At 36.0% G+C, this 72,089-nt stretch overlaps 2 protein-coding genes across 2 annotated transcripts in view; both read right to left on the reverse strand.

The window, feature by feature from the left end:
* Positions 1 to 13,355: 13,355 nt before the first annotated feature.
* Positions 13,356 to 50,682, reverse strand: SLC2A2 (solute carrier family 2 member 2). The gene is made up of 11 exons (XM_074298188.1): positions 50,579 to 50,682; positions 47,163 to 47,258; positions 43,615 to 43,856; positions 39,739 to 39,863; positions 32,010 to 32,125; positions 30,209 to 30,371; positions 28,483 to 28,670; positions 25,297 to 25,401; positions 14,568 to 14,669; positions 13,781 to 13,984; positions 13,356 to 13,679 (listed from the first exon to the last, which is right to left on the reverse strand). The coding sequence occupies exons 1-11, from the start codon at positions 50,591 to 50,593 to the stop codon at positions 13,476 to 13,478; spliced, it is 1,560 nt and encodes a 519-aa protein (XP_074154289.1). The 5' UTR covers positions 50,594 to 50,682; the 3' UTR covers positions 13,356 to 13,475.
* Positions 50,683 to 69,363: 18,681 nt separating this feature from the next.
* The window catches only part of TNIK (TRAF2 and NCK interacting kinase), a 412,485-nt gene continuing 409,759 nt past the window's right edge, over positions 69,364 to 72,089 (reverse strand). Inside the window, exon 34 of the mRNA XM_074301951.1 lies at positions 69,364 to 70,665. Within this exon, the coding sequence (XP_074158052.1) occupies positions 70,582 to 70,665 (84 nt within the window). The 3' untranslated portion in view covers positions 69,364 to 70,581. The remainder of the gene's footprint in view (positions 70,666 to 72,089) is intronic.

Below are 72,089 nucleotides of genomic sequence, written 5' to 3' on the forward strand. Positions count from 1 at the left end.
AATTTCCTCTAAGCTGCTAAGTACTTTAAATATTATCATATCTGATTCTTATAACAATTTAGAGGTAGGGGATATTATAATGGTCATTTTGCAGTTAAAGAAATTGAGGCAAATTGGATTGAGCAACTTGCACAGATCACACAGCTAATAATGTCTGAGGACAGAATTGAACTCAAGTCTTCCTCACTCCAGACTTGCACCACCTGATTGCCCTGTAGTTCTGGTGGAGGATATACACATAAGGGAATTCCCATTTTCTGACAAATCATAGATACTCCCCATATTGATGCATAATTGTAGTGTCAATGAAAGAAAAGTCTGGTCCTGATCCTTGCAGCTAGGTACATGCCATTTATTCTCAAGAGCCTCTGGAAACCATGAGCACTTTATATTGTGCTCTTTCACTGTACCTGTGGGTTTTTCATACCTCTTCAACCTTTCTGATCAAGATTTCATAATTTCTTAACTACCAAAGCAGTCTATTTTGTGGGTGAGTAGAATAATGTGAAAGAAAAAATACTCCCATATTTTCTCAAATATTTGGGAGGAATATATAAAGAGAGAAAATGAATCGAGTAAATATGTTAACTTGCTTGTAGATAGTGACTCTCCACACAAAACAAAGCAACATGAACCATCCAATAATGCATTTATCAGCACAAAATGTTAGAATAGGGAATGCTTTTTAAGTGAAATCAGGCTTTCTTGGTGATAAGTCATTTTAATGTACACAAAATCTGAGAATAGTAAAAACAGTAGCAGATGGCTCAGTGCATTTGGCAATAGACCTCTTACTCTAAGGTTACTCATATATTGTCATGAAAAATTATATGAGATGCAATGTTATTTTTATCAGCACCCATATTTTTATTAGCACTCATACTTGAGAGGTTGAAAGCATGAAATATTTGTCAGTAATATCTAGTAGATATATTGGCAACAAAAATGAACACTTTGCATATAAGCTGTCTGATATTTCCATGATATTTGAATCATTCTTATAATGGCTATCTAAATGAAAGCAATCCACATTTTAGTATCAAGATTTTTTGGAGAGGGAGGGGTTTCATCTAGTGTTTATAAGATTTATTAAAAAAACATTTGCTAAATAATTCAGATTTACTAGTTTGTTCACATTTAATAATACTCAAAGACATACTACTACCTATAGTGTATATAGGTATTTGCACCGTATACTGAAAAGGCCTACACTAAATTATATGGAAATTATATTAATAAAAATAATTTTGTAATCATTATTAGAAATATGGTCTATATGACCATATTTGGTAGTGGAAGGGACCTTAGAAGTCATTTGATAAGAGAAATAATTTAGGGAGATTTGGATTTCCTTTCTCCTTTTAATTTTTTTATTTTAATTTTTAAAACATATGCATGGATAATTTTCAACATTGACCCTGGCAAAGCCTTGTGTTCCAAATTTTCCCCCCCTTCCCCCCCAATCCCTCTCCTAGATAGCAAGCAATCCAATATATGTTATACATGTTAAAATGTATGTTAAATCCAATATATGTGAACATATTTATACATTTATCTTGCTGCACAAGAAACATTAGATCAAAAAGGAAAGAAAATGAATAAGAAAATAAAATACAAGTGAAGAACAACAAAAATTGTAAAAATGTTATGCTGTGATTCATACTTAGTTCCTACAATTCTCTCTCTGGGTGTAGATGGCTCTCTTCATTACAAGATCATCGGAACTGGCTTCAGTCATCTCATTGTTGGAAAGAGTCATGTCTATCAGAATTGATCACTGTATAATATTGTTGTTGCCATATACAAAGATCTCCTGGTTCTGCTCATTTCACTCAGCATCAGTTCATGTAAGTCTTCCCAGGCCTCTTTAAAATCATCCTGCATTTCTTATAAAACAATAATATTCCATAACATTCATACACCATAACTTATTCAGCCATTCCTCAACTGATGGGCATCCACTCAGTTTCTAATTTCTTGCTACTATGAAAAGAGTTGCCACATTTTTGCACACGTGGGACTCTTTCCCTCCTTTAAGATCTCTTTGGGATATCATCCCAGTAGAAACACTGCTGTATCAAAGGGTATGCACAGTTTGATAACTTTTTGAGCATAGTTCTGAATTGCTCTTCAGAATGGCTGGTTCCATTCACAATTCCACTAACAACGTATCAGTGTCCCTGTTTTCCCACATCCCTCCAACATTCATCATTATTTTTTCCTGTCATTTTAGCCAATCTGAGAGGTATATAGTAGTATCCCAAGAGTTGTCTTACTTTGCATTTCTCTGATCAGTTGTGATTTAGAATACCTTTTCATATGACTAGACATGGCTTTAATTTTTTCATCTGAGAATTGTCTATTCAATTGAAGAATGGCTTGAATTCTTATAAATTTGAGTCAATTTTCTCTATATTTTAGAACTGAGGCCTTTATCAGAATGCTTAAATGTAAAAATGTTTTTCTAATGTATTGCTTCCCTTCTAATCTTGTTTGCATTAGTCTTGTTTGTACAAAACCTTTTTAGGTTAATATAATCAAAATTATCTCTTTGGTGTTCAATTATGAGTTACAGTTCTTCTTTGGTCACAAATTCCTTCTTTTTCCACAGATCTGAGAGGTAAACTGTCCTATGTTCTTCTAATTTGCTTATAATATCACTCTTTGTGTCTAAATCATGAATCCATTTCAACCTGATCTTGGTGTTAGGTGTGGGTCAATGCCTAGTTTCTGCCATTCTAGTTTACAATTTTCCCAGAAGTTTTTGTCAAATAGTGAAATCTTATCCTAAAAGTTGGGGTCTTTGGATTTGTCAAAAACTAGATTACTATAGTCATTGACTATTTTGTCTGGTGAACCTAATCTATTCCACTGATCATCTACTCTATTTCTTAGCCAGTACCAAATGGTTTTGATGACTGTTGCTTTATAATATAGTTTTAGGCCACCTTCATTTGCAATTTTTTCATTAGTTCCCTTGAAATTCTTGACTTTTTATTCTTCCAGATGAATTTTGTTATTACTTTTTCTAGATCCGTAAAATAATATATCTAGTTCTGAGAGAGCAAGGTTGAGATGCCCCACTAGTATAGTTTTGCTGTCTATTCTTCTTGCAGCTCTTTTAACTTCTCCTATAGGAATGTAGATGCTACACTACTTGGTGCATATATGTTTCATATTGATATTGCTTCAATATCTATGGTGCCTTTTAGCAAAGATATAGTTTCCTCCCTTATGTCTTTTAATTAGACCTATCTTTGCTTTTATGGTGCCTTTTAGCAAAGATATAGTTTCCTCCCTTATGTATTTTAATTAAACCTATCTTTGCTTTTACTTGATCTGAGATTAGGATTGCTATCTCTGCCTTTTTTTTTTTTAACTTCACTTGAAGCATAATAAATTTTGCTCCAGCACTTTACCATCACTCTGTATGTATCACTCTACTTTATTTGTGTTTCTTATAAACAACATATTGTATGATTCTGGCTTTTAATCCAGTCTGCTATCTACTTCCATTTTATGGGAGAGTTTATTCCATTAACATTCACAGTTAAAATAAGTAATTCTGTATACCCTGCTATCTTATTTACCCTAAGCTATGCTTTTCTCTTTCTTTTCCTCCTTCCCTCCTCTCCAATATTTTGCTTCTGATTACCACCTCCCTCAAAAAGCCTTCCCCCTTTAAAGCTTCTCCCCACTTTGCACTTTTCCTCTACTACTTCTGTTTTCCCTGATATTTGCTTTCCTCTTTCTTTTCCCTTTTTCCCTTCACACTTTCCTATAAGGTGAGACAAGTTTCTCTGTGAAACCAAAAATATCTGATATTGTCTCTGAGCCAAATCTGATGAGATAAAGATTCACACAATCCTTATTCCCTTCCCTTCTTACCCTCAATTATGTCTTCTTTGCCTCTTGTGAGATGTAATTTCCTTTATTTTACCTCCTTTCCCCTCTTTTCCCAATACAATCCTCTTTCTAACTCTACTTTCTTTTTCATATTATCATAATAAAATAAAATTGTATCTGCACTCTCTAAGTATGCCCATAAAGAAATATAGATTGGAGGTCTGTTCTCTCTATTCTTTTTTTTTTTTTTTTGTTCATCATGTTTTAAGGATTGAGGTCTACTCTTAACAGAAAGGAGTAACAGCTGCTTTAGTTTGCCCTAGGGCAGTTCTGCTGCTTGACTTCTAGTTCTGGGTAATGGAGGCTGGGTAATCCTGGCTAGGGGCTCAGTGGTTTACAATTTGCCTTTTATAACAAATCTGAAAAAATCACCTGCCTACAACCAGAACAGAGTAGCCTAAGAGGTTCACAGAAGATTTCCAGGTACACGGAAGCTGCAGTGCTTTGACTCCCTGTCCCAGTTTCTTGCCCTGGTCTCCCTGTGCTGCTTTCTGGGCTCCGATGACTGTCCCTCTGCCTGTTTGAAACAGACCTGTTCTAAAGTTCTTCTAAGGTATCTTCTTCTGGGAATGTGTTGTACTTCAAATATCTGTGGGTTTTTTGACTCCAAAACCAATTTAGAGGCTTAATCTGCTGTTAGTTTGAGAGAAGGTCAAAGGAGTCACAGAAAATCAGGTCTGCTTTCTGCCAGCTTGGCTCCATCCCCTATCCCTGTTTTTTTTTTTTTTTTTTTTTTTAACTTCAGATGAAGCATAATAGATTCTGCTGTACCTCCTCACTTTTATTCTGTGTTTATGTCTCTGTTTCAAATGTGTGTGTGTGTGTGTGTGTGTGTGTGTGTGTGTGTGTGTGTGTGTGTGTGTGTGTTTTTGGTAAATGTACTGTAGGATTCTGTTTTTTGATCTACTCTACTAATTGCTTTTGTTTTATGGGAGAGTTCATCCCATTCACCTTCACAGTTATGATTACTAACTTTATTTCTCTCCATCCTATTTTTCTTCCTGTTTGTTATCTCTCTTCTTTCACTCTTTCCCTCTTCACCAGTGTTTGCCCCAGATCTACTTTTCTGTCAATTCCTCCTCTGTAGTGTTCAGTTGGTTTTCTGGAGGTCTCTGGATCAGCCTTCGTTTTAGTCAGAGTAATCACCACAAGAATAGTCAGGTGTTAAAGTACAAATTCTTTATTATCTCCTTCAAAGTCTTGTCTCCTTGCCTGGAGCTTTGGCTAGCTTTCTTGGAGGCCTTCTGGAGTCTTGGTTTCAGTGGAGAAGCAAAGGAGAAGATCTTGCCACCATGGTGGTATGAGATAGAATGAATCAATCTGGCTGAGTTTGTCCCAGCTTATATGCTCTATTATAATTTACAGTATACTGAGTATAAACCAATCATTGTATCAACTGGGGAACCATTATTTGTTGTAAGATTAAATCAATCATACAGAACTAGAGAACTAATAAGCACCATGCTAAACTAGATAACCATTGTCTTATCAATTCCATTTAGTTAGCACCTTGTAAGAATCCTTGTTTCAAGTACAAAGTTCTGGCCCATAACACCCCTCTCCTTTCCTTTATTAAATTTCGTTTCTTCTAATTCCCTAACAAGTTCATTGATTGGTTGGTATATTATTATTCACACTTTGAATCAATTCTGATGAAAGAAAGGTTCAAGTTTATCTCTCTCATCAAACCTATCTATTGTTGAGCTATCCAGATTCCACCTAGAAGGGGAACCCATTATGCTTTACTCAGGTTTGGGGGGAGGGATAAATTCTATGAATAGATTGCCCAATAAATGGTATAATCAAAGGTCAGGTCCAATCCTTAATTGTAAGATTGATTCTTATTAATTGTTGATTACCACACCCTCTTTCTAATGGCCACATAAACCATGAACCCACTGCCATGATGCTTTTGGTCTAAGAGAAAGACTGCCAAATGACCAGCCTTTAATTAAAATACCCCAAAATTATATCTCTTAAACTTTTTAAAGTGATACAATGTCCAACTTCCTCATTTTACATGTAAGGAAATTACACAGAGTGCATAAGTGACTTTCCAAGGGTCATATATCTAGGGTCAGCACTCTATCCACTCTCCCATCTAATTTTTGTGATATTTTATGACCATATCTCTTCAACTATTACTCCATTTTTGCTGATTTTATCCCATTCACTTTGAGGATTGTTTCTCAAAGAGCATAATATCATAGTGATGACTTTAAATTTATATGATTTTTTCAAAAAATATGTCCCATCCTTTTATTCCAAATAGAGTCTATGTGATAGGAACAAATATTATCATAGGATTTTTTTTGATAGAGAAACTGAAACAAAAATTTGCAGAGTCTCTCAAGGAGCCAGTGACAGAATTAGGACTGGACTATCCTAGACTTCCATAGGACTCAGTCAGCACTCTTTCTTCTTGATCTCAATCCCTTATAAACCTAGGAAAGAATTATGCATGCATAAATGATAAAATGAAACCAATGAAAATGTGGTTCCCTTAGAGACTAGACTCTTTCCCTCTGTATCTGTTATTCCAGAAAATATATAATTCCAATGGAGAAAGAAAATAAAATTAGGTATAATATTTATATGAGGCTTAAGGCTTGTGAGATCGAAGGGGTGGAAAGTAACTGCCAAAGAACTCATAAGTGTTCTTGGCTAGCAAGATAAAAAGCTAAATGTGCTTATCAGTAATTTACAATTCAGCATGAGGTGCAAACAATGAAGATGGGACCTCTCCAAAGAACTGAAACATCACACTTGATCTAGTTGCCTTTCTGCTTAAAGAGATGCTTGAGGGCCGAATGCTCCCATTTTCTGACACATTTGTGCTTGACTATTTTATCTGCAGGCTCTTGAAACAATATTTATGTAGTCTTCAAAATATTTTTTTCTTGGAAAATGTATAAAAACATGATGTTGTTATATCATATCATAAGTGGGCTTATTAGGAAAACTCCCCAGAGAAAGGAATAGAATTACAGATTATAGTGGTTTAGGGAAAAGGTCTTAGAATTGAAAGGAACCTCAAAGTTCATCTGCTCCAAAGCCTGAAATGTGGCTTCCCATTTTGCAGAAGCTGGAGGGACAAGGGAAGACAGCATCAGGTGTATCATCACTTGGCTGAAGGATGCCTCACTGCTTGTGAGTGTGAAATTGGTCTTTCTAGAAAGGAGGAAGAAAATGAGGGAGAGAGCATGTTGGAGGGAAGGAGGTTAAATATTTCCTTTTAATTTTCATGGCCAAGACTTGCTAAAGTTGCCGAATCCTGAATAACTCCATCTTATGTAACAGATAGAATTGCTTTGTTATTGTTCAGTCACATCCAACTCTTCATGACCTCAGCATTTTCTTGGCAAAGATACTGGAGAAATTTGCCATATCCTTCTTCTCATTTAACTATGAGGAATTGAGGCAAGCAGTTTGCCCAGGGTCACAGGATTATTAATTATCTGAGGCTGGATTTGAATTCAGGAAGATGAGTGTTCCTGTCCCCACATCTATCACACTATCCACTATATCATTTAGATGTTCCAAAGAATTTCTACATGAGTTATTGAACTATCATCATTGTGATCTCTGAAATACTATAAAGAATACGAGAGGTGTCATAAAAATAGAGAATTGCAAATGCTATGCTATGCAAAAAGGGAAAGTAGTGAATACTAAAAACTCCACATAGATTAGCTTGATTTGGAGTAGAATTATCCAATATACTGTCCTTGCATGTAGCTTAATAAATGGTTGTATTTAATTGATTTGAAGCATTTTATGCAATTTTGAATAGCTTTAGTGTTTTCATTTGAGAACTGTTTGTTCATAACCTGGGATCTCTTATTTACTGGGGTTCTTTTTCTTATATAGGTATTATATTCCTAATATTTTTTATATTGTTTATATATCTTATATATTTATACCAATTCATTTTTTCCTTTTTTATAAAGATTTTTATTTTCAAATATATGCATAGTTTTCAACATTCACCCTTGTAAAACCTTGCGTTCCAAATTTTTTCCTCCCTTACTTCCCTCCTAAATGTCAAGTAAATGACTTGACTGTTCCCTAAATGGCAAGCAAATAACATATTAAACATGTGCCATTTTTCTATACATATTTCCACAATTATCATACTGCACAAGAAAAATCAGATCAAAAAGAAAAAAATGAGGAAGAAACACACACTCAGCTCCACAATCTTCTTTCTGGGTGAAGATGGCTCTCTCTATCATAAGACCATTGGAACTGGCTGGAATTCACTGTTCACTGTTGAAGAACCTCATCCATCAGAACTGATCATCACAAAATCTTCTTGTTGCTGTGTACAATGTTCTCTTGTTTCTACTCACTTTACAATTCATGTAAGTTTCTCCAGGCCTTTCAGAAATTATCCTGCTGATTGTTTTTATACAACAATAATATTTCATAATATTCATATGCTATAACTTATTCAGCTACTCCTGAACTGATGGACATTGACTCAGTTTCTAGTTCCTTGCCACTACAAAAAAGAGCTGCTAAAAATATTTTTGTACATGTGGGTCCTCTTCTCTTTTTATGATCTCTTTGGAATGTAGGCCAAGTAGAGACACTGCTGGGTCAAAGAGTATGCATAGTTTGATAGCCCTTTGGGCATAGTTCCATATTGCTCTCCAGAATGGTTGGATAAGTTCACAACTCCATCAACAATGCATTAGTAATTTTTCATATCTTTTCCTGTCATCTTAGCCAAGCTGAGAGGTGTGTAATTATATCAGTTCCTGATATATCTTGAATGCTAGACTTTTATTAGAGAATATTGCTTTGGATTTTTGTTGTTAAATTGAAGAGGGTCCAGGGCAGAACCCTGTGGGAGACCTATGATTAGTGGATATATGATCTCTTTGAAAATCCAGCAAAGAAAATTGAGAAAGATTGGTTGGATACATGGGAAGGATGAGTGGTGGCTTGAAAACCTAGAATTAAAAGTATCTAAGAGAAGAGGCTTTTTGACAATGTCCAAGATTGTGGAGAAAGAAAAAAAGTGAGAATTGAGAAAGCACCATTGCATCTGACAATGAGAAGATCAAGGTAACTTTGTAGAGAGTAGTTTTGGACTAATGATGACATTAGAAGCCAGATTTCAAAGGGTTAAGAAAAGAGGAGAGGAGGATGAGCTGCTCAAAAAGTTTTGCTGCAAAAGGCAGAATACTTAAAGGACAATAGTTAGTGGGGATGGAAGGATTAAATCAAGTTTTTTTTTTCCTTTTTGAGAATGAGGGAGACATGATCATATTTATAGAGTGTAAGGAGTGAGCCAGTAGATAGAAAATAAATTGGGGCAACTAGGTGGAGCAGTGGATAGAGCACCAACCCTGAAGTCAAGAGGACCTCACTTCAAATCTGACCTCAGACACTTGACACCTCCTAGCTATGTGACCTTGGGCAAGTCACTTAACCCTAATTGCCTCAGGGAAAAAAGAAATTGGTGATAAATGAGAGGACCAGAAGGGAGGAGAGAGGATGGAATGTCATCTCGTAACAGGTAGAACATTTTGCCTTGAGAAAGGGTGGGTCTAACTGTGTGAGACAGAAGTGAAGAAGGAAATAATGGTAGAAGGCATCTGAGTGATATGAGGTGAGGGAAAAAGAAGAGGAATCTCACTGCAAATTACTTCAATTTTTAATGTAAATTATGAGATAATATTCTCATCTAAAAGGGTAGGGAATAGGGGAGCCATAGGAGGTTTCAGAAGAGATGATAAGAGTCACCATGGAGAATGGGAGAGTAAGTTGATAAAGGGTGTATAAAAGGAGTTGTGTAACATGTATCTGTAGTTGACTCATTCAGAAGTTACATGATTTTCCCTACTTTCATTCAGCAGTATGTGGGTAGCAGCAAAAGCAGCAGATCTTGAAAGTGATATAAGGTTTACATTTGGCAGTGCACAACTGGAAATATGACAAGGGGGACAGGGATTTAACAGTACAGCGTTTGAACTGATTCAAGTTGAACTACTTAAGATAGGAAAGAGATGAAAGTGACAGTGGGGGCAGAGAAATTTGAGGGGAGAACTCAAGGGATAGGAGGTAAAAGGGTCAAGGGGATAGTAGGTCACAGTGTGAAGGAAGAGTAGGGTTTGGCAAGGGAAGGAAAAGGGAGAGATAGAAAGCCAAAAGATTAAGTTCAGATAAAGAGATTTCAGAGTTCTTGAACATTGAGATGGTGCATTTGTGGGCTACATCAAGAACAAGGGAATGACCAGCTTTGTATGAGAAGTGTGTAGATTAAAGAACTGAACAGTTGATGGAACACCATTATGTCCCTTGAGGTTCCCTAGTATAAGATGGGAGTTGGGACAGAGTGAAAGATTGTGAGTCAGGTACTGGACTCATTGAGAGAGAAGAATGTGAGGGAGGTCTGTAGACAAAAGCTGTCATAATTTTGAATGTATGGAAAATGTGAATTCTCATAGGAGAAGAAGTTATAGAATGATGGAGGCAAGGGGAAAACCTGGAAATAGCAATGGAAACAAGTATTCCAGCTTCCCCACCTTAAACTGTGAGCTGAAGAGAATGAATATAAGGGTGACCAGGGAGACTGTTATCAGAAGAGAGCACTTTGAATATGGATGAGATGGGCAAGAAAAAAATTTTAAATGATAAAGGCAAATATATTCAGCTATAGGTATTTCAGAGGGCACAATGGTGAGTATGTTGCTTGAGACTTTGGATGGGAGTGTTGAGGGATGATAGGGAAAAAGGAATCTGATAGTAGGAAATGGGATTTGGATGATGACCTGTAGCAGTTCAAAATTACTGGGATGTGAAGTATATAACCAGTTAGGAATATATTAATTATTCAATAGAAGATATATATTCTTTTCTCAGAAGAGACTGTAGATCAAGGCAGTAGTCAGCATTGTAGGGGAAGGAAGTCAAACCATGTAGCTGGAGATGGAAGGCAGAAGAACAGATGAAATATCATTCCTCCTTACACCAAGATAAGGCTGAAGATTAGAATCAGGAAGGCACAGCAAGAATATGGAAGTCCTGTTGTACAAATGGAGATAGAAGTCGCCCCAGACCACTTCTCACCTTCCTCTGCTCAACAAGAGATTAGACAACATAGAGAAGATGGAAGGTAGGACCTCTTGAGGCAGGAGTTGTTTCATTTTTTATCTTGGCATCCTCAACACCTAGCACAGTGCCTGGCATGGAGGATCTCTTCATACATATCTGTTGATTAATTATGATCGCAAAAACCTTTATCTGTTTTTTGCTCACTGTGCAAAGTATATTTATATTTACCCTGATTCTGAGACTCCAGTGAAGACAATTAGTTTCTTCAAAAAGAGGTACACAGAAAAAATCAGTTCAAGAAAAAAAATAATATTAATGTTTTGTATATTTTACAACCAAATTTTAAATTTTTTAGGGACCATATTTAGTGATAAAGGTAAACTTATCATTTCACCAAACTTAACTTCAATATCACATTCTTGTTAAAAGTGACCTCTGAGACTATTTAAACTTTATGTTTACTTAATACTTAGTATAATTATTCAGAAGGTTGTAAAATCAGAATTATAAATAACTGCCAGCAAGTTTTGTGTGATATTTGTATTTGAACTAAAATTCCAATGAATTTTCTCTACAGGAAAAAAAGAAACATGACTCAGCTTAATCACTATATTTGTAAGTTCTTAAAAGACAAAGTCTTCTTAAAGAATCCTCATTACCTAGTATAGTGCCTTGGACATAGAAGGTATTCAATATGTATTTGGTAAATGGTTGAATTGAATTTGGTACTATAATTTAATTGAAATAGACTCATGAGTTCATATTTTTGATAGATTAATTATGTTTGGTGAAAGTTATTTAGTCAAAGCTGAAATTGAATGTTTTTTGATATTTAGACAAATACTAAATCCCTTTGGTTCTATCTCCCTCCTTCAACTTTCAACAGTTTTGCTACTTAGGGTGTTCAGTTTAATCAGATGATATTCCATATATTTTCACACAAAAAAATTTTACTTAAAATACCACGTTTTAAAATGGATAAATTGTGCATTTGTGTATAGTTTCAACAAGATGCAAAAACAATTTTCTGAAAGGCAAAAAGTTAAATCACTTTTTGATTAGTTTCTGTTTTTCTTTGATCTCCTTCAAGATCCTGCTCAAAACCAACCTTCTTAAGAAAGTTTTTCGTGGTTTTTCAAGCTGCCAGTCCCATACCTTCTCAGATTACTTTCTGTCTACTGTCTCTATATTTTATGTGGACCTACAAATTTTCCATGTATGGCCCCATTATACTATATGGTGCTGAAGGGACTGTTTTTTTGTTTTGTTTTTTCCTTTCTTTGTTATTCCCAAGGCTTGGCACAGTTCCTGGCATGTAATTACGCTTATAGGTTCTTGAAATACTTCAAGAATTCATAATATTGTCATTGTGAACACTCCCTTCATTCTAGTATCTGTGACACCAACTTTGTCAAATTTATGACCCCATCCTTCTACCATTGAACTGATATGAAAGGATTAGTTCTTTTGTTGTTAAACAGACATTAGCCAAAGTTATATAATAACCATTATGTGAAAATACTCTTTATTTGTGAATACTACTAAGATGACACAGTTTCTTTTACTTGCTTCCTCCTTGGCCTTTGACTATTTCTGTTCCTGTTTGCACAGTGAGAATAGATAGGCCCTTTAGTATGGTTCAGAACCACAGCTCACAGATCCAGTGAAAACTGATGTACTAAAATTTATTTTAAAAAGGTTGTATTTTTTAGGAAGTTCTCCTGGTTTTACTTGGTGTATGTGACCTGATAGCATAATTCATTTCTTTTGATATTGGTTAAGAAAAACATTTTCCATACCTACCTAGCAAAAACTTTTTTTCCTTAAATAAGGAGTCTAAAATCTAAGCTAAGTTCCTAAAGACATTCACTTTTCTAAACCTACAAATAAGAAAATAGATTTTTTTCCTTCAAAAAAAAGATTAAAATATACATAGGCATACTGAAAAAAAATGTACATGAAAATACAAAAAGTAAAATTAGATGAATGAGGAAATTGAAAAATGGCAAAAAATGAAAAAAAGCTTTGGAGGGGAAATCAAAGAAGTGAGATATGGGTCAACTTTTCTGTTGTGACTTGGGTCTTGCTATCATTCTTGATCCTGTTTTTCACTAGAGTTGTGGATGGGAAAATTTCAATTTGCACATGTCCAAATGCGTATATATTATCTGTAGCTGTAGATGTGTGGTTGATACTGTGGTAATATTCCTAAGGAATAATAGTTTGCTAAGCAGAAATAGATCTTTTGTGTATTTCTCCTGCTATTTTCTTGGTCTTTTTGACCCAAGTCTTGAAGAGAAAGGGAAGAGGATATTAGGAATATTAGAACACTAGCCAGCCGCCTTAATATGCACAACCAGAATATAAATAGAAGCAGCCAAAAATTCCCTTGAGGTCTTTTATATTTCCTAAAAAAATAAAATTCTTCACAAGATTTTGACATGTAGTTCTTTAGAAGATACAAAATAAATGTTGCTTCCATATCTTGCGGCCTGAGGGTTCTTTTATGCATTCTCTTTGGCTCCAAGGTATTCGAGTTCAACAGCAGTTTTAGGTCCTTTACGTGAGCCCCCCCTCCTCTTACGGAATTCTGCAGCAATTTCTTCAAAAGACTTGCCTTTGGTTTCTGGAACTTTAAAAAATATAAACAGAGTAAAGCCTAGGAGCACCGCAGAAAAGAGGGCAAATACATAAGGTCCACAAAACTCCTATGGTGAGAGAAGAAAAGAAACATAATGAGTTGCTATAGAGATCTGCTTTCTCTGCTGCTGATGTAGTCAGCAAATTTGTACAGCATCAGTTCTCTTACCGCAATGTACTGGAAACTCAAGGCTATAATGAAATTGCAGGTCCAGTTGCAGAAGGCAGCAATGGCGATAGCTGCAGGCCGTGGCCCTTGGCTGAAAAATTCAGCCACCATGAACCAGGGGATTGGTCCAGGCCCGATTTCAAAGAAACTCACAAAGAGAAAAATTGCTATCATGCTCACATAACTCATCCAGCTAAATTGATTCTAGGGAAAAAAAAAAAGATAGAAATTTCACCAGTTAATGTCTTTTTAAATTTAAAAGTAGACACATCCATCTCACAGAGATCTCTTGCCCATCTCTCTGAAAAGTTGTTTTTACATCAGTCCAATGGAAGGTTTTCTCTTCTAAATTATGTCTGAACTCTGAGTTTCATCATAAGACCTCTTCCATAATACTTCCTGGAATAAGAGTAGTTAATCCAGGAATGTTCTGGGCAATACAGCTGATTAGAAGGTTTAGATAGTTTGATAAGTGGTTAGGGTTCTTGGCCTATGAACTAAGCTGATCTCCATGATATCTTGAAAGTATTACTATTTCCATGGCCCCCCTCCTCATCATTCCCATATAATTTACAAACATATCAAATATTTACTCTCTTAATTTAATGAAGTAATTTATCCCTCTTTAAAGTCTATTGTTTCCCTTTCCTTCTTTTATGTGCTTGCCTTTAATATTTCTTCCTGCTATATGCCCAAAGGTAACACAATATTTAAAATAGTATCTCTCTTCTATCATATCTATCTATCTTTGTGATTAAAACAAAAATCTTGACCAACACCAACTCACCAACAGTACGAGCCCCACTGTCATGGCAATGGCACATACAAACATCCCTGACATGCCCACCAGGAACAAGGAACGCCTTCCCGCTTTCTCCACAAGGAATACCTGGGAAAGTGCAAACAATCAAATTAGGAATTTTATTTTTTAAGCTAGAAATGTTTCCATGTGTAATGTTTTGCTTCCAAAAAAGCTTTAATGTCTACAAATTCATTTAACCCTTTAAATTGGATAGAAGGAAAATAATATTTTATTTCATAGATGGGGAGGAAATGATTTGTCCAGGAATAGAAGTTCTCAATAAATACCTATTTCTCTGAATGGGTGGAGCTCTTCTGTCTCCTTCATTGAATTATCTTCTTCCTCTCCCTCTCTAAATGAAAGTATTCCCTAGAGTTCTGATCTTCATAATCTCCTTTCTGCTCTATATTCTTTCCCTTGATAACCTCATTTACTCCCATAACTTCAGTGATCACCTCCATCTTATAAAGCTTCCAGATGAATATATTATCCATTCATTCCTTCCACAAACCTCTAACCAGTGCCTATTTTGTTTCCAAGACCTTTGGGAAGATACAAAATGTATTTAAGACCTAGCCCCTAGTCCCATGGAACTTGTTATCTAGTAGAGGTATAAGAAACAAGCACAGGTAAATTATAATGAACACTAATATATAAGTATCTTAGAGAGCTGCTAAATAAAATGCTACATGAGTCTTGTGGTCATCTGATTTGGACTCGGAAGAGTCTTTAGAAATCATATAGTCCAATCATCTAATTTAATGGAGGAGGCAAAACAGAAAAGAAGTCCAGGAAAATGAAGTGATTAAGCAAGCAGTAGACTCAAGGTTTGAACTTAGGGACTCTGGCTCTAAATCTAGAGCTTTTTTTTTTTTTTTTTTTTTTTTTTTGAGGCTGGGGTTCAGTGACTTGCCCAGGGTCACACAGCTAGGAAGTGTTAAGTGTCTGAGATCATATTTGAACTCAGGTCCTCCTGAATTCAAGGCTGGTGCTCTATCCACTGCGCCACCTAGCTGCCCCTAGAGCTTTTTTTCAAGGAGAATAAGATTACTAATGAATAAGAATACTAATGAATGGAAGGGACAAAGTAAGGTCATCAGGCAAGACTAAATGGCAGTTTAGTTAGATTTTAAAAGATGAGAAAGAACTTAACAGCAGAAGAGAGGAAGGGAAGGTAGAACATGAACAAAGACATGGAGGGGAGAGAACTAGGGAGAACCAAAGAGAACCAGTTTTTTTGGGTTGGGAGGGGAGAAAAGGGAATAGTCCATTATGTCTAGAATCTAGAGTATGTTGAGATGAGTCATATGTGATAGGAGTGAAAAATTGTGGCAGAATATAATAAGACTTAAATGCCAGGGAAAGGAATATGAATTTTAGTACATTTTAGGGAACCTCTGAGGATTTTAAACAAAAGCATGACATGACTAGATCTATGCATAATAAATATGATTTAACAGAGGTTTGAAAATTGGAAGAATGGCCTGAGAGCTAAACCAGAGTCTATTAGGAATCTTTGTTGCAACAGAGGATGATAATGAGGATTACTTCTGAGATTTCCCTGTGTTCTAAGATTTAGGAGTTATTTGAAGAGATATAGTGGGAGAGACATGGGAATGAAAATGATTATCAAGGGGAAAAGTATAGAGAATCAAAATATCCTTTAAAACACCTCCATGAAGAGATTGGGAATAGGGAGGAACCAACAAAAGAAACCTGGAAGGAATGAATAGAGGATTAGAAGAAGAAATAGGATAATAGTGTATTTTTGGAGCCTGAGGGGAAAGACAGGACCCTGTGAAAGGAGGGATGGCCAATATTGTCAAATGCTGAGCAATCAAGGAGGATGAGAACTGAAACTAAAAAATGAATTTCCTGATTAAGTCATTGGTGACTTTTGAGAGAACAGTTTCAGAAAGAAGTATGGAAGAAGACATATAGTAAGGAATTAAGGAGAAATAGAGGCATTGAAAAAATATATAGGTTTTAAGAAGTTTGGTTGGACAGAGATGGGACAATAAATGAACAGATAAGAAAGTTCAAAGGAAGACTTTTTTAAAATTTGGGAGACATAATCATGCTAATGAGTAAATGAAAAGGAGACAGTGGCAGGAAGATGTAAGATACTTAATAGAGGCAATCATAGATAGTCCAAAATCATCTGTTACAAAAAGGGAGGTTGGAAATGTATTTGAGGAACAAGAAAGAGGAAAAGCTTTAGAAGCCTTACTTCTTTCTTTTGTTTCTGACTTTGATATACAATAGTCTCCTGGTCATCTTCACTCAGACAACCACTAGTATTCCAAATCTATCTCAGTCCCAAAAAATCATCTGGCCCCAATTCTGCTCATTTTCCTAATTTTATTTTTCTTTTTAATGATACCATTATTCTTTATGGCTTAAAATCTTGGTGCTTCCATTTACTTCTTCCTTTTCCACCTCTCCCATGGCCAAATATTGTCAACTTTGGAATAATCTCTCACATGCCACTTTTCATCTCCATCACCTCTCTTCAGGTTATCACTGCTTTCTTGCTCAGCTCTTGGAGTACTTTCCTACCTCTTCTTCCTGCTTAAATTTCTTTTTTTTTTTTTTTTTCTAATTGATCTCACATTGCTGTCAAATCCTAAGGTAAAAGTTTGACTTTTATTTCCTTATTCAAACACTTGGAATGGCTCCAATGTTTACTGAATAAATTCCAATTTTCTTAGCTCCTCAATTTAAGCCCTCCTCCTAGCCTACCTTCTCTAAAATTCTCTCTTCTGAATCATATATACCTGTGCTTTAGCCAATCTGGATTGTATGGTGTCTCCCAAATATGCCATTCACTTTGTTGTTCTGGTTCTTCTGCCTGGAACACCTTTCCCATCCCTTACCATCCAGGTCTATCTGTAGAATTCCTAACTTTTCTTTTAAGTCTAGCTCAAATACTATGTCCCTCATGAACTCCCCAATGAGGTTCCCTTTGTTCTTCATACTATTCTGTGTTTTAGTTATTTTTTATGTACCATCTCCCCACTGGATTTTAAGCTCTTTGAGAACAGGATCTACCCATTGTAACTCCATCAATGCCCTGCACACACTAAGTACTTCAAATATTTGTTGAAAACCTGAGTTAAATGGATCATGAATTGAATCAGACTCTTTTGCCTCTTTGCCAAATGTATGCAACATTTTATTCAGTTGAATTGTTAAGCCAAGTTCATCTGCTGTAAATTTTAGACTTTTTCTGGTTGATTTCCTACAAGTTCTAAGCTTGTGTTAAAAAACAGTGAAGTTTCCATTTACTCTGATTTATACACAAGCTTAATGATAGAAATCCCCAGGATTTTGTCTAGAGCACAGACTTTAAATACTGGCATTAAACATGCACCAGCTTTTCCAATTCACTTCTCCTGCTGCTGAGTTTAAATGTCAAATTATGATCACTGGCACCTGAGCATTCTTACCCTGATCCATGTATCAGAAGCATAAAGTTTTTGAACTTAACTAGTTCAACCAAGTGTACCTGCTGGCACTTCTGATGAAGTTCCTTTGAAAGGATAGAATTCAGGGAATGCTAATTGACAACTCTGTCAACTACACTTCTGGGTGTATGTGTAATTGAGGCCTTTGCTTAAAAGATTACCTTTAGAAGGTCTAATTGGCCAAACCTAGTGTTTGTTGAATAGAATAATTTCCTACCAGGTGTTGAGAGCCCCCCATTGTTAGGGTCAGTGTGTCACAGATTGTATGATTATTCCAAAACTTAGCACATTGAGTGAATTCATTAGCTTCTTTCAGCCATACTGAAATGGAGAGCTAGAAGATAGGAACTGTTAACTTTTTTTTTTTTTTTTTTTTTTTTGTATCAAAAACTTTTTGTACACAAAATTGCCTGCACACACATGTAAATACACAGATTGTCCTCTGGCAATTGGTCTAGGAAAACCTATTCATCCCTTCTCTGAATGATGTTTTAAAATGCATGAAATAAAATACATGGTATTATAAAAATATACTTACTAAAATATATTTTTAAAAACTTTAAGAAGTTCATCAAGTCCCACCCCCCCAAAAATATATCCATGGATTCCCATAGAGTCAGATACTCTCAATGTACCTTTGTGAGAGTTGTGAGATTTGAGAGATTCCAAATGAACTATATAAAGGCCCTTCTGTTTTATATTACAGAACCATTATTTCAGAGTTTAGATCAGATATTCCTAACCTTTTTTATACTACAGATCATTTTGGTAGTTTGGTGAAGCCAATGATTCTTCTCAGAATAATATTTTTAAATGCATTGTTTTTTAAACCCCAAAGGATTCTGAAGAAAATCAATCTGAATATTCAAATACAGTTATCAACATATTAAAAAAGACAAATTCATAGATTCTAGATTAAAAGCCAATTTAGACTGATTCCTTAGATAATGTAATAGCACTCTTCCTATAATCATCAAGGGGAATGAATTTGTAGAAAAAAAATAAAAATCCTTATGGAATCTTGCCAGTATCCTAATATTGTTCTAATATTATGATTGTTTTTTTTTATTTATAATTTTCAGTGTTAGTTGGTATTGTTGATATACTGTGGCAAAAAGATAAAATGAAATTGCTTCACTATGCTTTCCTTTGTGCCAATTTCTTCAAATTCTGAAAATAATCATTGTATTCTAAGAGTGATCATTATTTAAAAAATAAACTCTAAAGTCCATGTTAAGTTAAGGCAAAGTGTTTCATTGAATGAGGCTAGGAAATTCACTGCTCAGATGAAGAGCCTGTAAGAGGTGAGGTATAGAAAAGTCTACTATTTTCTTCAAAGAACAAGAACAGAGGTCTAATCACTTCAAGCTCAGGACACTTGGGCAATTACAGAGATTGCCTCCACAACCTAGTAAATATTTTGGGGGTGTAGTGAATTCTCTTTTCTTTTTTTCATTTACTTTGATTTTTTCCCAATGAGCAAATATCTACTTTCCTTCCCTCCCATATCTCCTATCCTGGGAAAACAAGAAGAAAAAAACCCAATGCAATAAATATACATAATCAAGAAGTAGAAATTCCTGTATTATCCATATCCAAAAAGATATGTAATTTTGTACGTATTCCGCAGGAGGTTGGCAGCGTAATTTGTCATTAGTCATGCGGAACCATGGTTGGTCATTGCATCAAGTTCTTAAGTTAACTTTAATTGTTTTTTTTAATACCTACTTTGACCTCTATTTAATGTCTCCATTAAAAACTTAACACTGATATCATTTTGCCATGAATTCTCAGAGACTATATTGATGACTTTGGAGTCATGGACTGGAGCTCAATTCCTACTTCTGACATCTCCTGACTGCCTTGGGCAGCCTCTTCTGAGCCTAATTTCCTCTTCCTTAAAATGAAAATATTAGGGGGCAGCTAGGTGGCACAGTGGATAGAGCACCCCCTTGAATTCAGGAGGACCAGAGTTCAAATCTGGTTTCAGATACTTAACACTTCCTAGCTGTGTGACCCTGAGCAAGTCACTTAATCCCAGCCTCAGGGGGAAAAAAAATGAAAATATTAGATTATATTTATTCTGAGTGTCTTTCTAGTTCTAGGTATATGATTGAACCACATATTAACATTTCAATTTCCCATATAGTATCTTCATATTTCTGAACTGGAATTCTCTTTAAAAATAACTTCTTATGCTTCCATTTTATCCTTCTCATTCCTAAATCTATGTTGTATCCTCATCACTATCTCTAATCCCTTTATATTCCCCAGTTTCCCTAGTGCATCATCTTTACAATGGTCTTACTTTCTTCGAATTCTTGACTCTATAATTAACCAGTTCAACTATGTTCTGACTTCCATCTATGAATACATTGTCCCCTTGTAGGATCTGAGATCAAATCTTGCCAAAATCTGCCTCTGTGTTGCCACCAGCACTCCATCTTCTTTGTTTTTAAAGGGAAGATTCATCATCATCTTTACTTTGTCTATTACAAACTGGAATATCAAACAGACTCTCATTATTGCAAAACAATCTATTTATTCTTCCCTGATTACAGTTTATAATACTCTCTACTCCAGCCATTCCATAATGAAAATGGAATTTTCCTAATTCTCTTTCTTCTCTTTGTCAGAGAATTTCATCTCCTATTTAACTGGAAAAACTGGAGCTTCTTTTTTCCTACTACACACACCTGCCATATACATCACCCTCCATCTCCTTTTCTTATTCCAATGCCTCAGCTAGAGCTAACCTTTCATCTCATTAAGGCAATCCCTCGGTATTTTTGCCCTCAGTTCCATCCCTTCCAATCTTGTTTTTTTTTTTTTTTTTTTTTTTAACGTATCCCTAAAATCCCATCCCTAATCTTCATTCTCTACTAATCTAACTCCATCCCATCCACACACAAACATGTCTTAATCTTTTCCTTCCTTAAAACTGAACAAATATTTTATTTGATTCTTTTTTTATGATATTTCTCTTTTTTTTTTCCTCATAGTCAAATTCTTAGAAGGAGTTGTCTACATTGGCTGTCTCTATTCTCTCACTTTTAATTTATACCTTAATCTTCTGCAATTTGTCTTTGAACATCACCACTATTCAACTTTCTATTAGTTTACCAATGATCTCTTAGTTGTGAAGTTGGATGGTATTTCCCCTCCCCACCGCCCTGCCCCTTATCCTATTTGTCTAGTCTTTCTGAGTTCCAACCTCACATAATTACCTGCTGGATAGCTCCACTGCACATCTCACTATCATCATAAACTCATTAAGTTCCTCCCTCACTCCCTTCCATTCCTCACTCCTCTTTCCCTTTCATCCCTTTCTCCCTTTCATCCCTCTCTCCCTTCCATCCCTCCATCCCTCTCTCCTTTTCATCCTTCCCTCCATTCTCCCTTTCATCCATCCCTCCCTCCCTTTTTCCTTCCTTCCTTTTTGCCTAAGTCTTCTCTTTGTTTTCCTATACATCCTGAAAAATGATTTTATTAGGGGCTGAGGCTGAACCATTTTTCATCTCTATATTCTCAGTGCCTTGAAAGGGTCTTACAATACTTAGTTCTTAATAAAAGTTTATTAAATTGAATTATGGCATCCTTTGGTAGTGTGAGTTATCTTCTTGTGTGCATATCTTGTTTCCCTTACTGTTCCATATTTCTCTGCAGTTCCCCAAAGCACTTAGTGCAGACCTTGCATTCAGTAGGCATTCCATAAACAATTGTTGACTGTCTCCTATAGTTACAAGTTAATAGTCATATCAAGTGCCATTTTATGGTTCTCTTTAAAATGAAAATGTTGAATTATGAACAGTTTTTCTTGATTTTTGTTTCTTACCAATGACATGTTGGAGGATTTCATTATGTAGTAGTCATAATAGAACACCATAATGACATCCCTTAGCATGAAATGCTCAGGCTCTTCTTTCCTTTATGGAAGCTCCTTGGGCTTTTAGAGGCTGTCATAGTGTCTTATTCCTCAGAACTCATAGTATTCAGATCTATGCTACTGATTTTTTTTTTTCATTAAATTCACCTGACATTTCACTTTCTGTGATTATGCAACTCACGTAATCTCTCTGGCCCTCAGTTTCCTCATCTGTAAAATGGGGATAAGATCTGTACTGTCTATCTCACAGAACTGTTGGAAAAATCCAATAAGGTTAAGGAGGCAAAGTGTTCTGCAAATTTTGAAGTATTTAACCAATGTTTGCTCTCATTAGTATTCCTTTCCCCCTAATTGGAGTCTTCTTGACATCAGGAACAATATCTCAAACAATTTTGTACTCCCTTCTCTCAGTGTCTAGCATATAGTGGGCACATAAATTTTGGCTTCATTGAATTTGACCTTACTTAAGTCTATGCCTTCAAAATAATCAATTGAAAAGTGAAAATGACTTGTGTGGTTTCATGTAGATAAAAAATTCAGATCTTCACTGATTTTACCAGTTATTTTTCTTTAGCTGAATTGGTTCAAAGGAGTTTTTTTCTGTATAAAGGAAACAGCATGTACTCTTTAGTGCCTTATCGTCTTTCTTATCCTGATAGAATTGATTCAAGAATAATTTTTTTTCTGATATAAACAGACTTAATTAGCAAAATACAGAACACTATGAAATAAGAGCCTCAAGTGAATCAGTTTGATTTTCATTTGTAGAATCTAATATCTAAGTATTGTTTCCAATGGACCGTTAATCATAGCCTGTGAGTAATCTCAGTACTTTGAATGTGTTGGAAATGATTTGATTTCTTTCTTTTCACCATAACCTATTACTCACCAAGTTCTGTCAATTCTTTTTTTCTTAATATCTCTCCCAGGCTGTCCCTCTTTTCCATTCCCACTTGGGCAGAATCTGGAAAACTATAACAGCTGGTCTCTCTGGCTCCATTTTCTTCCCTCTACCATATAACTTCCTAAAAGAATGCTTTCATCAGGGTAAAAAAAAATGGTCTCCAAAGTTTCAGTGGTTTCCCATTACATAAAGGAAAAATCCAAATACAACCTGGCACCAACTTACTATTCTAACTATATCTTCCACCATTGTCCCAAATAACCCTCTATTCTAGCAATTTGCTTATCTTCTAAACAGAACATGGGCATTCCTGATACTATATCTTTGTTCATATCATTTGTCTAACTTGAAAATCTATATGCTCCCAACTCTACCCTTTAAGAACATCCCATGTCCTATCTTCTCAATTAATTTCTCCTGACTGATAGACTTCTTTCTCTGCTAAATTGCAATAACAACTATTGGATACTAGTTGGTCCAGTAGTGGGAGTTGGAACAAGGAAAACAAGAGTTTGAATCCCACCTCAGATACAAACTAGTTTGTATCGCTGGGCAAGCCACTTAACTTCTCTGTGTCTCAGTTCCCTTATCTGTAATATGGCAATTATAATAGCCATAGCCATAATAGCCATAATGGGATCGAATGAATTAACATATAAAGTATTTGGCAAACATTTAAATTTCTACAAAAGTGATGGCTACTATCATCTATACTTTGCAAGTTCTTACATGTTTACTTATTGAATGGCTAAGTTTTTCCAGGAAAGCACATTACTCTTTTCAAATTGTCAGGAAACCACTTAATACCCTAATCTCTTTCTTGAACTCCAGTCCTGATATCTATGTGATGGGGATGGACAGCTCCACTTGGATAATTTATCATTTTTTTTTCTAATTCAGTTTATCCAAAATGAGATAGATTATCTTTCCCACTGTATTTGTTCCCTTCATCCAAACTTCCCTATTTCTGCTGAGAGTACTCCATTCTTGTCATCGAGGGTACACAACATCAGAATCATTCTCAATACCTCTCACTCCTTTACTTTCACGTCCAATCAGTTGCCAAGTCTCCTAAGTTCTACATCAACATCATTTGTACCCACATTCTCATCACTCAAACAGCCACCACTTTATCTCTGGTTTTCATTATCTTCATTATTGAGTATTGCAATAGCCTAATCTCTCTCTCTCTCTCTCTCTCTCTCTCTCTCTCTCTCTCTCTCTCTCTCTCTCTCTCTCTCTCTCTCTCTCTCTCTCTTTCTGTCTTTCTCTTTCTCTCTCTTTCTCTCTCTCTGTCTCTGTGTCTCTCTCTCTCTGTGTGTCTCTCTGTCTCTCTCTCTCTCTCTCTGTCTTTCTCTATATCACTTCATATTTTCCTATTTTTATACATATTTATACTCCCATATGAATATAAATTTATTACACCTTTTTTATTCTTTTATTTTTGTTCAGACCTGTCATTTCATTGGTGTATAGGATTTCTTTCCTGGTAAGGAAACTTCCTCTATCACTAAAGATGCACAGCTGGTAAATCTTAAGAGACTTAGTTATCGAGGGCCTTGAGAGTTGATTTGCCAAAGATCAGATATTCAATAAAGATCAGAGGCAAGACTTGAATCAGGAGGATTCCTGATGCAGAGGCTGGCCTTGCCTCGATTATAATATTATACCATTCTTGCCTATATTTATTGTCTAAGAGGTAACTGCCTATTGGATTGAATATAATTCTCCCAAGAGTTAAGTTGTATATGTTTAGAGATACATTTCTTAGGGCCTTGATGATTTTCTCCTTTGTCTTCTCTAGCCTGCCATGGGATAAAAATACATTGTATTTCTTCTAGGATTTATAGTAGTGTTACGCTGAAGTCATTTGCAGATTGGCCAATGGTTTGCATGCTGATGCAATTGGAACTGAGGGGAGAGATGTTCCTTCTCACCTGCCTATTCACTTCTTCACATATTTCTCTTCTCTTTCATGAAGTCCCTATGAAAATTTCAATATATTTTCCCAGAAACATTCTAATTGGATAGCAGTGAACCTGGTTAAATGGATCTTCTGAATGTTTTCCTTGAATGTTAGTCTCTGATAAGAACTACAGTGGAATTGCTTGCATTTTAATTTAAAGCAAACCTCCGGAAAAGCATTATTTGATTTACAGACTCACTTAAAGAACATTAGAATGGGAGAGACTTCAAAAGTACAACCAGTCCATCTTTATCATACCACAAATACTCATGCCATTCCAAACCCTTGCCTGATCAAGATGTCTTAAAAGTAGGTTATGAGAATCCTGTGATCAACAATAACAACATTTGACTAAGGGAGGGGGATGAGTTTATGCACAGACAAGAATGTTTTTATGACCTCTTTACTTCCACAAAACCCCCTTGCACCTGAACAAAGTCACTGACATTTTTTTTTCCTGGAAAATTTATCAATAGGGTATATTTACTTACAGAGATAATGGTGAAGATAGTGTTCACTGCTCCAACTCCAATTGTTGCATAAATGGGTTGTTCCACGCCAGCTGTGTGGAAAATACTGGTAGAATAATAAAAGATCTGGGGAGAAAAGAAAATGCCCAATTTTATTAACTCCAAGAAGATGCTTGGTGGACTCCTCTAGATCATTAAAGATGGGGAGAATAATATTGACTTGCCTGCAAGCTTTGGAGTAATTAATATTATTAAAGTTTAATTTTTTATTTTGATGAATCTTTTAAAGTTTATAGATTTGTTTCATATGTTGCCAGTAGTTTTTCTGATGCCGATATTCTTCCAATGATGTTGTATACTTGTAGGTCATGGAATATCCCAATCTCCGAAGAATCAAAATTGTGAGTTATTCAAAGGCAACTGAGAGACTATATAGCAATGGTAAGAAAGTTGAAGCATCTTACCAAAGATATTTCCACAAAAGAAGTGGCATTGAAATGTTATCCAGAACAAACAAATTAACAAAATAAAAATTTTAAAATATCCAGGAAAATACAAGATTAGATGCGCATGTCATGGCTTGAGAATGGGGCATAAAAATGTTTGTGGCAGCCCTTTACATAGTGGCTAGAAACTGGAAGATGAATGGATGTCCATCAGTTGGAGAATGGTTGGGTAAATTATGGTATATGAATGTTATAGAATATTATTGTTCTGTAAGAAATGACCAGCAGGAGGAATACAGAGAGGCTTGGAGAGACTTAAATCAACTGATGCTGAGTGAAATGAACAGAACCAGAAGATCACTATACACTTCAACAACAATACTGTATGAGGATGTATTCTGATGGAAGTGGAAATCTTCAACATAAAGAAGATCCAACTCACTTCTAGTTGATCAATGATGGATAGAAACAGCTACACCCATAGAAGGAACACTGGGAATTGGATGTAAATTGTTAGCACTACTGTCTATCTACCCAGGTTACTTATACCTTCGGAATCTAATACTTAATGTGCAACAAGAAAATGGGATTTACACCCATATATTGTATCCAGGTTATATTGTAACACATGTAAAATGTATGGGATTGCCTGTCATCTAGGGGAGGGAGTGGAGGGAGGGAGGGGAAAATTTGGAAAAATGAATACAAGGGATAATGTTATTAAAAAAAAAAAAAGTTGGGCTGTTGCCTAGGGTTGTGATATTGGAAATTGGCTCTGAGACTGAGTATTTATTGAACATTTCTTAGGAATTGTCCTCAGTGATCCAACAATGTGATCTTGCACTGTTATATATGGGTATGTGCAGAAAAATAAGGTAGTGTACCTCCCTTCGTGGAGTCAATAGTGTAGTAGCTATAACGGATACTGTATCTCATCTAATATAAGGGATGAATATTAAATGACTTGTCCAGCAAAAAAAAAAGAAAAAAAAAAAGAGAGAGAGAATGTGGCATGTGGCATAATAAATGGACATCCTCAGTCCTGCTCTGATCCTCAGAGAATATTTATTAAAAAAAAAAAAAAAGACAGAAGAAGACTTAGACATGGACATTCCAGACCCTGCTCTGGTCCTGACGAAATTTTTTAAGAAGTAGAGAAGATTTTGAACATACACAGCTTATGGGAGGACATAGAAATCACGTAGGGTGAGAAAGTAAGGGCGGGTTATAACCTGGATAATGGAAAATTGCCCATCAAAAGGATATCAAGGATCTATCTACAAAACACTTTGTGGAATCATGGAACTATTAGAGACCTCTAGAAAACAGTTAATAATTATACTCTTATCCTCCTGTTCTGAGGCAGATATCATAAAAATAATTCTCCATAAATTAGAGTCCACAATTCCCTTAGCATTTAGTTAATCTTATTCTAAAAGTTCATCATCATGTTTAATGTAAACCACCTCAGCTAGAATCCAATCTAATAACTCCTGTTTTCACTGCAATTAAAGAAGCCCTCTGAGAGGCTTAAGAAGAGTTATATCACAATTCACCTTTTCATTTCCAAGTTAATCTGTCCTAATTTTTTCATCATTTCCTATAGAAAGGACAATTCTCAAAGAAGTTTAGAACCCCTTAGGATAAGGAGCCTGGAGCAATTCACCCTGCTGAATACTACTTAAACATTTCTATATATCTATGTGATTTTTAAGTCCACTTCAAATGATAAAGGGGAAAAAAGTAAGTACAAAGGGTGACCTGCAGCCAGAGAATGAAGCATGTAGTAAGTTGGAAATTGCATAGTATAATGTTTATCACTTGATTTTATAGATCTATCTCTGTGTTTCATTATAGCAATATATAAAACTATGTTTTGAAATAAATTTAATTTTAATCTTAAACATCCCCCAAGAGCATTTCTATACACACAGACTATAGAGGATTTTGTATGAATCCTTAAATTTCCATTTTATATATTTCCACATATAAATAAGTAGACATGAAAAAAGATATATATATATATATTTGTATATGTATACATATATATTGTGTTTATATACATATATTCTATATGTAAATGTAGATAAATGCTGTGTATGTGTATATATACATGCATATACATACATGTACACACATTATGTATGTAATGCATGCGTACACACATTATATATGTGATGCATGTGTACACACACATATACACACATATGTATATGAGTCTTGGGTCTCTTATCATCAACTGACAGTCATCTCTTTCCCTTTTTTCCAAGAATACCCAGTTATATCCTTTTGTCACTGAAGCAACTAAAGGAGTCTCAAAACACAGATTCAGAGTTTTTCAAATTAGACATACTCTAAGGATGCTGGTTATTATTGACCACATTTTTGAATTCTTTGACAAGGCCCTTTTTTTCTTCTTTTTTGGAACCAATTTCTATATTAATGAATGGAATGTGAACTTTTGCTAGGATTTTTCCCTCTTGCTAACTAGAAAAAAAATGATTTTTAACTTAGAATATTCCCATCTCTGGGGATATTCAGAAATACCTACCTTTGGGAGGTAGTTGGAGCCAATACTTACAAAATTTTTGATAGCTTTTTTTATGATAGCTATGCTTTCTTTTATAGCTTTTCTTCCTTAAGACTTCTTTCCCCTTTCTCTCCATTTACCTTGATTCCCCTTTGTTGCACAAGCAGGTTAGTGCCACTTTGTGATTACTTTAGGAAATGTAGTGTGTGGGAATAACATTAGGAAACTTACTCCATTGATTCCAGAAAACTGCTGAGCCATGTGCAACATCAGTGCTACCAGGATGGGCTGCCGGTAGCTGGCCATGGTGAAAAGCTGAATTATGGAGACTTTCTTTTCATTGGCAGCTTCTTCTTTTTCTTTTTTCATCTCTAGGATATCCTTTGTGGGGTCATAGCCTCCTCTGAGCTTTTTCAAATCTGTTTCAAAGGTGATCTTTTGTCAGTCATCACTTGTACATTATTTTAGTTATATTAATGGAAAAATTATGAAGTTCTATGACCTTACTGAGATTGCCTACTAGGAATTTTATTTGTTAAACTATGTCTAGAACTTTGGAAAAAAATAGTGTATTTTAATGCATTTCATATCAAGGAGAAAACTTCCTATATATTGTGATACTCAAAAGGAAATAGATGCTGACATTGTTATTATTATTCCTATTTTGCCAATGAAGAAACTGAGACTGAGAGACATTAAATGGCTTTCTTAGTACCACATGGCTAATAGGTGTCAAAAGCAGATTTAAACCAGGTATTTCTGATTCCCAAACACTGTGAAATGCTACCTCTCTTTGTTTGACTTACTCATGTCTTAACATAGAATTATAAATACAGCAGATTATCATTCTCCTGAGGGAATAAGATATGGTCCTCATCTTAGGAAGTTTGTAATTTCTGAAAGGACAATACTATGGCTTTGCAGAACAGTTCTGCATATTCCCACCTGGTCTCATTTTGAGAACTCAGGGCTTCTGGGTAGTACAGTGTCAAGGGGAACAAATTTGGAGTCAGGAAGCCCCAAGTTCAACTACAACCTCAGACTACATGACTGTAGGCAAATCACTTAGTTTCTCAGTGTGTGTCATCATCTATAAACTGAATTTAATAATAGGACTCATTTCTCAGATTGGTGGAGAGGATCCAATGAGAAAATATAAGTAAAGCACTTTGTAAATCTTAAAGTGGTCTGTGAATGCCAGTCACTATTATGAAGGCTCCACTTACAAAATGATCAGCTTGAGTTAGGGAATATAGTCTGTGGTCACAGAATAGTTTTCCCCCTACTTAAAACTGGTTCATTCATGTATTGAATAAATGGCAGATTTGATCTCATCAGTTTTATGCCTAATCTAGTGAGCTAACAGGCTTAGAACATTTAGAACCAATACAAAATGGATGAAAATTCAGTCTCTTCCTTTCTATCAGTTTTTTTAGGGGGATATGGTGCCTGGCATTACATAGCAGACTGTAAGAACAAACTACACTTTCATATCCTGAACAAGTCACTCTCTTTTCTTCAATTTCTTCACCAGCAAAATTGGGGGCTTAAATCTGAAGGCTTCTAAGATCCTTTTCAGTTCTAAAGCTTTAATACTTTAGTAAAAGAAGAAATCTCAAATAATGAAAATTTGGCTCATACACTTAATGACACATATCTGGAAATATCTTAAGGTACTTAATTGTGGTTTATGTGAATGTTGGCAGGTGAAACCGCATGACCCAATTTTTTTTTCCTGAGGCAATTGGGGTTAAGTGACTTGCCCAGGGTCACACGGCTAGGCCCTAATCCAATTTTCATTGCATGGTGCTCCCTTGTACAATTAACCATTTTCTTTCATTTGGAGGGAAATATTGGCCAGTTATGCTCATGTATGTAGTGCCATAACTGATGATTTTCCAAAAATAAACAGAGAAAAGCTTGATTAGGAGAAAACCCGAATAGTTGAGTGTCTTACTCATTTTGGCTTTGTTTTCCTTTCCCAGATTAATGTAAAGGTAGCTGGGGCTCTCTGGACAGAAGAAGAGTAGAAAACATTGAAGGACAGCAGGTGCCGCACATAAGCCAAGCAGTACAGGCCACATGTCAGCATTGCCTAGGATAAAGTCAAGTCCAATGATCTGAAAAAGATAGACCCACACTGTGTTAATTATGCAACAGACTGAGGCCATTGACTAGTAACTGCTTGCTGCATTAGCAAGTCATCTACCTGCAATATGTCAGGCCACATAAAGCGGAATCATTATACTTGTGTTCTGCTTTAAGCATGTTAGAAGGGATTTCAGAGGCACTTCCAGTTATTTCTTCCCATATACTTCCTCAGTGGTTGGCCTGCCTCTGCTTGGGGCTCTTTGGTGAGTGAACCCACTGTCTCCCATTCACTTTTGTCTAATTATTAATAAATTTTAATTAAGAATTTTTTTTCCAAATTAATCTTAAACTGATTTCTTTATAACTCCCATTCTCTGCTACAATAGAAGTAAATTGGTGATGGATTATCTCCATCATAAAAAGCTTTAGATTAAATTTTCTAAAAATTAGGAAAAAATAGGAACATTTAAATTTTTTCAAGTGACAAAATTTTTGATTTAAACAATGGCTGACTTTCGTATTTACCTTCTCTTCCTCTCACCCCTATCCATAACTGAGTCTACTCTTAAAGGTCTCCCTGGGCTCTGAGTTCCAGTAATCTTATCATGATGCTCTTTGGTTCTTGTTGGGACCACAACCTTCCATACTTATTTCTCCTCTATTTCCTTTTTCTTAAGAATTTCTTTAGACTAATTCTACTCTATACAATAGATAATGGAAAAAAGAGGAATAAAATCAGAACTGATAACATTAGTCTAAGTGAATGGAATTAGGAATGAACAGGTCCCAACAAAGGTCCATGGACACGGAAAAAGAAGATGTCTGTCATGGCTCATAATTGGTCCTTTTTGTGCTTAGAGGTTTTTGTTGTTTAGGAGATGGTAAGATCACTAGTTTAGAATAATTTAGAAGAATATCTAATCCATCCCCTTTATTTGCCCAATGAGGAAGATTTTGAAGAGGAAGTCCTTTGTCCAATATCTCACAGGAAGTAGGTGACAGAGTCTATATTTGAACAGGAACCTCAGACTCTGAGAATGCTCTTCCCCTTGACTTCTTCAAGCATCACTTTCATAGTGCAAAGAAAATGGGCAAGAAGTAGAGAGAACAGGACTCTAGATCTGATTGCACATAGCATCAATTAGCAGAGTGATGCTATTATATGTCACTTTCCTTTATGTTTTGGTTTATTCCCCCCCCTCCCCATTGCTTGTTTGGGGATACTACTTAATATGCTACTTACCATAGATCAGTGGTCCTCAAACTTTTTAAATAGGAGGCTAGTTCCCTGTCCCTCAGACTGTTGGAGGGCCGGACTACAGTAAAAACAAAAACTCACACTGTCTCTGCCCCTCAGCCCATTTGCCATAACCCGGCGGGCCCCATAAATGTCCTCAGCGAGCTGCATCTGGCCCGTGGGCCATAGTTTGAGAACCCCTGCCATAGAGTGTTAAACAAAACAAAAAAAATGTGAAAGGATCTTTAAAAGATGGAAAAGTAGCAAGAATGTAAGCTACCTTTTATAGAAGAAAAACCCCAAAAGAATTGAGAGAACTCTGAGATCTAACAGGTTGCTAGATTTCTATTTGCTAATTCATAACCATCATTTCTTATGTTTTCACCAAAGTAACCATGAATAATTCAAATCACATGCTAATGTCTTTTACCTGACTGACAAGAATTCCTGTCACAATGGCCAGCTGGTGCAGGGTACCCAGAGCGCCTCGGAGAGATGTAGGAGCAATTTCACCAACATACATTGGAACCAGTCCTGATACCAGACCTTTGAGAAACAAGAAGGTATTGTGTACTTAAGGCAGAGTTCAGCCAAACAAGAGTGAATGAGAAATCTGTAGATGTAGTGTAACACATTGTTCAGTATCAAAACATCTGACTAATGTCTAACTGTATTAGGAGACACAGCCCTTAGTAAGAGATAGCCCTCAGTACTCTATTGTGAACTGAGGGTAGTTAAGAATTCTGTTGGAGATAAACTAATACGTATTTGTTTTTGTGTTTCAAAGTTCCAAACATCATCTTTTTATGTTCTGGCACTTAGCACTGTACCTGGCACTTAATAAATATTCATTGATTTATATTCAAAATTGTCTTTAATAAGCTAACATGCGATGTCCATCATAGGATCTTAATTATCTTCATATAAAAGACTAAAGAAATTCTGATAAATTTCTTATGATCCTTGAATGCAAGTTATCTCTAATATCAGAAAGGGGGGAATAAAGTTATCTATCATTCCCCAGATGTTATAAAGTTCACTAAATTCAAAGTGTCATCTTGGAAGTAGTTAAGTAAGGCAATGGAGAGGCTCTTGGATTTGGAGGCAGAAAAGACCTGAGTTAAAATCCTGACTCAGACACTTACTAGCAGTATGGCTCTGGATTAGTCATTTATCCTCTCAGCCTCCGTTTCCTCATCTGTAAAACGTAGAGAATAACAGTACTGGCCATTGTGAGAAACAAATGAGATAACATATATAAATGTTTTCTAAACTTTAGATGGCTTCATAAACATTAATTGTAATTATTACTTTGAATGATAATAATACATTTAGACCTGGAAGAAATCTTAGAGGCTAGCCAGTCCAACCTCTTCCTTTGACAGATGAGGACTACGTGGCCCGGAGAGTTCAGGAGATTTTCATATAGGATGTGACAAAGTCAGGATTTGAATGGAAGTTTACTGGCTCTGCTGCATCGCCATTCCTTATGCAATGTTCAATGATGCCTTTTTTAGTGAACAAGAATTCTCGAATCAATCCCACAGAAGAATTCTTTGCGTGATTGCCTATAAATTTCTGCTATCAAAATGAATCCGTCTCATATATTCAGAGGATTGGTTTATGGAGTCTCCTCAGGATCTTCCTTGCTTTAAAATATCCTAGTGATTATGCTGTCAACATTATACCTATATTTCCCCCTGAGTTTACATGTGATTTGTTTTGCCTCTGGTGTGTTGATAAAGAAGCCATGACTTCTCTCTTTTTGACATATGTGTGTGTCATTTAAGCAGAATAGATTGTGTTGATTGATATGCCATTCCTTATTCTAAAGCACAGAATCTTTACATCTTTCTATTTTGGTTTTTAAATTTTGTGGCACAGGCAATAGTATTAAGTGACTCGCCCTTAGTAAAGGGCCATATTTGAACTGGGATCCTCCTGACTTCAAGACTGGTGCTCTATCCACTGTACCACCCAGCTTTCCTCACCTCATTACTTTTGTGAAAATGTTGATACCTGTCTCAACAAACATGAAGAAAGCAACCTCTGATGTACCAGTGAAAGGTTGTACGGGATCAGCCTAAGCTTACATCTGCTGACATATACTCCCTATGTGATCATGAATAAATCACCGATTCTTAGGGGAAAGAATGATTCCATTTTGCATGTATAGGACCCTAGAACATAGCACAGCAGCTGCAACTTGGTATTTACTTAGTAAATGTTTGTTGACTGACTGATGAGCGCCCCTAGGAAACTCTTGAAGTCTCTAAATTATGGACAAGTTGACAACTTGTATCATTGGAGAGAATTTCCATACTGGAAATTCCTCAAGCTAGTGATAGGATATCATCAATCTCCTTGTTCTCCTATACCATGGCCAGATTGTAGCACTCTGCTACCTATTTTGAATATAATGATAAAAAAAAAAAAAAGACTGTGTGTGCCATTCTGCAAGTACAAAATCAGCATGAAATGAGGTAGGGAGTAAAAGGAATATAGGTCAGATAAAGTCTTCTCTAAAGAGATTTTGGGAAAAAGAGTACTACTCATTTTAGGGGAGAGATTGGGGAGAATTCATGGAGGAAGTAGATCCTGGGAACAGCTCCTTGAAGCAATGCAAGAGGAGAGGGAAGGGCATGCTACATGTGGGGCAACTGGGACAAAGCCCCAGAATGGGGAGATGGATGGTGACATTCAGGGGTCAGATTGACTATAATATAGAATGTATGGAAAAGAGAAATATGTTCTAAGACTGAAAGCATAGCCTCAAGTCAGACAATGTAAGAGCATAAGTCCTAAGACTTGGAAAGATGGTGTTTTATTCTAGAGGAATTGGAGAGCCACTAACATTTTATATGGGTGAAACATAGAGTGGGATCTTTTCCTTATAAAGACAATTTTGTTAGAATAACAAATTGGATAGGGGATAGATTTGAGAAAGAGAGACCAGTAACCCAACAGATTAGTGATGATGGCCTGAATAACCAAGGTCACGACCTTGGTTGGACAAGTCATTCAATCCCCTGGGCCAATATTTTCTCTTCTATAAATTGAAGGTTTTGATTAAGGGTCCTTTAATGTCTCTTAAACTAGTGTTCATGATTTTGAAAGGTGATAGAGATGGAAAGGGCATATAAAGCATAATGCTAGATGGAAGGCAGTGAATAGAGTGCCAGGCCTGAAGTCTGACTTTAGACATTTACTATCTGGGTGACCAAAGTCAGTCCTATTTTGCAGTTGATAAAACTGAGGCAGTCAAAGATTAAGTGACTTTGGTCACCCAGGATTATTGAGAAGATCAAATGAGATAACATTTGAATTGCATGTAGCCAGTGTCTGGTACATAGTAGGCACTGGCATAATACAGGCTTGTATCCTTCCTTTCTGTGGATGTAGAATTATAGAATTTGGCAACTGATTAATAAGGGCTATAATAAAAAAGAGAGTCAAAGATGAATTAGATCTTGAAGATGGACTACTAGAAAGATGGCAGTATTCACAGTACAGACAAGGAATCATGGATGAGGGACAGGTTTAGTGGGGAAGATAATGAGTTCAATTTTGGACGTGGTTAATTTGAGATGTTGGCTATCCAAGTGGAAGTGATTAGTAGTCAGTTGGAGATGTGGGACTGCAGCTCAGGTTAAAGATGAAAGATTAGAACATTTGCATAGAAATGAGAATTAACCTGCAGTAGATGAAGACAATATGTGAAAAAAATGGAGTTGAGAATCAAGCCTTGGGGAATATCCACCTTAAAGGACCAACAAGGTAGATGGACACTGATATGGGTGATCAGATAAGAGGAAAACTAAGACAGAACAATGTCACCAATTTGGGGGAGCAGTAAGTACCCTGAAGGAGGGAGTGGTCAGTGTTGTCAAAAGAAAGTCCCAGAGAGAGGGAACTGAGAAAAAAGACCATTGTATTTGGCAATAGAGTGTTAGCTTAGGTAAAGCTGTTTCAATGGAGTGATGGAATTGGAAGCAAGATTGAAAGAGTAAAAGATATGTGTCATGAAGTTTGTGGAGGCAATGTGTGGGTGATCCTTTCTTGTAAAGACAAGATCCACCCTCATGTTTACTATGTTGCATGACATATAATCATATATGTTGTATTCATAAATGCAGATTTTCTCTACTTCTTAGTTTCCGCTCTCTTTTTGGTTATAATATACATATGTGTAGATAGCCATAGTTTTATTCACTTCAGGAACTATGAAATCATAATTTTGTTTTCTTTCCTTCACAAGAAAAAAAGTTATTAGATAAAGAATAAGGAAGGATCAAAGTTTCTAGATTTAAGATTAGATAATTTTTTCCTTTTTTATCACAAATAATTTCCTGACTATAGTTGGAAGCCATTTTCTTTAGTTTCCCTCCAATCTGAAAGCTGCAGAATATACTAGATGATTTCTTAATTCTTTGTATTTCTTAATAAATATTTTTTTAGTTATTTTTAGTTATAGCATGAATATTTTGGAAAGTATAAGGTTTGACTTGATTAGTGACTCAGAAAATTTATTTCTTTCAATGATTTCTTCCCTTTTTGCTGTCTTCTTTGACCATAAGACTTTCTGAAAGATCACTTGAAAAGAGGATTCTTTTTTTCTGCCTCTTTGGAAGTAATATTAACTGCCCCTGGTACAGACCAGATAGTTAATGAATATCAAATGTCAACACAATAAACACTGATATGAAAATGTGTGGTCATTTTGTATCTATTGATTCTTTTTCTGCTGCTTACAAACATGCCTAACTCTTGTTAATTTAAAAAAGAAACCAGATCAACAAACCTTCATTTGACTATTCCATTCTCCCAATCTAATGTCATATATTCAGCCTTTCTTTCCCAGTTAACCTCCTAGAAAAAGCTGTCTATACTAGTTGCTCCATTTCCTTCCTTCCCACTCCCCTCTAACTATTGTAGCCACTGGTTGAAGTTGCCCTTTCTAAGGTTATCAATGACCTTTTATCAATTCTCATTCTTTTTGTTGATTTTTTGTCTACACTGTCTCTCACATGACTCCTTTCAGCTCACATGATCACCATTTCTGTTCAAACTTTTATTGCCTTTCACCATTGAAATCATTATCTTCCCACTAAGCAAGCAGCAATAACTAACTCAGAACTTGATTAATCCAACCAAAAAATAAACAACAAAACAATTAGAAGTAAATAGAATGTTAGATAACATAAGCAAATTAGAAAAGTAAGAATAGTTTACTGTCAGAGGTATGGAAAAAATGTGATCCAATGAGATGGAGAGCATTATGAAATGCAAAATAGATAATTTTTATTATATTCAATTAAGAAGCTTTTGTACAAAAGATTAGAAGGAAAGCAGAAAACTGGGAAATAATTTTCTTGTAAATGTCTCTGATAAAGGCCTCAATGGTCAAAGGATGTGAACAGGCAGTTTTCAGATGAAGAAATCAAAGCGATCTGTCACCATATGAAAAAGTGCTCTAAATCACTTTTGATTAGAGAAATGCAAATTAACCAAACTCTGAGGTACCAACTCACACCTATCAGATTGACCAAAATAACAAGAAAGGAAAGTGATAAATGTTGGAGAGGATATGGGGAAAATTGGGACATTATGGCGCTGATGGTGGACTTGTGAACTGAACCAGCCACTCTGGAGAGCAATTTGAAAATATGCCTAAAGGACAATCAGACTATACATACCCTTTGCCCCAGAGATACCACTATTAGGTCTATATCCCAAAGAAACTATAAAAAGAAAAGAACCTAAATGTGCAAACATATTTATAGCAATCCTTTCTGTGGTGGCAAAATATTGGAAATTGAGGGTATGTCCATCAATTGGGAAGCTGTGCAGTAAGAAATGAATTCAGCAAAACCTGGGAAGACTTGTATGAGCTGATGCAAAGTGAAATGAGCAAGACCAGAAAACATTGTATACAGCATCAGCAACATTGTGTGATGATCAACTATGAATGATTCTCAGCCATACAGGGATCCAAGACAAATACAAAGGACTCATAGAAGAAAATGCTGTTCATAACCAAATAAAGAACTGAAGGATTCTGAATGCAGAGCGATGTATATCCATGCTTATGATTCAGCAAACTGCTATCTCTCTGTTCCTCACACATAACTCTTTATCTCCATTCTTACTGGGGCTATCTCCGTACCTGGAATGAACTCTCTCCTTGGTCTGCCTCTCACAATGCCAAATTTCCTTCAGTGCTCCATTCAAGCTCTATCTTGTGCTTATGCCCTTACCTTATCCTGCAGCTACTAGTTCCTTCCCCAATTACATTGTTTGTATGCATTTTGCTTATATATGTACATATTATTTTCATTCATAGAGTGTAAGCTCCATGAGGGCAAGAATTGGATTGTTTGTCTTTGTATCCTCAGTATCTGAGGTATATATTAAATGCTTTTCATATAATAGTACCATGTCATATAACATGCGATACTTATCTAATATAATTATTTTAAATCGAATATAGTAGAAATATAACAACATAAAATATAACAATAATGTAACATATATGAGTTTATAATGTGACACAGTATAACTTAACATAATATAACATGACATAATAATATAAGGTGATTATAATATAAATGCATATTGATTTGAATTATAGAATTTTAGTTAGGATAGTTCTTGATCAAGGGCAGCTAGGTGGTTTTTAGAGTCAGGAGGACTTCTTTTCCTGAGCTAAAATCTGGTCTAATATACTTCTTAGCTGTATGACCCTGGGCAAGTCATTTAACCTTATGGGTCTCAGTTTCCTCAGCTATAAAATGAGCTAAAGAAGGAAATGGCAAACCACTCCAGGTTTCTTTCTGAATCCCAAATGAGAATAAGACTGAAATGACTTAAGCAAAAGCTTAGAGAATGAGGAAATTTTATAGGTGAATTCAAAATATGAAGTTATTAAGTTCAAAATAAGTTTGATTTCCTGAAGTAGTCGCATTATTTAGTTTCCAACAGCACATTTCCATTAGTCTCTGAAGTCAAGAACAATATTTATATAATTATAACCTTTAATAGTATGGATTCAAATCCATGGGACCACTTCAGGATATTCACCATTCACATTTATTAGTACTTAGTTATACTATACTACTAGTTCTGAGATTTATACAATAAATAGTTCAATTCTAAAGACCCATAGATAAACTAGAAACCTCTGGGGTTAGTGACATGTACTTTGATATTTCTTTGTAGATGTCTTTTTGATAAACTGCTGGTTTTAGTGCTATCATGTTTGCCCAGGATGAGGTAAGACTGAATTCACCTGATCATAGGAAAGCCCAAGAGCTTACTCTGTTCTGGAGGTTAAAACACTGTCAATATTTTGATTCAATTTTTTCAATCTAGAGCTTTCTAACAAAAATATGTGCTCATTTCCCCCCTAAATAGGAATTATGACCAAAAAACAGATGGGGAGGGGATTTTATAGACATTAGTATCTCAAAAGGAAGTTGCAGTTTAAGGTAATGGAACACATTACATAATTTTAAAAACTCCTTCACTGGCAGGTTGACAGGACTAGGGCTTCCTGGCTGTTAAGAACTTACAAAAATTAAAGATGAGGCGCACTTATTTTTCTCACAAATTGAGCAAATGCTCTGTTTACTCTGGTTTTTGCTGATTTGTTGACTCAGAAATTCTGAAAAAATTGTTTCTAAGAAGCTGTCAGTCCAGCAGTGATATCTCATGCTCAGATAATGAAAGGACATTACTGAAATATTGGTAGCTATTATCAAAATAATTGGGACATTTATTTTTGACAATAACTTTACATAATATGTAGACTTCCAAGACAACCTCTTTGGATGTCACACATTTACAGTCGAGTGAATAAATTATACTTGTAGGTTTAGCTATCCATTCTGCCTCCCACCCCTACGGGCTCCCAGCCGGCTCTGCTCGTCTCACCTTGTCTCACCTTGTCTCACCTTGAGAACATCACTTCTGTGATGGTGGTGGCTGGGGGAGGAATATCAGGCTCATAGTTTTTCCAGGCCAAGTTGATAAGGACGTGAGTTGATAAGGTGAGGAGCAATAGCTTTGGGCATTGCCTCTTGCCCTAGCTTTCAGAGCTTTTGTTAATCAACAATAAGGCCTCATAAAGTTATTCTGAAAAAATACCAGAAACAACTTACCGCAATATAATCCTGAGATGAATCTACCTGAGATGATAAGTATGTGAGACGGTCCAAATTTAGCGATTGCCATCAAGAGAGATCCAATTAATGAGAGACCGTTTGCGGCCAACATTCCTTTAATTCTAGAGTGAATTAAAACAAAAATGTGCAGAGGTTGTAAATTCAATACTAAAACAAAAACACTAAGTTTTTCTTTTAATAACTTTCTATAATTTCTACTTTCTCACCTTATTCCTTCTTTGATTTGGATTTCAAGTGCCAGATGAGAACTTTTAGGTTAGGTTTTTGTTATGTTTGAATGATCTCTAGTCAAACCATTGGAGCATTAAGAATGTATTTGTTGCATATACATTGGAAAGAGCACTAGCTCTGGAATCAAGAGGACCTGAATTCAAATTTGATCTCAGACATTTGACACTTAATATTTGTGTGACCCTGGACAAGTAACTTAACCCCAAATGCCTTGTAAAAAAAAGGAAAAAGAATATATTTGTTGAAATTTTAGGTTACATGGATAATATATTTATGGAAGCAAAACTGGAAATATGAATAGAGGATCAACCTTTTTCAGAAAGACATGGTGGGGGCCCCAAAAGAAGCTTCTGTATGTGGGGTGCTTGACTGGAGGAAAAATGATATTGTATACTTTTTAAAAACCCAACTTCTTATAATGTCAGACAGAACTCTGGAATAGACTCTGGTTTTCTTCTAATCCTGCATTTCTATATTCTTCTATAGAGAGTAGAAGACCAATTTTATTTTAGTGATGGTTGTTAGGCAAACATTTGAAGCAAGTTAATTAAGTTCTGGCAGCTTCTACCTCTGATCTGAGGGAATCAGGTGAGGGATAATTTAGAATTTAGCCAGCAGCAGATTACAGAGGGAAAAAAATGACAGTAATGGACCTTCCATTCAGGCTAAGGTATGCATTCTTTCTTATTTAGATACAAGACCATTTAGACCATGCATTCTTGCTTATTTAGATACAAGACCATTTAGACCATGCATTCTTGCTTATTTAGATATAAGGGAAAAGGAAGCAGAGAGATTGAAAAAACAACAGTATCCCTTTCCCTGAGAAATTATAATCAGGTAGTTCTATTCTGTTTAAAAAAAATAAAGACTAAATAGAAGTTGCTTAAGGAGACTCCCTTGAAATCCTGAAGAATAGGAGCTGGGCACTTTTTGTGCCCCAAAGGCCTTTTAATTCTTAATAAAAGATTCTAGACAGGTTAGAAGGATGTTTTCTTCTGTGCAATGAAAGATGATCATGATTTGATTTAGGAATAATTGAAAGTAAATAATTCTTGAGAAAGATACCTTATTATAAGTGTTTTTTCTCTAATTTATTTCTCTAATTATTTCTCTAAGTAATGTCCTTCTAAAAACCAGGGTGTCTTAAACTGGAATACACAGAGATTTAAAGGGGCATATGAATTTGGGTTTAAAAATTATTTTGATAACTGAATTTCAATATAATAGGTTTTCTCTATAATCTGATATTTTATGCCTCAAACATGTAACTCTGAGGAATCCACAAGAATCTCTAGATTTCTTCACAATACATGAAAGGGTTAAGAAACCTTCCTCTAAATGAGATCTTTCATTAACATGAACAAATGCTATGTTTTATTGGTTAAATAGATTGGAATTGTCATAGAAACAGCATACTTGTGAGGTGTTTATGTATCTTAAGTGTTGGGTCTAGGCTGTTTTACATGTTTGTCTCTGCCAGGCTAACATGTTATCTTACACATAGTTTATACCTAATTAATAATGCTTGTTTAACTTGAAGTTGAAATCACGATCTATCTACCTATGTATCTATCAGTAACTCAGTTTATTGTGCCTATAGGAAAGTTGAGTTTTTGGCACACACAAACAAAAATCTAAGTATTAGTTCCATTTATTCAAAATAAAAGCATAATAATTAGGATATAAATAGCCTTGAGAGTAGTATTAGCCTTGTCAACTGGAACCTATAAAATACCATTAAACATCACCAATGTCTATTTTATATCTTCAACCAAGTAAGGCAACCAGGCAAAGAATACTTTATATAACAAATAATCTTGGAAACTCTAAGAAAGAAATAATTTGGAATGGTGGAACTGGAAGGAACTTCTGAAGTTTAAACTTAATGCAAAACATATAGCTCTTTAAGTAGCTTCTTGAAAGTCTTTCTCAATGAGCCACTGAAGAAGCTAATTCGGCGTGTGGTGGGGTATTGCTGCAGAGATCTATTTGACCTCTAAACTCATGGAGGTAATTAGATTAGAGGATCTCTAATGTCTTTTTACCCTCTCCCATTTCATAATCTAATGAATAGTTTAGGAAATTCTAATTGTTGGAAGCAGCCATCAGACATTCCAGGGATTTTCAAACTGCAGCTCGTGGGCCAGATACCCCAGGCTAAGAATGTTTATGCAGCCCGCCAGGTTATGGCAAATGGGCTGATGGGCTAGGACAGATTGTGAGGTTTTGTTTTTACTATAGTCTGGTCCTCCAACAGTCTAAGGGACAGTGAACTGGCCCTCTATTTAAAAAGTTTGAGGACCACTGTTAAGACTTTGGAGTGTGATGGTGGGTCTTACTAAAGGATGAAACACTAAAGCTAAAAAGTTGTTTCTGCTCATGAGAGAATTAAGATATTACAAAAAGACGTTTAAGATGAATTAATTTAACCAAATACTTCCTTTAATTTTAGAATAATTAGGTTTACTTTGCACAAATGTTGAAGACCAATTAAAAAAATCTTTGTTTTAAAAATTCCAACTTAAAACTGGGCCAAATATTGATGCTAAAAAATGACTAGTTTTTTTTTTTTTTTTTGTTATAGTGCAGCCTCTCCTGCAAAATGAATAAATATAATTTGAGCTGTTATCCTTTAATCAAGAAGAAGAATTATGACACTTCAGTCTATTATTTCCTTAAAACTGCCAAGTGCCTTATTGTGCCAAATGACAAGGCACAAAAGGAAGAAGCTGTCAGTATTTTGAGACACCAACCAGAGAAACCTTATCATTTATAGCAGGTACCAAAAAAAAAAATCTAAATAGAAAAACATCCTGTCATCATTGGACCTATTTTGATTAAAATGAATTCTGTACAAAAGAAATTTTTTTGAAAGATTGCATTACTTGCAAAGTCCAATGTTTGATTCCTCATGAAGTAAGGGGAAAGCAAACTACTTTAGGTGCTACATGCCCAAATGTGTTAAAGCTTATAGGCAAGGTAGATCCAGGGATACATTGTCTCTGCCAATAAATACCATCAAAAGCATAAAATTTAGAATTTTATGGTCAAGGCTCCAAAGTACCTTGGAAAAATGATTTCAAAAATGGAAAAATGGTTTTTGCTAATTTATGACAACAAAGATCATCAAAACATGTGCAAAAAGGCAATGTGAAGTAATAGAGAAAATACTTGACTTCATTTCATAAGGTCTTGTCTGACCTTACTATCTGGGTCACCTAACTTTTCCAATCTCCAATTTCTTCCTTTATAAATTGGGGTGAAAATTCTTGTAACTACTTGATGAGGTTGTTTTAATACATTGCTTTAAAAACTGTAACTCTCTAAATAAACGTGTGGAGCAATTACGTAGGACACATTTTGTGATTGGGGACTTAATAGTTAATTTCATCTTAAAGAGAATTGGTCTAATATTTGGATGACCAAGATGTTGAGCTCTGTTGTAAACATGAAAAGTGGAGCTTTATTTGCTACAATGTAAAAGTGGGGTAACCCCAATATGCCTTAAACAAAAATCTAAAACCATTTTTAAAAGAAGAGTTCAAAAGAATCTGAAAATCAAAATGTAAAGCACTTCCCCTTAACAAAATGTGATTGGCACCCTTGGGATCGTCATACCTTCCTAGTTTGTCTCCTAGCCATCCACCAAAGAATGAGGAAATCATCCCACCAACTGCAAAGACGGACACAGACAGGGACCAATACATGGTGACTATGGGAAGGAATGGATCTGGATCAATTTCTTTTTCTTCATAACCAGTGGTTGTCTGCAGAGTAGTTGTGTACACATCAGTAGAGTTATAAGGCTCCTCTTCATCCAGAGGGCCAGCCAGTAAACTTCTGTAATGGGCTACAATTATCTAAAAAAGGAAAAGAAAGCAAATGAAAACACAGCAGTGACTCAGGTCCCACCTTCTCAGTGGATCTCTCTGGTGAACATTTTCTCCTTCCCCCCCACTGTTTGGCATTTATTCAGTGCACATGTTCCGTAGCTTAGGAGAAAGGCAGACTGCCTTGTTTTTGTCTTCATTGCATTTAGTGGGCTGGTAATAAATGTGGATTGAATTTATTATGTGCCAATGACTTAGTGCTTTATTATTGATTTTTGTTGTTGTTGTTACATCAACAAAGACTTGTATGTCCTGAAAAGGAGATGGCCTGGTTTTATAGAGTGAAAGACAACACATCAAGAGACCAAGGGCTACCTTGGTGTTCAGAAACTATTAAAGGAACTAGAGAGCAGTCTCCATATATTGGGTACATAGTCTGTAGAGAGAGTCTGGGAGGCCATGTATGAGACTTATAGACTGGTGGTGAATGAAGGAAGGAAGAAAGGAAAGAAGAAGAGGAACAAAAGAAGGAAAGAAGGAAGGAAGAAGGGAGGAAAAAAGGAAGGAAAGAAGAAGGGAGGGAAAAAGGAAATGCTTTATAAATATTATCTCATTTGATCCTCACAACAACCATGGGAGGTTTTGTTGTTGTTGTTCAATTGTTTTTAATCATGTCTGATTCTTTGTAATTCTATTTGGGATATTCTTGGCAAGCATACTTGAAGTAGTTTACTGTTACCTTCTCCAGGTCATGTTATAGATGAGGAAACTGAGGCAAACAGGGTGAAGTGACTTACTCAGGGTCACACAACTAGTAAGGCTATGAGGCTAGATTTTAAACTCTGGAACATGATTCTTGACTCCAGACCTAACACTCTAACCGTTGAGCTATCTGTCTTATATACTACTACTACTACTACTACTACTATTACTATTACTATTGCTGCTGCTGCTGCTACTACTACTACGACGATGACTATCTTAAGAAACTAAGACAGATAGAGGTTAAGTGATTTGTCCAGCAACATACAATAAATATTTAAGGCAAGATTTGAACTCAGTTATTCCTGACTCCAGGCCCAGTGCTCTATCACTACTGTAGTTCTATAGGTCTGAGTTTGATATCAGGAAGACTTTAGTTCCGATCCTGACTCAGATAACTTGTGGCGCCAGATAAGTCACTTAACCTCTTATCCTCAGCTATAAAATGAGAACAATGAAAACTCCTATCTCTCAAGGTTGTTGTGGGGATCAAATGAGATATCAAGTGCTTTGCAAACCTTAAAAGGCTTTATAAATACTATTTCTTCTTCATCTTCATCATCATTATCATCACTATTACTGGTAGAGGCAGCATATGACCAAAGAGATCCATGGAAATATTGATATAGAGTTTTGTTTATTTTTGGGGAAGACTTTTGAAATTGTAATGACACTATTCTTGCATAACACTGTTTAAACATAAACTGGGAAGAGGATGAATGGAAAATGGCATTGATTTTGGCTTCTCTTCTTGGCCCTGATCTCTGGGACCTTGGCTGTATTTGCCAGTTATTGGCCCTTTTCATTTCTCTAGTTCACAGGAACAGCAGTGAGACTAACCATCTGAGTATTTAGGTGGTGACTAGAGAGACCACAGTAGAAAAGCCAACTTTTCCAATTTAAGAAAATGCTTTGGACCAAATGCAGCATGAGTCAGAGGACTTGAGTTCAACCTCATCTTTATGAGCTTGTTCAAGTCATTTACCTTCTTAGACCTCAGTTTTTCATTTGTAAAAAGAAGTCTCTTTTCTTAATGTCAAACTCAATCAAACATGCCAAACTCAGTGCCATGCAAGTTCACAGAGGTGATTTCTCTCTCATATTCATGTGTCACGGCCCAGCCCCCATTTCATGTAAGTTCTCCTTCCCTTCCATCCCTCCTAACACGATCACATGGCTATCATCTCTATGTAGCTGATTGGCCAGGAAGAATGACTCATTTCAGAAATGTGCTATGCTCTGTCTGAGCGTTTCTTCACTCCCATTCCATGTGACTCTGTTGTAAACAAATGTGGAGTGATCAGGTAGAGACTGCAATGACTTTTGACGTAGGAAGAGATCTAATTGCCTAGGAGATTTGGGGATGGAAGGGGAGAAGAAAACACAGTATAAAGCTGTCAGAAAATAGCAGTTTCCATATAAAAAAGTATTAAATCCATGCCTCAATTTCCATGGGGTCCCACAAGTCTGGGACTATCAAGAAAAAGGTCTAGGATCTAATGAAGGAAGAGGAGTATGGGGAAGAAATCTATTTTTATCTGAATTCATGGATAAGGAATTAAGGTCATCATCTCAATAAAGCCATCTTAATTTCTGAGGCATGGAATCATACAATGAAAATCCTGCATCAGATAACTAAAAAAATAAATAACTTTCTACAGAAGCTCCAAGTTCTTGACAGCATCATTAATCTTTGTAGTAATGATGCATGCTAGGTAATGAGAGGTAGTTAATATTTTAATTTAATGAAAAAAGAACTGAGGTAAGAGAGTAGGCAGCCCCTCTCCCTCAGGTCTAGCACATGCATCTGGAGACTGACATTGACACTGTCTATGAGAAAATGTTCCTTATCAAGCATGATCAGATTCTGATTTGTTTTTATTCTTTAGCACTTATGCTGTGTCCACTGTGAATTATATGCTCCATTAAAAACCACATCTCTTTCCTCTAAATGTGTTCCTTCTAAGGTGCTAAAGGGAACATATTAGGCTACATGATTTCTTCAATCTCTTCCGCCTTTCATTCCCACAAGCCTCTCACACCCCAGCCATATTATAAAACTTACACACAGTATCACCTATCCTCTACCTTCGTCTTTCTTAGTGGCTTAATCCTTATTTTTCCTTAGAGTATTTATTAGAACTGAGAATAACCTCATTGGGACACATTTATCCCTAGGTTTTCTTTTGAACCTGGGAGCTTCTCATGCCTGATTACCTAAAAAAAAAAAAATTGAGTGAGTGCAGGCTCCCACTATCTCTTTCCCTTTAAAAAAATAAACTACCACTAGTTGGCAGGTTGAACATAGGGGTTTGGAATCAGGCAGAATCAGAGATCATTAATGATTATCTTTCTCTTTTATTGTGAAAATTATTTAGTGAGTGTCAAAGTCAAGTTATTTTTTTTTTTTGAGAAACATGCTTGAAATACTTGATCAAAGGTCAAAGATTGCCCTGTGTCCCTGTATGGGTACATTTTATCTCTTGAAGAAATTGGTGAGAACAGGTGACAGATAACTGACGGAAGGTTTGTGAAAAGATAGACTAATGTAATCTTTAGAAATATTTTGCTTGCCTTCTGGGGAGCATTGATCACTCCAATGTTGTATCCAAACTGGAAGGAGCCCAGCACTGCAGTGAAGACAGCCAAGAACAAGGTTCCGGTGAACTTCTGCAAATGGAGCAAAAGGCAGAATAAAAGACCACAATAAATTCCTGTCAACTTGCACACATAATTCTTAAAGACCTTCAGAGCAGGCTGGATCTGTTCTCCTTCCCTGATTCTGTGCAGCATGTCCTATGCATTTGACAGATGTTTTTAATATGGGAATGTTAGAGAGTGATTAATCATTTCTCCTCCACTGCTGGTGCATTATTAATTCAGAACTAAACTTAGGGATGGCTGGTCCCAGGTGGTTGGTACCAGACATCCTTCTTTTTCTTATATATATTTTAAACCTTTTCCAGTTGGGGCTTCAACGTCAGAATTATATCTATGAGGATAAAGCTTGAAGAGATTGATAATTCTTATCAACAGCATCAACTCAGTGATACTGTGGCTACCGGGGGGAAACAAATCACTAATCAATGATCTCGTAAGCAGAAAAGGAAATTGAATCTGGTGAGTGTTAAATGATTTACAAAAAATGACTCCAGACCTGGAGGGCAGCAACCAGAGTTTATAGATTATCATCATTCCTATAGAGAAGGGGGTTTAATATTTTTGGCTGTCCTTGGTAAAGCCTCCCTACCATTGTTCAGAATAAGGTTTTTAAAGGATTTGATAAGATATAGAAAATTATAAAGGAAACCATTTATTTTGAAACTCAAACACTGAAAAATATTTTAAAAAATATTTGAGATATCCCCTCCAAATTGAATCCTTGAATAGAGAAAATAATAGCAAAATTCCAGAGTAAAGCAAGTGAAATAAAATATAACAGATATCAACAGAAACTATCACTGTGGATGATAATTAGCTTGTGTTCTTTCCTAGTCATCTAGATTTTTAAATTATTGTTCCAGAAGCAGTCACTGTATCCTCAGCATATTAATTGTATGGTATTTGTGTGAGGCTCTGCAAGGCCCTGAAGTGCCTTCTAAATTACCATGGAAAGATTATATTATGTCTAGATTTTATGCTTAGTATAGTCTATCACATTCAACTTATTTTAAAACTGGAGCTTTGTCAATAGTATCTATGCTAATTTTATCTGGATCTGAGAAATAAGACCGCTTTCCATCCATACAAAACAATCTATCCATACCTTAAAAGATAAACTTTAAGGTATTGCCTTAAGACAATTGAGGTTTAGGGTCACCCAGGTAGTAAATTAAGAGGTAAGATTTGAACCCAGCTCCTCCTAGTTCTACACCCAGAATTCTAGCAACTAAGCCATATTGCCTTTGTGATGGTGATGATACATATCATACTATTATTATTAATTATAATTAATTATTATAATTATAATTTCATTAGTAGAGAATTCCCTTTATTAATAGAATCAATTGCTCTGTACCTAATGTTTTATAAAAATGTTTGGGATGCTAAGAAGTTATGATTTTTTGGATGAGAGATACTTTTTTTAAACCATAGAAATGATGTGTAATATAGTTTTTCCTCCTGACACATGACAATCAGGATATATCTTAGGTAATATTTAGATTTGGATCTTTCTGGCTTTTTGGCTAGCTCTCCATTCATTGTAGCATGATGTCTCTGATGATAATTAGGAATCTATATATAAATTAATTACAACAGAATCATCAAAAACATAGATGACCTTTTGAGCCTGGAAATGATTAAATAAAATTGCATATGCTTAAGAAAATAAATAAAAATATGCCAAAACGTAGCTAACATTACAGTTTAAAACTAAATCAATACATGGCTCATAAGGGATCTTGTTTATAACTTAGGACCTATGTTTCTATTTGAGTAATCCTGCCAAATCTGAACACTTCATTTCCCCAAAATGACAAATCACAGGTAATTTTTGGTATAGTAATTAGTAAATTATGACTATTAATGAATTGATGGTCTAAAAGGGGCTCCAAAATCAGCTCCTTTCTCTTCCCACTTATAAGCTACCCTGATGTGCAAGTACCATTTATTCCCAACTCCCCTCTGCACGTTCTTTAAGGGGAAAAAAATCTCAGAATCTCAAGATGGGAGGAACCTATGGAGTCATAAACTCTAATTAATGTGTAGCTAAGCACAATTACTTCTGCAACATTCTGGACACACTTCTTACAGTGAAGAGTTCCAGTGGTGAAAAATCTCACTATCTTCTAAAGCAGCTCAATCATGTTTTTGGACAGCTTTGTTAGAAAGTTCTGCCTAAAATGGAGCCCAGAACTACCCCTCTGCAACTTTCTCCTTTACTTCAGGTTCCTCTGAGACCAAGAGAAATAAAGCTTATTCCTCTTCTGTATCATAGCCCTTTACATATTTTCGGAAAGCCATCATATCTCATACCCATTTTTTTTTTTCAGCACTTCCAGCCTGAGAAAAAACATAAATGGTCCTTTTAGGTTCTAGAACCTCCTTCTATTTCCCCCTCCACCCCAGTTTATCTAATAACCAGTTGTACACACCAGAAGTATTAAGCTATCTAAACTTTTAAATTTGGATTGGGATCTGCACTTGGTCTTAAATAAAGTTTTTTTTTTTTTTTTTTTTTTTTTTTTTTTTTTTTTTTTTTCCTTTTCCTCAAGCCCTTTCAAGAGATTGAGGATTTATATCTTCCTCATCCATCTTAGTTCTTTCCTAATTTAACCTGATTGTCCCTAGGAAATTTTGCTCTTTCTTTCTTTTCTTTTTTTTTCTTTCTTTTCTTCCTTTCTTTCTTTCTTTCTTTCTTTCTTTCTTCCTTCCTTCCTTCCTTCCTTCCTTCTTTCTTTCTTTCTTTCTTTCTTTCTTTCTTTCTTTCTTTCTTTCTTTCTTTCTTTCTTTCTTTCTTTCTTTCTTTCTTTCTTTCTTTCTTTCTTTCTTTCTTTCTTTCTTTCTTTCTTTCTTTCTTTCTTTCTTTCTTTCTTTCTTTCTTCCTTTCTTTCTTTCTTTCTTTCTTTCTTTCTTCCTTTCTTTCCTTTCTTTCCTTTCTTTCCTTTCTTCCTTTCTTCCTTTCTTTCTTTCCTTTCTTCCTTTTCTTTTTTTTTTTTTTTTTTTTAATTTTCCAAGAGCCTCTAGTCTCTTTGTGGAGGGCAATCTCTCTTTCTACACATCTCTTCCCTTCCAAACACAGGCAGGATTAGAGAAGAAAAAGGAGAGATTATGTATAGTGTCATTTTAAATGGGGAAGTTGTTTCTTAATAGCTATCTAATATTGTAGTTGAATTGGAAGATGACAAAACAAAACAAAAAAAAAAAGCTGTCTCTGGTACCCACACCCACCTCTTAAATTCCATGTCTGTGAATGCTAGCTTTCCACATGTATTCCATGGATTTCCCAAAGTCTGATTCCTAAATGAATACAATGTAAGGTAGGTTACCTTGTCTTCTGTCATTGTATTGGTCAGGGTGCTTCCCCCTAATTCTGGGTCTTGAAGAGATCCAGGGCTCACAGCTGCTCACCGAGTACATGTCTCTGGGCTACAGAGAGAAATGTAGTTATATAGTGGGAGAGGAGGAGCTAATCTGGGAAAGAGGGCATGTCTAGAACGAAGTCCTAATAGCATTCATAAGTATTGGTTTGTTGCCTTTTGTTTAAATACCTTTGTTTTAGCTGGAACAGGTAAGAAAGACATTAAGAGTGAATTTCTGACTTATAAATCAGGGAACGGGAGGCTCTTCCTTCTTTAGCACAGCTTGTATAAGAAGTGATTTTGGTCATTATCTTCTACACTGTTCACAAACCTGGTTCGCAGGAGGGAAAATTTACTTGAAAGCACATGGGAACATCATCATCTCTTATCAATAACCACCAAAGGAGGATACATTAGAAAATATAGGAAGCAAAAGTTAGTAGATAGAGAAAGTTTGAATTTTATCCTTGGTACTGTGTTCCCCTGTTTCTGGTTCCATTACTTCCACAAAGAAGATCTACTCCAGTGGCATTTTGTTATAATGTGTTTTTTAAAAAGTAAAAAAAAAAAAAGGGGGGGGCATATAGGTGATGCAGTGGATAAAGCACCAGCCTTGAAGTCAGGAAGACCTGGGTTCAAATTTGACCTAAGACACTTAATACTTCCTAGCTGTGTGACCCTGGGCAAGTCACTTAACTCCAATTGCCTCAGCAAAAACAAACCAAAAAAAAAGAAAGAAAGAAAGAAAAAAGAATAGAAATCCCATGATTGAACCAAACTTTAAAATGACTTCTTTGAAAACAGATTCTAAGGCTCCTCTCTCAATTTTAGCTCAAAATTCTGTGCTTAAGTATCAGACTTTAGGTGTTAACTTTAAGTTGCCAGGAGTAGAGTTCTGGGGCATTTTGAAAACAATTGCAGTGGAGTAAACTATAACCATTACAATGTGACTAAAATGTTTATTCACATGTATCCCATATGTACATGTATAACTTTCTTTATTGAAAACTCTGAAACTACAATAATAATGAGTAACATTTATATAGCTCTTTTAGATTTGCAAAGAGCTTTAAATGTTATTTCATTTGAGTCCATTGTTATCATTTTTTAGTATCTTGGGAAACAGGCTCCACTGGAAAAATGACTTGCCCAAGTTTTCACAGATTGCAATCAAACTCCGGAATTCTATCTATTCTGCTCTAACTATGCACATGATATTTTAGAGATATGTTTACAGTTTCTTTTATCTGCATATACTTTATTTTTGTAATTTACAATTTAAGGATAAAACGTTTAATGCAAACTTCACATTATCATGGATTAGGGCCCCCAGGGAGTTCAACAAGTTGAAAGAAAAAAACCGCAAACCTCTCAAATGATACCTTTCCACAGTGATTTTTGTACGTTGTACAGTATTATAAGTATCATATTAATAATAAATAGGATCGGGGCAGCTAGGTGGTGTAGTGGATAGAGCCCCAGCCCTGAATTCAGGAGGACCCGAGTTCAAATCTGGTCTCAGACACTTAACACTTCCTAGCTGTGTGACCCTGGGCAAGTCACTTAACCCCAGCCTCAGGGGGGGGGAAATAATAAATAGGCTCAAGTAGAGCTTCTATTGCAAGGAGGCACATTTGAAGTTATTTAGAATGAGATCTATGGCTGAAACATAGATCTGGAAGGGCAAAACTCATGTAAAAGAACCAGAATAAATGTATCTGGATTGGGAAAGCATTGTAGAGAGCATTTGTGTGAAGATCAATAGAAACAGAAACAGAGAAGGGAGATTGATGTTGGGGCAAACCACAGACTACCCAGACAGAAAGAAAAAAATAGATGAAATAAAAGTAATAAAATCAAGAAATCAAATAACAAACCTGGTACAGCATCATAATATAGTAATGACAAAAGATTTTAATTATTTGGACATCTGCCAGAGCTCTTTCTCTGCCAAAATCAAAAATATCTAATATAATCTTAACTTTACTTAAGAATAATTGCAATCTTCAAAAGGAAGAGTGAACAATAAAGGGACATTCTATTGGATCTGATTCTCTATAAGAAATGGTAGAAATAATAAGGACCCTGGTAGGGTGAGGAGGGATGTGTGAATATTTCATTTTAAATTGTGAAAAGGAACAAAGGGAAAACTAAGAACCTGATAAGCCCTCTAGATTTTTGGAAATCAGATTTCAAAGAGTTCAGGCAAAGGATAATTATCGAATTGAATTGAGTGTCATAAACAAATTCTATAAGATTTAATTATCTAATATGTCTCCCAGACTTCAAATGTACACAAATTTTATAAGCATATCATCTATATTTTTTTCAAATTACTGACAAGCATGTTAATAGTGCAGAGTCAAACATAGATCCTTAGAATATTCCGCTAAGACTTCATCTATATTGTTGTTTAGTTATTTTAAGTCATGTCTAACTCTTCATGACCTGATTTGGGGTTTTCTTGGCAAAAATACTGTAGTGGTCTGTCCTTTCCTTCTCCATCTCACTTTATAGATGAGGAAACTAAGGTAAATGGGATTAAGAAACTTGCCCAATGTCTCTCATAGCTAGGATTCTAAGCCCAATACAATAAAATTACCCTTTGTTGTCCAGAAAAATTCTTCATAACTGAATTTTCTCTCATTCTAGATTGGATCCATTTCCCTGTCCTGTTCTTACAGTTTGAACTCAATTTCATTTACCTCACCACATGGTAGCAGGCCCTCATTGAGCATTCCTTTTCATTTCTTCCTTGGGTTGTTATCTCATGGCCTTCCAGCCTCCATTGTTCTTAGTAAAGACTAAAATCTTACACTCTTCCCTATCTTATCTATTGGAGAAAAGACTGGAATGTTGGATAGCGGAAGTAGTTTCTTATCTATGAGTGAACAACATTTTGTGATGGGGTATCTGATACCCCTTGGATAGATGGACTTTAAGAAATGATCTTTTGGGAAATCTTAGCTTAATTGAAACAGAGAAATTAGGTGATAACTAAGCCTATTTGCCCTTTCTTATATCAAGAGTATCTTAAATTACTAAAAAAAAACAAAAACAAAAAAACAAAAAACAACAACAACAACAAAAAAAGACAGTTTGGAAACATCACTAAAGAGCACAGAGTAAAGGTATTATTATATTGAGGATATTTATTTACTAGGAGATAACTTATAGGTAAAACACAAATGAAGAAGTTAAGTTGATTGAAAGCCAATAGAACACTAACCTAATCTTGCTGTGGTCTTTAAATGTTATATAATCTAATAGGCAACAGAGCTGGAGATTATTAAGTATGAGGGTGATATGGAGAGATTTTAGAAAAATTGCTTTTGTAGTTGGATAGAAGATATATTGGAATGGAAAGAGACTTAAAGCAGAGAGACTAAAAAGGAGTCTGTTGTTTGTCCTTTGTTTTTGAAAAGGACTAATGACATCACAAGATGATATTTTAATTTCTGGGTGAAACAGATTTAAGAGAGGCAAAGTTGCTCAAAGATATTAGCTTTACTTTCCCAGTGTCATCAAGAAGTCTCGTGCCAAGACAACGTCAGGGTAAGTAGTGATGGCTTAGAATGTGATAGATGACCTTGGTGTCTTTTATGGCCGACCAAGCTCTAAATTCTCTACAAGGCTTGGTTCAGCTGCTTCATGGTCATTGGAACACATCTGCCCATTCCTCTGGGGTAGAAGGAATATTCACATGCTTAGAATAGACATCACCATAATTTACCAATGGTGACTTAACTTGGTTTGGCCCACTCCTAAAAAAGTTTTATTAGGATATAACTACTTTGTACACTATAGCTTCTTGGAGCCACAGGTGACAGCTGAATATCAGGAGACATCAAAAGTGGAGGAATAGCTCTGCAAGAAGCCCAGTAAGCCCTCTTATCAGAGATGCTAATCTTGCTTAAACACCTAGACACCAACAACCAGAAAACTATTGCAATATTCAAGTCATGAGATACTAAGAATCGAGTTAGGGTGACAGTTATGTGAGTAGAGAGAAGACATGATAAGCAATGTGAAGGCAGAGAGACAAGATTTGTATAGATGAATTAAAGTGAGGAGTGAAGGATGCTATCAAGGTGGTAAGGCTGGAATACTGGGAGAATGCTGGTGTCCTCTAAAGAAATTGGGAATTTGGGAAGGGGGGAGGACTTGGAGAAAAGTGGCTAAGTTCTATTTTGGACGTGTTGAGTTTAAGATACCAACAGCTAATTCAAGATAATTTTGGTCATCAATTGGGGAACAAAAAGCTCAGGAAAGAATCTAGAAAAGAACATATAGATTTGGGAATTGTCTGCAGAGAGGTGACAAATGAACCCATGAACTCAGAGGAATTTCATAGCTATTATCATTTTTACTCCCATAGTTCAAATTTTGGAGTAAAAGCAACCAAGCCTGGGTCATCCCTGTTTATAGGCTTCACAGGAAGTCTATATTATACGTAGGCAGCCTTTATTGCATGATTGCTTGGTCCCCAAGGAGGGTTATCTCTCCCCTGCCTCTGTTTCAAACCTCTCAAAGTGAGGCCTGCTGCCTTATCAGTGCCCTGTTAAGGGAAAGTCAGAGTCCTTGAGTGGGGTAGGTGGGATGGGGAGGGGTTCATCTTGCAGACTGGGCTGGGGAGAGCTTCTTACAGGGAAACTGATAACTGACTCAAGGTGTGGCTGCTTCACCTTTGCCAAGGTTGACTCTAAAGCCAGGACAAGCTAATTATTTTCCCTAGCGATTTAGAGGTTTTTTCCCCCAACTCTCCCAATGGCTATAGTAAAGGACTGTAGAAAAGAAAGAGGAAGGGACTTTCTTCAGAACTCTCTAAAGATACAAAGGTACAGGCTATTTTTTTTAGAAGTTTTGTTGTACCAATGTTGAATGTTTTATTAACTCCAAAAGGCACAGTTCCCTGGAATAAGATTTGATCGATCAATAATTCCACCTTCTCCTCCAATAAAACAATCACACAAGTATATTGAAGAACATGGTTAAGAATGGTTTACTCATGAATAGGGCATGCCAAGACTAATAAAGCATCCTGATAAAAAAGGAAGAATGAGTAATGATAAGACTGGGAGCATTCAATCCTGGCTCAGAACAGCCATGCGTTTCTTTGGCTGAATAGATGAATGAATTACCAAGTGTCTGTTAAGATTGTGCCAGGCCCTGTGTTAGTTATTGAATTTCAGATACAAAGAGTGAGATTGTCCCTGTCTGCAAGGAGCTTATATTCTTCTAACAGGGGGTACAACCTGCATAGGGGAGTGATAGCCAGGGAAAAGAGTTTTGGACTGGATAGTTACAGAGCTGATTTTTGGGATACTCCTTTTATAGGATCAAAGACAATAAAATTGATTTGACAATTATTTCCTGAGCAAGAATAAAAGGTGTCAAGTGAGGTGGAAAGGGATCTCTGGCAGGGCCAATGGCGGGATTCCCTTACTGGGTTGCTTTTGATTCTTGATTTCCTAGTAGATGGCTGGCTGGATGGAGAAGCATGGTCTGAAGTTGTCTACATGGCTTTCCAAAGGCCCCATCATTTATGGGTCTCGATTTCCTCCTTTCTTAACCTTAACAAAGTCCTGTCATTTCTGATATTCTATGATTCTTCTAACCCTTGGAATTTTAATATTTATCATCTTATCTTGTTTACATAGTAAACACTTAACAAAGACATTTTGAATTTGGTTCAGATAACCTTTTCTGCTTACTCCATACTCTAGGATCCACTGAGTCTTGGGCAATGGGCTCAGATCTCTTTGAGAAGAAGGCTTCCCCCCTTATCCACTCTATTGAACTAGAAGCCATCCTTCCTATCACATGGAGTGATCCACTCTAGGTCTTCACCATTCATAGGAGGAGGATTGATCACTCATGGAAAATTCTATTAACAGATGTGCATGTCAGGCAGTTTCTTCAGAAGGACCTTTCCAAATGAATTAATCATGGTGCAATTTAATAAAAATGGAAACATTCTGCTTCATTTGGAAGATTTTTGTTTGAGATTTCTGAATCATCTCAGGTTAAATTGCCTATTCAAATTCTTGGACCCATTCAATCACAGATGCAAAATAATCACAACACAGCACAGGTTTTTTTTTTTTTTTTTTTTTCCCCTTTGGACAGCTTGTCTTTGATGTCTGCAAGGTAATCATTTGCTAACTGTTTACAGTTTCCTATTGCTCCTTTGATACATCTTTCTTCCACCCTACCAGGGCAACTCACTGCAAAAGATATAACTATCCATAGGATTAGAGTTGAAAAGAATTTTTAACTTATCTAGTTCAGCTCCCTCATTTTACAGAGAGGGAAACTGAGGCACACAGAAGAAAATTTTCTTACTCAAGGTCACATAGGCATTCAAGCTGAGGTCTGATTCCAAATTCAGTGTATCTTCCCCAGCCTCATGCTATCATCATTAGGGTTTTTTTTTTTTTTTTTTTTTTTGGCATTGTTTTTAAGTTTAGTGTGTTTTTTTACTAATAAGTAACCAATAAAAAGAACTTGGGTCAAATGTAGGTACAAATGTCAGCTGCTTACTAAACACTAACATGTTCCAGGAATGTACTGACAAGCAGATATGGATAAACTGATGATCCGATCAGTCCTTTTTACCTCTTTTAAGATTTGTGACAGATGCGACTTCTTATTTTGTTATTAATTTGAAATAGAATTCCCGATTGTAGAATTAAAAAAAAAAACAAAAACCTTCTTTCTATACTTTTTACCTCTTTTAAGATTTGTGACAGATGTGACTTATTTTGTTGTTAATTTCCCAATATCCTAGTCTGAAACTCTGAACCCTTAGTGAGGGCGACTCAACTTTCCCAGCTTCACTTTTACATTGCATTTAGTTAGGCATAAGCTATGTTGAAGAAAAGCATTTCTAAGTTAGAACTTGTCCAGTCCCTAGGAACATCTGCCCCTGATCTTTACCTATTAGATCCTGTGAGGAAATCCAAGTTCCCCTTTCATGTTCTAACTTGTCTTTAGGAGCAATGGGGGCAGGAACTTTTATTTCACAAGTGGAGATGAAAAATGGAGGCTTGATGCTTAGACCAATTATTAGCAAGAGAATACAGGTCTCTTCTTACTAAACTGTTTCTTTAGTCTTCCTTGGATTGAACTGGCTCAAAGCAGCTCTGCACTTCAGCTAGAGAGTTGTGGGAGAAACAAAGACAAAGAGATACTCTGTGCATTCTCCCTTCTAAGTATGCTGGAGATTGAATGCTATTTCAGCTTCTATCTCATATTATTTCCCCCAAAGAGAAACTCAAACTAATATTAGAACTGATCCTTTTGTACCTGCTAAAAGCATCCTGCCTGACTCATTTGCTGTCCTGATCACAGATTCTCTCCCAGAAATATTTCACTTAGCGGTTTTAATCTATGAACTAACTTAGTACTCCAGAAGCATCTTTCTGGTAGGTAGAGTAACTGTCTTGTTACCTTGTTCCAAGGCTTATTCTTTGAGATTATGCCTTGCCTTTATGAGTGGATAGAGCTGGGTGCAGGAGTAGTAGGTTTCTCTTCCCTGGAGGTCTTTGAGTACTTGTATATTATAGATGGGTCCCCTTTCAGGTACCTCAAACTCTGAGGTTGTAAACAAGTTATGTTGTCATTGGCCCTCTCACTTTTTTCTGGGGCCTTTTAACCATATTGCTTTAGAAAAGAATATAATAATGCATCTTAAAGTTTTTTTTGTTTGTTTTGTTTTTTTTTCACATTCACACACACACGCAAATGGATCCCAGAAGGATGTAACTAATGTATGGTCTTGTGACCATCTTATTTAGAGTCCTGAAATATTTGAGTAAGAAAGGACTGGAGAAAAGAGTCATTCAGTTTTAATCCATGTGTTTCTGAGATTTAATGGCATAATCAAATTTAGAAGCACCTCACTTGACTCTCAGGCTAGTGATCTTAAAGTTCAATATATAAATTTGTCTTTGGCTTTCACTTGAGGATCAGTGTCTCTGAGATGGACCTTTATCATTTTCTCTAGGCTCATTTGCTTAGGAATGAAATAGAATTCCTGATTGCAGAATGTTTAAAAAATAACTTTTAAAACTTTTAAAAATAACTTCTTTCCATACTTTTTACCTCTTTTAAGATTTTTGACAGGTGTGACTTCTTATTTTGTTGTTAATTTCCCAATATACTAGTCTGAAACTCTGAACCCTTAGTGAGAGTGACTCAATTTTCCCAGCTTCACTTTTATATTGCATTTAGTTAGGCATAGGCTATGTTGAAGAAAAACATTTCTAAGTTAGAACTTGTAGGTTGCAGATTTTACCCATAAATGGAAAATTCCTGCACATTTATTTCAGTGTGTGATTGAAATGATAGCCCCTTTCAGTGGAAGATCTCTTTATCCCTTACCCTTAATTAAATTGCATAATGCTAATTCTTTATAAAATATATGGAAATATTTTGTAGGTTTTTTTGGTAGAATGGAAAAATAAGTCAAAATAAGTGATTTCTAATAACAACCTGAATGAAAAGTTGGAAAGCTTGGAAAAATTTTGGTTGGAAAAGTTCATTTTTAACATCCTCCCCTTATTAAGTTATCATTACTACCCTTCTTCCCCATTACAGGTATATTGGTGTTGAATTGTGTCTGACCTTCATGATCCTGTGGACCATAGCATGCTAATATTGTCCATGAGATTTTCTCTCATGGCAAAGATTTTCTTGGCAAAGATATTGAAGTGGTTTGTCCTTTCTTTCTCCAGCTCATATAACAGATGAAGAACTGAGTCAATCAGGTTTTAGTAACTTGCTCAGGGTCGCTGGACTTGAACTCGGGTCTTCCTGACTTCAGAGCCAGTGATCTATTCATTGAGCTATCACTTTTCTATGTACAAGTTGTATTCCCAGTAGGAATTTTTAACTTATCTAGTTCAGCTCCCTCATTTTACAGATAGGGAAACTGAGGCACACAGAAGAAAATTTTCTTACTCAAGGTCACATAGGCATTCAAGCTGAGGTCTGATTCCAAATTCAGTGTATCTTCCCCAGCCTCATGCTACCATCATTAGGGGTTTTTTTTGGGCATTGTTTTTAAGTTTAGTGTGTTTTTTACTAATAAGTAACCATCTTTCTTTCTTTTGACTTACTATCCCCGGAATATCCTATCATGTGCATACATGCAATAATTTGCATTCTTACTTGTTGAACACAGACAAAACCCAAGGTGTGTATTGGGAGGAAAGCAAACAGTGCTTGGTAGACATTAAACACTTAATAAATGCTTCTTTATCCACTCAACAGGGGACATGAATATGAATGCTTGCTCTCAGGCTGAGACCCCACGTTGCTAGCCAAGGTTGTCTGATACTACCACCAAGTAAAAAGGCTCTCTATTCCCAATAATTATATCCAACTTTCAAACTAAACCCCTGGGATTTTCAGCCCTCAATAATTTCATTAAGGATCAGAATTGGAGTTCAAGATCACAAGATGTCTTTCACTCTTCTATTACTAAAGGGTTCATCTCATTTGTTTCCTTTTTTTTATAGTGGTTTGAGAACAGAATTTTAAAGTAGGAATTTTTGGACCTGAGGCAGAGAAGGAGAGAAGAGCACCTTTTGGTGAGACTAGATACAACCACCGAGAGAGGAAGTATTCCCTTAGAAAGTGTTGTTGGCGCCCTTTAATGTCAATGCCTTTGGAATCAAGCTCCATGTACTAAGCCCTAGTTAAAACTCTAGGGCAGCTAGGTGATACAGTAAATAAAATTCAGGCCTAGAGTTAGGAAGAATCATCTTCATAAGTTGAGATTTGGCCATAGATTTTAGTTGTATAGCCCTGGGCAAGCCCCTTAACCTTGTTTGCCTCAATTTCCTCATCTGCAAAATGAATTTGAGAATTGGAGAATGGTAAATCACTCCACTGTTTTTGTCAAGAAAACCCAAAAGGGGCTATGAAGAGTTGGACATGACAAACAATTGAACAAAAATTAAAATTCTAGTTGAGAAGCTGGTCCTGCTGAGTGCAAAATCAAGACATGCAGAGATTTCATTTTCTGAATGTGCTGAGATATCCTCATTTGTTTGGCACACAGATATTAGTTATATATGATAAGCATTCTACAAAATCTTACAGAATTTCAATATTAGGTATTCATTTTGTTAAAAGGTGGATTCTATGGAGTTTTTTTTTAAATTTTGAATGGCAGTTGAATTAAATCTCAGATTTTTTTCCCCCCAACTTGTAAGAAACTTGTAAGAAGACATACAAAGCATCATATGAAAATTGAAACAGGTTGCTGTGGTTTGGCACAGTCTTATTTGCAAGGGGACACAGCCAGAGACCCAGAAAGGGATTTGTAGTAAATTTGAAAATGTTTGGATTTTTGACATTCTAAACTCCAAAGAAGTTATGAATTAAGAATGAAGGATGGAATAAAATCCCATAATAAGGTTCAGATTTGTAAGGAAGACTTCCCTATTTCTTGCTTCTATGGGATGAAATTGGACACCAATTGCCTTCTAGCATTGCCACTGATTTACCTCCACATTACCAAACATAAGGACTAGCTTAAATTTCACAGTCGCTTCATCACTGTTTAACTTTGAGAAACTGGCAACAAATCTCTATTCTGCAGACTTGAAGGCCATTTTGCTTGACTGACTCCTCAGGAAGTCTTGAAAGTTAACGTACATGTGTTTCCTTGCTCATTTGGTGTATTGTTCATTTTCAGCTAAAAACAAGAAACTTCCATTCCTAGGAGGAAGGACTGGAGAGCATGGGCAGAGTTAAGGGTTGCCATGGATTCCAAGTTCGATTAATCACTTTTCTACATTAACTTACTGAATGCATCTCTCCTTAGCCACAGGATGTGGGTGTAAGATCACCCCGAATTATGTGAGCCCATTCTGACTAGACACAAAGCTGACAAAGCTATCCATGAGTTTTGTTTTTATTCATCTTGAGCACATTTGTCAAAATGACAACAGAACATTTTAATTCCATTTCCTTAAACTTGCTCTTCTAGTTGAGATACCCAGAAACACATGTTTTGGTGCTGGTTTTTTTCCAATTAGGGGCTTAGTTCCATATAAGAAAAGTGTGCTGGGATACTTTGGGGTCAAAAACAAAACTATGAATTCAGTATCGTTTTTTAGAAACTTTGATGAGGCCTTAGAATGGAAACTTCTTTGTAAATCAACTTTAGGAAAACTCAGTTAAGTCAAACCAATATAATTTTGAAAAGAGGGTGAAAGGAACCAACTTGAAAGAAAGCTAATGCTCAAAGATTGTCCAAGAACAAATATTTGTGCAAGTAAAGCCTTGATTTCTGGAGACCTGTGTTGTCAGGCTCCCAGGTCTGCTAAATGGCCACTTTACAGAATCCTCTTGGACCTTTTGGTGTCAGTTAGTTCTTTTCTCTATAAATGAGAAACTACTTATGATTTATAAAGGTACTTTATTATTATTATTATTTTTTAGGAATTTGAAGCAATGTATAATGGAAATACAACTGAGTTTAGAAAGGGAAGGTAGTAAGTGGAAGAAGGCATACTGGGATAAAGGCCTGCCCTTTCAGTCAGGAGGCATCTGGATTTTCTACTTCTGACACAATCAGGTAACCTCTGTGAGCTTTTGTTGCTTTTATATGTAAAATGGATTATGTAGCATCTTCTTCAGCTTATGGGGCCATATTAGGTACTATATGTGAAGTGCTTTGCAAGCTTTAATTGCCTATGTAAAATTTCCCAGCTCATTTATGATGAGAAGAAAATGACTTGGCCAGAGAGGATCCTAACAGTGACTGTTGCCCACAAAGCATATAGCTCTGGTGTTGGGTATATATCACCCTGCAATACATCACATCCATCACAAGACAAAGAAGAGAAATAGGGAAAAGGAGGACCTTTCTCTGTCAAGTTGCTAAAAGTTCCATTTGTTTGTCTTCTGGTTTATTTATTTATTTTTCAAAAGATATTTCTTTTATTGACTTGACAAGAAAAATACAAGACCAAACAAAAGTAAACTACAGAGTGCTTCCCTTACAGGAATCAAGAGAACGACTTCATGTGTAAATTTCCTACATTGTCATTTCATGCAATACACATTCAGTGTAAGTGAATATATATACAGACTTCTGTGGCCCACGGCATCCTCAGAACTGGATTAAAGACGTATACTGGCCCAAAACATTGAGGGCTTTCTTAGTAGTAATTTATTTGGAGCTTTCTTCCCAGGAGAAGATTTTGCTTTTGTTTCTTCCTTGTTTCAAAAATGCTTGTATTTTAATCCAAGTGAACAGATCAGACAATGAAAATAAACAAAATAAAAATACCCCTCTTCCCAATAACCTTACAGTTATAGGGTCTTTGATTACTTAAAAAGGAATCATTCTCTGTAAAAACTCTAAAGAGATCATTGGGAATGCGACTTCTCTGAAGACCTTATATTCCTCTAAGACTTCGTGAATTGAATGGATTCATACATAGACCATGACAACAAGGCCAAGGATCTAGGAAACAGGGTTTCCAGAATAATATTATTGATTGAAAAATCTACATGGTTTTTGTAATTGAGAAAAACAACCTAAAAATAAAACCACTATTTCAGAGATCCTGATACAGTATGTCCTAGATACACCACGTAGGTGCTTGCTAATGGAAAGACTTGGTGATATTAGAAAAAAGAAAGTACAAGTGGAAGTTCAGAAAGTTCTTCCTTCTTTTCCTTTTCCCTAAAGCCATCTTCTGATATGTTTTAGTGCCATCTTTAAAATAAATGAAAAATAATACATGCCCAGGCCAGGTGGTCATTACAAATGATAAATGACTAGAAATGCTGGAAAGCCTCAGCTTCACAAGAGATCAAGACTTTTCTAGATCCTGCCTATTATGACTTCAAATGACATTAGAACCTCCATGAAAAAAGTTTTGAGAGGCATCCTAAAATATAGGATGACATCTGAAAAGAAAGCTCTTCACACTCCCAAGAACATTTGCAAATCCATCACCCATTGATGACAGATTACAATTTGTGAGGAAACTTTGAGACCTATAAAATGACCCACATACATTTGAGAATCATAGACACATCAGGAAGGCAGTCTCTTTATAATATCTTACATATGGTAACAACATCTGTGTTAACATTGTAAACAAGATGTACAATAATCATAGTCTAACACGTTCGGTCTTACAATTTGTTTTAACTATTCTGTCATTTCAGTTATTTTTTTCCTGCTGCTGTAACAGTTCCTTGATGCTTATACCCGGTCCCTAACATTCTATTATGAAACTACATCTGAGATTTCTTGAATAAAAAAAGAGACAAAAATATAACATTATTATTAGTCTCACCAACACCAATACTGGGATGGGAAAGATGGAGAATAAATTCACTTGTGGAAATGCTATATACAAAATTTGATTTATTACCATGAATTCTAGCTCACCTTCAATGTATAGTTGTTTAACCTTCAGAAAACTATTGTATTCATATCCCTTATTTGAAAAATACCCCCCCTCTTTAATTCAATAAACCAACTAATCAATTTATCAATCAGTAATAAGCCAACATGCCAGGCATTTTGTTAAACTTAGGCTTTTGATAGGATGTTGAAAAATCTGGACTTTTGGGGAAATTTGTATTCTTGGTTAAAATTATCAGGTGAAGTAAAAATGTTTGACTTCTTATAGACACACAGTCTTAGATTTCGGTCAGAATTTAAATGGGCTTAAAATTCAGGGGTCAAACATTTTAAAGCAATTATTACTATTTTTAAGTGCCTCTCCATTCTTTCTGGTATTGGACAGACTTAGAAGAATAAAGTTGTTATATTAAAATCATGATCTAGTCCTATTTAATGACAACACTTTAAAGTTCGACTTAAATCTATGGACAAATTCCCTTGAATTTTGTGATTGCATTCAAATTTAGCAGTGAATAAAACCAAGGCATCCAAATTATAGCTCATGGGCCAAATTTGTCTGATAGTGGGATGTGGATTGACTGAGATTTTTGGTAAAAATATTTTATACCTAACTAATTAGAGCACAATGGATAAAAACGCTGGATATGAGAGACTTTACAGTCCTGCCTTCCACTCCTCCTTCTTGTGTGATTGTGGGCAAATAAGTTTCCTTATTTGTGAAATAAAGCCAATAACATATATAGTATTTTCCTCACAGAGATTTGAGGATTAAATTAGAAAATGTGTATAAAACTCTTTGTAAACTATAAAAATGCTATCTAAATGTCAGTTACTGTAATTAGGATTTGGGTACTTGCTGCTAAATACCCAATGGTACTGCCAGGAATCATGGTAGCAGGCTTGGATCAATTAATAATTGCAAAATTTTCCTTGGTCTTACTGATTCCAAAGCTAGCTCTTTTTTTGCTGTGTCCTAAAATTAGTAAGACCTGGGAACAAGTCCTTCCTCTCACACATACTCGCTGGGATTCTCTGGGCAAATGACACAACTGTTTGGGGATCCCAAGCAATTCTAAGATTAGAAGCTGCAGAAGTGTTGCTATTATGCATTTATCAGAGGGAATCTCTTTCCTCTAAGGGCCCTCAAAACAATAAAATCATAAATCTGGAACAAAACATCTAATTCAGCTTGCACAAACATGGATATCTGATAATATGGCCCTCTTTTGAAAGATAATATAAGAATGCAGCAGATTAGAAAATTATATTTAATCTTTTTAAATGGTTATATTTGAACATATAAATTTTTTGAATGTTTTACTCTTGCTAGTACATTTGCATGTGTGAGTGTGTATGTGAATCTGTTTGATTAATTTTTATTCATAAGGTCTAAAAAAGAGCAACTTATTTTTGAATCCTTGATGACCCATTGTCTTCTTGGCCAGAGTGGATTAGCATTTCCAAGAGATACTTCCAAGTCTCAAAGTAAAAGCAATCAATTGAGAATGTCAAGTGTTTGAAGTAATCATTATTTTCCTAGCACAGATCCAGCCTCGGGGAATGATTTTTTATTCTTTTGGTTTGGTCAGAAAATAATCTTTTCAAGAAAAAGCTATAAAGGAGCTAGTAATTCAGAGTTATTGACCATTCTTGCAGACTACATAATACATCTAAAGGCTTTTGGAAGAGAGCAGGAGAGTTTGTTTTGAAACATCAAAAGCTTGCTGTGAATTTATCATGTATGTTACCAGTAGCAAAAACCCAATTACATTCTCCTGATTAATTGGTAATTGTGGCTTGCTCTCTTTTAAAGCAACACAACACATCTCACATAAATTTGAAAGCAATTAGCACATATGCAAAGGATGCCTTTAAAAACAGACTTTCAAGGGCAGAACACCGTTAACACAAGATATCCCACAAACTGGAAATGGAATGACAATAACTGGTATACAGGATGGGAAAAGCAGCCATACTGAATCCCTTAGGAACTTCACAGAATGGGAAGTCAGACCATAGCCACGTTACTTTGTGGAGCCAAGAAACAAAAACACAATGGTGACCACCTAACATGAAACTTCTCTTATTTCCCATCTAGTACATACGAAGAACCAAGAGACACCAAACCATTGATGGAAGAGAGGGAATCACGGACAAGTCACAGGAGCAGATGGAAAACCATTGGTGGTCTTGGTAAGCTGGAATTTGGATTCTTCTTTTAGCATAAGTTGTTAATGTCAAATTTGTTAGGGAGTGATCCTGGAAAATGAGCTTTATGGGCGGTCTGAGTACTTGAAAAGACCCTTGAGGTTTTCAGTGTTATTCCTCATGGAAATCTTGTGTAACAAACAGATTTGAGTCCTTTTTGAAAATTTCCCAAGTCTACAAAGAATATATTCTCCCAAGAAAATAATTCTTGGACACTGTCTACCTCCAACTGTATTTGAAGCTTCATAAGCTCAGAAGATCTTAGATTTAGAATTGGAAGGGACCTGAAAGTTCATCTAGCCCAGGCTCATCTTACAGATGGGGAAAATGAGGCCTAGGGAAGTTAAGTGACTCACCCAAATTCATCAACAGTTTTCAGAGCCTGAATTTAAACTCAGGATCTCTGATTATAAATATGAGTGTGACAAGACATATATACATATATATATATATATATAATCATACGAAGCCACTTTCCTAATAGGTTTTGTTTTACTTTTTTTTTTATTGTTAAGAGGAGGTAGGGATGTGGCTTTGATGTATAAAACTAAGGTTTCAAAAAAATGGTTCTAAAAAAGTGCTGCCAGTCCTCAGAAAAATCTAGTCCTTGCATAAGAAAAGTATTCCTGTCAGTCACCTTTGTGCCAGTTATGATCCAACCATTGATTATGTCCTCATGGCCAGTGGGCTGTGTACAGGCAGTTGCAATGAACTGAATGATGTCAGTATCTGGAATGGTACCAGAAAGTCTCAAAGCCTAATATCTATGATTTGGACGGGACCATAGAAGTCACGTGGGCCCTCAGTGCAACAATGCCTTGTACCACATTCTGACAGGGGGATCATGGGACATCTTAGTGCCTTTTGACTGGACAGCCAGGAGTAAGAGATATAACAAGTTTTCAGAATCTTACTGTTACTTACAAAAAAAAAAAAATCCAACTATCCTTTTTTATATCAAAAGAAACTGAGTTTTATAAACAAACCCACCAAAGTGGAAGAAAAACAATAGTTTTTTGAGGTGTTAATTTAAGAGCATCTTTAAAAACCAACAAATCAAGAAACATTAGGGTTTAGAGTATGATAGAGCATGCTTGTAATCGCTGGTACTGGGAAGGACAAAGCTGGTGAATTGTTTAAAGTTCAAGACTTTTGAGCTACCTTAAACTGGCTAAATTGTCCACACTGAGTCTGGATCCATGTGACATTTTATGGAGATTAGGAGGCCACCAGGCTGCCTGGAGTTGCCAACCAAGATCAGTCCCTGCTGAATTCTCCAGCTTGGACCAGATAGGGAGAACCAGTTTAAAAAAAAAAAAAAAAAAAGTCACAAAGGACAAATCTTGAGGCATTCTTCAAGGGCACTAGGATGCTGCTGGGAAGGGGTGGCAACAGCCCGGGTGGGAAAGAAAATCAAAGCTTCCATGCAGATCTGCAATGGGATCTGGTCTATTAGTGTACTCAACTAGTCTGCGTCTAATAGAGAGGCCTTGGTCTCAAAAACATAAAAAGAAAAAAGAAATAAAGAAAAAAAAGAGAGAGAGAGACATTCTTCAATAAGGAAGTTCCCAGGGCCTCTTAGTTCTGATGGAAGAAGATGAATTTTTAATTGTCTAAATGAGCATGGGATCCATGAAAATTCTTTAAATGACTGAAGGGTGGGAGAAAGGACATATTTGGTGGGGATCTGAGAGTCTCGGGACTTGCTTACAGTTAGCACCCAGTGGAAAGCCCAGCACTCATAAATAACACTGCCTTGCGCATCCTAAGTGCTTCATCAAGGTTGCTGAATGAAAAAGTCTCAGTACAAAAATATAATAGTCATGGTTCAATGTTGAACTCGTGTGTTTTATTGTTGTTGGCACCAGAAATGCTCAAGGTCCTATTTTATGTTCATGTACATACTGTAAACACGACTGCATGAATAATTTTCTCATGGTTCTGTTTCAATGAATCTATGGTTGAAAAAATACATTCACAAACTACCTTATGTTTAAACACAATGATTCCCTTTTATTTCTTAACTGTACCCAAAGACCCACAATAAAAAAATCATTTAAAGCTGTGAGTTCCGAACTTGTCGCTTAGGAAAAAAAATATATATCCATTTGCAACATAATTCAAGAAGCCTCTGATTTAAAATACACAGCAGCAATATAAAGAGCTGGTGGCAATCCTAGCCAGTGTCAAGACCGAGATTATTGTTCCTTCTTCACAACAGTGTCTAACAGTTAGAGTAGTTGCCAAGTTCAACCAGAAAAGTTATTGCTGAATTTGTTGCACTGGCCCAGTGAGAGCAGTCCAAATGAGCACTGGAGAATTGCACTGATTTTGGAAACCCCCAATGGAGACACCTCCATGATCAATCAGAGAGGGTCCTTGGATCAATTTCTTTCTGCTACCTGCTCCAAATCAAAGGTAAATGATTTAACCACCTTGGCCCTTCGGACTTATTTCAAAATGAAACATGACTATCTCTCTACTCCTTTTATTTCTCCCCCCCCTCCCAGTTGTCAAAGTGCAGTGCCATTGAATCTCTAATTTGTATTTTGTTGCCATTAACAGCTCATCCAGCCACTCATTTATTTTAAGCAAAATCATTAGAATAATAGATTCAGCAATTCATTACTATAACTGTTATGATATCTTGGGAACAAATGCCACTGATTTTTTTTTTTCAAATTTGATCAGCTACTGTTTTGTTTTGTTTTGTTTTGTTTTAAATGATGAAATACACCTGAGATTGCCAATTGAGCTCTCTATATGTCTCCTGGAGATAACACTGCTGTGATGAACAGCAAAACAGAAACAAACAAAACGAGGTAGGTTAAAACAGGAAGCGCAACACAGGTATCGTTATGCAACACCTTGAGACCACAGGCAGCCATGCTTGTAGCTAGTAAACAAACAAACCAAAAAATCCGAGACACTCACATAAAAATTGAAATCATTTGAGTAAGTTTATAAGGACACAATTCAACCTGAACTAAATACATACATATTTCTGCACAGATGTTGTTCACTGTATGTTGGGTAATTTAGAGGAAGGTAAAATGATTTAGGGTCTCAGAATTTTGGCCAAAACCCTGCTTCCAAGTTCTGTAACTTCTGGGCCTAATGATGCCTGCTTTTTCTCAGGTTGTCTTTTTTTTTTTTTTTCTCACCAACCCAGAGAGATTATAGGCAGCTCAGAAGCTTTTACTTTATTTTTGTTTGTTTGTTTGTTTAAAGTCACAGTTTTCATCTCTAGAAAGTGGCACCCACAGAAGAAAGAGATGGGGTAGACCGAAACCAAGATGTCACCCACACCTCAATTTCCCCGGCAGGATTGGGGTATATCAACCAAAGTCCGGTGAACTCTTAGCCCAAGAGGATTTGTGCATTCTTGTAAATCTCATAGCATTTTTAGTTCAAAAGCTCTTCTTCCTTTTTCTGAAACCCGTTAGCCCTCCTGGTCTTTTGCCCTAACCTGTTGCATAATCAAGCTGTGGGAAAAAGATGTGCTAAAGATTCCCTCCATCTCCAGAGCCAACTCAATCATATGGCACTACTACCCCATCAACACGCACCATTATGTAAGGTCCATATGAAAATATGGACTGACAGACTGACAAAAATGGTAGTTGATTTATTAGTCTAAGGCTAGTAGTTTAGCCATTTAAAATCTATTTCCCAAAAGAGGGGAAAACTAGTATTTTTCTTCTCTTTTTAAAAATTCATTAACTAGTTGCTGTCAAAAAGCAACCTTTAGGTTGGTGAAGGCAAAAGATTGCTAAAATTACCCAGCTATACAGTTATGGCCTTCAGAGGAGAGAGATAAGGTACATTATTTGTGCTGTCTCTCACCATTCAAAATTGGTAATTTTACAACATTCTGCATACTTAATGCTAACAGGCAGACAGAATCCAAAGAAGATTCATTTTTCTCAATACCATTTCCTTCCCTGTTTGTATAAAGTAAGGGACCGATAAATTTTTTTTTTTTTTAAAGCAAAGAGTCATAACCCACTGTAACACAGTAGAAGAAAAGACCACACAATGTTTACATCCCCAGCGCTGAAGTGCCCATGGTCTGTCTCTGAACAGGGACAGTATGGCATTCTTGGGGCTCTCTGAGAAATTCCTGCCTCTTTTCACTCTCTCTTTCTCAATCAGGCTGCAACAATGAAAGATGGACTGTATTTAGTGGGAGAACAGGGTGTGAGAAGGGAAGGGAAAGGTGGGAGTGGAGGAAGGGGAAAGCAGTGTGTTCAACCAAGCCTTCTGTATCTGCCTCTAGACTGGCATAAGTCCACACGTGTCATGTTCTTTTAATAGAGAAACAACATCATGATGACAAGGGCCAAGTGTTCATCTGCTACCAGTTCATCATGGAATTTCTGTTGAGGGTCATGAAAAACACTTGGCTACTTCCTCCAGATCGCACGGATGCAAAAAATACCTGTTTGAAATTAAAAAAGAGTTAGTTCAATCACACGACCTTTAATTTTCTCCTTTTCAACCGTCCATCCATTTTCCTCTTATATGTTTTGTCCTTGTTATTATGGATCAGTTTTTAAGACTGTGTTGAGTGTTTGTTTATAAAGTGCCATGTGATACAGTGCAGGATAGAAATGCTTCTGCCTTCATAGGTTTATCATTATTATCATTTTTAGACCAAGTGATTGGCACTCAAGAGGCTCTCTTTTTTGATGATGGACCTTTAAAATCCCCATATATAGGAGGCTTTAGACTTTCAAAAAGTTATGTGGAGTGCTTGTTTGCTGTGTGGGAATCTAAACTCAGACTCTCCGATTCTGTATTCCTTTAATGAGGGATTTGATAATGTTGAGGCTCATTAAGAAAATTAAAAATTAGGGTCAAGGATCAAAGCCTGGTTTTCTAGTGGTATATTAGGTGCTATCTGGGATAAGGACATGTTGGCAAGAGGCTGCCAACCTATTTTATTGGGGGAAAGATAATGTTTTGGTTTCTACCAGCCTGAGCTGAATTTCGATAAATCCCTTGTACCAGCAAACAAGTACCCTTAGCCCATATATGGACTTTTTATAAGGTTCCTTTCATACTGAAGACGGCAGCAGCTGGCTTCTCCAAAGCACTGGAAGATTAGGGAGGGCACTAAAGTCCCTCACATTATTAGGCATATATTTTTGTAGAATATCACAGAATACAATTCTGAGAGTCTGTGTTCTGTGTGTCTCATAGGAGATGCCTGGCTTCCATACGCCAAAGCCTGAATGGCTGGTATAGTGTCAGTCAAATCCTAAAGATGTGGACCTATCCTGAACCAATCACAGGGATCTGCTTGGTCAGATTGTGAGAAGCCTTGCTCAAGTCTAGCTCATTCATCCTTTAAAGAGGTGCAAAGAGCTTGAGTTGGTTCTGAGTCTTTGCTAGGTGTTTGGGTTTCTCCTAGGGCAGGTTTGAACCTTGAAAGTGCCTTAGTGAGAAACACCAGAAGTGCCTTTCTGAACCATTCCAGAGGTCTGGTTCAGTCCAGAGGTGTACCCCAAAGCTTAGTCTGAGGCCATGCTGGATTTGGGGGGGCTGTATGGCTAATAGGACTCTCTACCTCACTGAATTCTTTCCTCCATCAGCTGTTATCTGGGAAAGCATTTCAGCAATAGTTTTAGGGCAGGTAATAGTGGCTACTAATTAAAGAATGTTAACAGCTCAGTTGATAGTAAACCTTTGCTTACCCTAAGAGGAGAGGGGTAAGGTAAAGGTAGTCCTGCTTCAGAAAAGTGCTTGGTAATTAATGATTAAGCAATTTCCAGCTGCAGAGTTTTTTCCTCATGTGTTACTTCAAAAAAGTCTTGTTGGAATGCTACGGCCTATGCCATTCATCAAATTTCTATTCATTTT

Source organism: Sminthopsis crassicaudata, chromosome 3, assembly GCF_048593235.1.
Source record: "Sminthopsis crassicaudata isolate SCR6 chromosome 3, ASM4859323v1, whole genome shotgun sequence".
NCBI lineage: Eukaryota > Metazoa > Chordata > Mammalia > Dasyuromorphia > Dasyuridae > Sminthopsis > Sminthopsis crassicaudata.

What these genes read in the sequence shown, in the direction of transcription:
- SLC2A2 (XM_074298188.1), bottom strand. An exon ending in TGATCAATGCTCCCCAGAAG is followed by an intron (nt 43,857 to 47,162) that starts GCAAGCAAAATA and finishes TTCCTTTTTTAG; the next exon opens with ATAATTGTAGCCCATTACAG. An exon ending in CAGTGGGGCTCGTACTGTTG is followed by an intron (nt 13,985 to 14,567) that starts GTGAGTTGGTGT and finishes TTTTTTCCCTAG; the next exon opens with AATCAATTTAGCTGGATGAG.